At 46.0% G+C, this 72,089-nt stretch overlaps 1 long non-coding RNA gene and 1 pseudogene across 2 annotated transcripts; one reads left to right on the top strand and one right to left on the bottom strand.

The window, feature by feature from the left end:
* Nucleotides 1-25,152: 25,152 nt before the first annotated feature.
* LOC308577916 lies at nt 25,153-31,453 on the bottom strand. Its single transcript, XR_014003771.1, has 2 exons — nt 31,423-31,453; nt 25,153-25,388 (listed from the first exon to the last, which is right to left on the bottom strand). It is a non-coding gene; the product is annotated as an uncharacterized lncRNA (long non-coding RNA).
* LOC308577902 (protein CIMAP1C-like) lies at nt 25,260-50,549 on the top strand (annotated as a pseudogene). The gene is made up of 4 exons: nt 25,260-25,383; nt 26,724-26,834; nt 31,219-31,332; nt 49,924-50,549. The product of its transcript is annotated as a protein CIMAP1C-like (transcript).
* The last annotated feature ends 21,540 nt before the right edge of the window (nt 50,550-72,089 follow it).

Here is a 72,089-nt window from a genome sequence, read left to right as displayed (position 1 = left end):
TTCATCCACACCTGTCGTACGTCCCGCTCAGGTACCTACGCCCGGCGCCAAATGAATTGTTTGGTCCCATAGGCTGCATTAAGATGGGGTGAAAAACTAAGGATTTTGCTCTAGTTTGAGTTGCCAATCATTCTGGTTCCTTCGTCTTGGTTAAAAGTTGTTTATTTGTTTGGAAACCTGTTATGATACCCTGCAGAATGCAAATGGATTAAATCAAATTTCCCCCCTCCCCTCTCCTCTCCTCCATCTTCGCCTCCCCTGCCAGGCGTGGCCATTCATATTTCTCGCATGTCCCTCGTGGCTAACAGGGCCCTTGGCCTCCCACGGCTGCTGGGGACAGTCATTTGTGGCCACAGCAACAGCCTGGTGGTGGGGGATGGCGGTCCCCTCAATACTGGGGGGACTGAGCACCCTTCCTAGAAATATTGAGGGGGCTAAAGCCCTGGGTATCTACGAGGTCTGCCCTGCCTTGTACCTGCAGTCAGTCATTCCGGCCAACTGAGGCAACAAGTCCTCAGTAGAGAATCAGCTCTGCTGGGATCATTAGAATTCTGCAAATAGCAGGGGCATCAGTGCCTTGGTACTTCATCCTCTGTTGGGTTCCTCATCGTCTTTTACAAAGGAAATGGGGCTGCTGCAGTTGGACAGTTGCTTAAGACATGCCTGCAAGGAGGTGTGGGCCAGCTCTGACACAGAGCACTCTGCACCCAAAATGGCAGGAAATGCAATCAAACTTCCGAATCTGAACTACACACAGGCTAACACCAGGCAGGCCCCAGAAGAAGGATCTTTCTTGTATCTTTTTGTTTGCAAGGGGTCCTTGCTGTCATAGGAGCTTCTCTGCTAGGAGAGGTACGGGGTAGGTTTCTTTTCCTGCTTCTGCTTTCCCAACAAATATTTTAAATTGCTAAATTATGGCTTGATTTTTGTATTTTTTGTTAACTGCCTTGATCTTTTCAGAAGAAAGGAAAGGAGAGTGTAGCAGGAGACCCCCCTTCATTACACTGTAATGCACAAGCTCCACACACACACACACACACACACACACACACACACACACACCTCCCACACACACACACACCTCCCACCTCCCCGAGCCTGGAGATGCCCCTTCTAGAGGGGCATCCCCTGAAAACCTTCCGTAAATAAGGGAGCACTAACTTGACAGCTCCGCACGGAACCCCTGTTATTTTCATATCTTTTCCCTGAGTAGACCGTGAAACTCTACCTCGCCCTATTCTTATGGGTTGACCAACTCTCCGAACTCGAGGTCAATCGGCTGCCGCTTCAACCAATCAGTGCTACCGAACAGCGCCCCTTGTGGCGGCCACGCAGGTACTGCAGGCAAAGGCGCGCTTCCCTATACTTTGACAGCTCTCAAATACAAAGTTTCCGAGTTCAATTGACTGTGACTGATCTAATCAAAATGTTGCAACCAGCTTCCGGAAAAGCGAAAGCGCTTTGAACTTCTAGGACAGTTTTCTTCATAAATTCACTATAAATCAGCCGTACATCGGATCTTCACCGGACCACTTTTATTCTGCTTCATATCACAAGGACTATCAAAGGGGGGTGGCCATAATCCCTCAAGCAAGGAGGCACGTACACTACAGCCCTTCCCAGTTGGCATGGCAACCTTGATAGTCATCTTGATGGGCTCAGACAGAAGACTATCAAGAACACAACGAACTGCATACACTAGTGGATTCAACACGGACTATGACAAAGGGACAGTGATCAGATTCCCCTCAGGGGGCAGGAAACTGCGCCTATCCTTTTGTCTTCTGGAAATGACTCATGGGGAGGGGGGAAAGGGGCTCTGGCCAGGTGTCATGGTACTCAGATTACCTGAGCAACCCCTCCCCTGACTCCTCCTGTTTTTAATGTAGTCATGATGTAGTTACGATGTATTTCTAGGGGTGTAACTCAGGGGATTAGAAGCTAATAAAAGTTGGGGTCTTCTTTTGTTCTGGGCTTCCATCTTGCTTCACCTCGTGGGCGGTGGGAGTCCTGTCGCGACAGTCTTTCTTCAATAAAGACCGAGCCTACAGGCTGCTGATTTGCTCCAAATTGCTTTGGTTGGTGTCTTGATTTCTGCCCAAGGGAGCCCTCGGATTCTCCGGTAACAAGAGCAAAAGTAAAAATATTTTAAATAAATACATAAAGATATTCAAGGAGCCCATTGCTGTATACAGTGCTAATGTTACCATGGATTAAACTAGGGTTTTTTTTTTATTTGTTTAAAAACATTGTATGATTTATTCTTTGTACCCCGCCCATCTGGCTGGGTTTCTCCAGCCACTCTGGGTGGCTTCTAAGCAGCCCATGGGGGTCGTTTAACCGGCCCCCGAGCCACCCTTGAACTGAACTGCCCGCTTCGCGAGTCCCCACAAGCTCAGGCTACCTTTTGGGGTGGCCAGGATGACATAATAGCAGCACGGGACATTTCAGCTGACAGCTAGAGTGGGCATAAGACAAACAGACTGCTGCGTTGATATTTGACAAGGTGACCACAGCTGTGCTTATCTCCATTTCCATTCTTTGGCCACATAGAATGGTGTCAGCTTCCTTTGTTTCTGAGATACATGGTACAAGTGGTGAGGCAACACATGCCATGGTCACATTACTTTGTATCAGTCTGAGCATCCGTTTCTTTGGCCTTGACTGTCATTGTCAGCTGAAACCACAGTAACAGGCTTTCCTGGGCTGTGTCCTCATGCTACACCCCAACCCCCAATGGTCTGCTGAGTCTATCTTGAGCCATCATGAAATCAGGCTCTGGTCACTTGATCAGATTATCAGGACACAAACATGGAAAATTCTCTCTTCAAATGACTAATCTCTTCACCACATATTTATGTATTTGAGGGGGAAACATTGTAGCTCGGTGGCATGCAGAAGGTCCCAGGTCCCTTCCCTGGCATCTCTGATTAAATAAGAACTAGGGAAGAATTGTCACTCCCTGAGACCCCATCAGGGCTATGCGGACAGATATTCTGTTGTTGTTGTTTTTTAAATCATGGTTTTTATTGAGTTTTCCATATTTCATTTCATTTTATAATACATATCCCAAGCTTATATTACTGCTCCAAGCGAGCATCGACTTCCTTCCATCATTCTTTCTGACTTTCCTATTAGTTTAACATATTTGTCACATTTCTATAATCACTTCTTTACCATATATAATCATTTAACAATCACCCTTTCATTTGTAAATTAGCTCCTTCTTTCCACATTACAAAACATTTCACATTAATGTTACAAACGTTTTAGGTGTTTACAACTTTCTTTCAAATAATTTATAAATTTGCTCCAGTCCCTTTGAAATCTTTCAGCGGGTCGGTTCCTAATTTTCTCCGTCAACTTTGCCAGTTCCACGTACTCTACCATCTTTATCTGCCAGTCGTCTAGAGTGGGGAGCTCTTGCTGTTTCCATTTTTGGGCCAGAAGGATTCTTGCCGCCGTTGTGGAGTACATGAATAGGTTAACATCTTTTTGGTGGATTTCCTCGTCAATTAATCCTAATACAAATACTTCTGGCTTTTTACTATTTATAATGAATTTTAAAAGGTATTGACCTTTTTTAAATTCATTATAAATAGTATCCCAGAAGATTTTAACTTTGGTACAACTCCACCACATATGTAGGAAATTCCCTTCTTCTTCCCTACATTTCCAACATAATTTATCTTGGCTTCTATACATTTTGGCTAATTTACTTGGTGTGATGTACCAACGGTACACCATTTTCATTCAGTTTTCTTTAAGTGCCACACATGCCGTAAATTTGATTGTTTTATTCCACATTACCTGCCACCTCTCAAAATCAATATTATGCCCCAGATCCTGTGCCCATCTTATCATCACACTCTTTACCTCCTCATCCTTTGTTTTGCACTCTAGTAGTACCTTATACATTTTTGATATCATTTTCTTATTACTACCCAGCAGTTCTGTCTTAATCTCTGATTGGATGTTATTAAAACCATTGCTTTTATTGTATTTCTTAAAGATATCTTGTAATTGGTGGTATTGTAACCAATCAGTTAATTATCCTCTCAATTCTTTGAATGATTTTAACTTTAATTTACCATCCCCCTCCAGTAACATGTCATAGACCAAATGGAGCAAACAGCACGCAGACCTAGTGGTGGGAGGAAAAAATCCTTAAATAAGAGACACAGGGGAATGATTAATGGACTTCAATGTCTGTACACTAATGCGCAAAGCATGGGAAATAAACAAGATGAGCTTGAGCTCTTGGTACAGCAAACTAAATATGACATAATAGGCATCACTGAAACCTGGTGGGATAAGTCCCACAATTGGAATGTAATAATGGGGGGATACAATCTATTTCAGAGAAACAGACCAGACAAGAAAGGAGGAGGAGTGGCGTTATATGTCAGGGATGTGTATACCTGTGAAGAGATCCAAGATTTAGAACCTCAAAGCCAAAGTGAGAGCATTTGGGTCAAAATTAAGGGAGAGAAGAATAACAGAGACCTCATTAAGATTAAAAAAGGATGTGTACAAAAAATGGAAAAGGGGGGAAACCACCAAAGAGGAATTCAAGCAAATAGCCAGCACGTGTAGACACAAAGTCAGAAAAGCTAAAGCACAGAATGAACTCAGGCTTGCTAGAGAGGTTAAAAGCAACAAAAAAGGCTTTTATGGGTATGTTCGTAGCAAAAGGAAGAACAAAGAAACAGTGGGGTCACTCAGAGGAGAAGATGGTGAAATGCAAACAGGGGACACAGAAAGGACTGAACTCCTCAATGCCTTCTTTGCCTCAGTCTTCTCCGATAAAGAAAACAATGCCCGACCTGAAGAATTTGGAGCAAATGATTCAGCAAAGGAAACACAGCCCAGAATAACTAAGGAGATAGTACAAGAATACTTGGCTAGTTTAGATGTATTCAAGTCTCCAGGGCCAGATGAACTGCATCCAAGAGTATTAAAAGAACTAGCAGATGTGATCTCAGAACCACTGGCAGTCATCTTTGAGAATTCCTGGAGAACAGGCGAAGTCCCGGCAGACTGGAGGAGGGCAAATGTTGTCCCTATTTTCAAAAAGGGGAAAAGAGAGGACCCAAATAATTACCGCCCAGTCAGTCTGACATCAATAGCAGGGAAGATTCTGGAGCAGATCATTAAGCAAACAGTCTATGAGCACCTAGAAAGGAATGCTGTGATCACCAATAGTCAGCATGGATTTCTCAAAAATAAGTCATGTCAGACTAACCTGATCTCCTTTTTTGACAGAATTACAAGCCTGGTAGATGAAGGGAACGCAGTGGATGTAGCCTACCTTGATTTCACCAAGGCATTTGACAAGGTGCCCCATGATATTCTTGTAAAGAAGCTGGTAAAATGCGGTCTTGACTATGCTACCACTCAGTGGATTTGTAACTGGCTGACTGACCGAACCCAAAGGGTGCTCATCAATGGTTCCTCTTCATCCTGGAGAAGAGTGACTAGTGGGGTGCCACAGGGTTCTGTCTTGGGCCCGGTCTTATTCAACATCTTTATCAACGACTTGGATGATGGACTCAAGGGCATCCTGATCAAATTTGCAGATGACACCAAACTGGGAGGGGTGGCTAACACCCCAGAGGACAGGATCACACTTCAAAACGACCTTGACAGATTAGAGAACTGGGCAAAAACAAACAAGATGAATTTTAACAGGGAGAAATGTAAAGTATTGTACTTGGGCAAAAAAAATGAGAGGCACAAATACAAGATGGGGGACACCTGGCTTGAGAGCAGTACATGTGAAAAGGACCTAGGAGTCTTGGTTGACCACAAACTTGACATGAGCCAACAGTGTGACGCGGCAGCTAAAAAAGCCAATGCAATTCTGGGCTGCATCAATAGGAGTATAGCATCTAGATCAAGGGAAGTAATAGTGCTACTGTATTCTGCTCTGGTCAGACCTCACGGAGTTTTACGTTCTAAGAGATTTTTATGTCTAGTCCATACCTCATACAAGGATTTTCTAATGATGTGGTGCAGAAACCCTCTGTGAACTTTTGTCTTTCCATACCACAGGTAGGCGTGCCACCCGTATCTATTATCGAATCCCTCTAAATCTAGTACCTCCTCATTGTCTAATGCTATCCAATCACGCAACCAACAAAAACAAGATGCTTCATAATAAATTTTTAGATCTGGCTGGGAGAATCCACCTCTTTCTTTTGCATCAGTCAGGATTTTATATTTGATCCTAGGTTTCTTTCCCAGCCAGATATATTTAGAAATAAGTTTTCGTCAGATGTCAAATTGTTTCGTTCCACATATAATAGGAATGGTCTGGAATAAGATTAACAGTTTCGGAAGCATGTTCATTTTAATATCAGCAATTCTGTCCATCAACGATAATTTCATTCTGGTCCAAATTTCCAGGTCTTGTTTAATCTCTGTCCACACCTTTTCGTAATTATCTTTATATAAGTTGATGTTTTTTGTCATTAGCCATACCCCCAAGTATTTTACTTTTTTTTGCAATTGTTAGTCCTGTTTTCATTTGTAACTCTTCTATTTCTTTACTATCCATGTTTTCTGTTAGTAGTTTTGTTTTGCTCTTATTAAATTTAAATCCAGCAAGATGACAATATTCTTCTATTTTTTCCATTGCCTCAATTGAACTATTTATTAGTTGTTCCAACGTCAACACTACATCATCTGCAAAAGCTTTATATTTGTATTCTTTTAAACCAATTTCTATACCTTTTACTCTTTTTGTTTCAGTTATTTTTTTCAGCAGAACATCTAGTGTTGTTATGAATAATAATGGCAATAGCAGGCAGCCCTGCCTTGTCCCCTTCGTTATCTCAATTCTTTCCGTTAAAGTATTGTTAATTATTAATCTAGCGAATTGTTCGGAATAGATAGATTTAATTCCATTCAGATATTCTGAGCGAGTATCGAGGCAGCTTCTTATGTATTTTGTAACTTGATGCAAGAACCTTCCCTCTCAGTCTCAGTCACCTCACTGCTATGTTAGGAAAGTGATACTGGCCTACCTTGGAAGACTGTTGTAAGAAAAAAGTAGGTTTTTTAAATTGTACCCATGGTTTTTCAGAACCTATGGCTTGTCTAACTGATGCACTTACCTGAACTCACCTTTTACATGCCTTCTGAGGACATCAATTTTTCTTTTTCTTCCATGCTGCCCCCAGCAAAGGAAATTTTTGTGTTTCATTTGTGTTCCTTTGCATACTTCTGTATCTGTATTTTATTTTGTTGTACTTAGCTTTGGGGAAAAACCCTTAATAGACAAATATACAATGTTTAAATTGTTATATTGAACCAAAAACAGAGGTGCCACACTACTGGCAATTGCAAGTTTGAGAACACTGCTGGAAATTAGCATGTTGAATCCTAAGATCATCTGTCCAGTGGTTGTTGCTTCTGCTCGGATGAATTGGATAAAATGATTCTAGGGTAATTAAATGTTGACCTACATATCCATTTTTCATTTTCATATACAGTGGTACCTCGGGTTAAGAACTTAATTCATTCCGGAGGTCCATTCTTAACCGGAAACTGTTCTTAACCTGAGGCACCACTTTAGCTAAAGGGGCCTTCCACTGCCGCCGTGCAATTTCTGTTCTCATCCTGAAGCAAAGTTCTTAACCCGAGGTACTACTTCCGGGTTAACAGAGTCTGTAACCTGAAGCGTATGTAATCCGAGGTACCACTGTATAGTTATTGTGTTCTATATAATTTTAAGTATAATTCCCCATACAAGTGAATAGTAAAAGAACTCATACAAGTAATGCTGACACAACCCCTCACACACACTACCATATTTTTTGCTCTATAAGACGCACCAGACCATAAAACGCACCTAGTTTTTGGAGGAGGAAACAAGAAAAAAATATTCTGAATCCCAGAAGCCAGGACAGCAAGCGAGATCGCAGTGATCCCGCTTGCTGTCCTGGCTTCTGGGATAGCCACACGCAGCCCCCGGCAGCGGGATGAAGGCTTCTGTTGCCCGGGAGAACTTGCGCATGGCTAAGGCTCCCCCAAGACCTGTGCTCCCTTTAAAGAGCCTGTGAAGCGCTCTTTCCCTGGGGAAAAGCCAAGAGCCGCACACAAGCTCCACACGGCTAATAAAAGGGAGCACTGAGCAGAGCCTCCCGCCTGCATTCGCTCCATAAGACGCACACACATTTCCCCTTACTTTTTAGGAAGGGAAAAGTGTGTCTTATAGAGCGAAAAATGCGGTAAGTAGAATAAGAGAAGCATAACCACCCGACCCCACCCCTCTCCCTCTTTTGTCTTTTTTTTCTTCTTCTTCTTCTTCCTAATTGTTTAAACCAGTTCATAAACCAAGAACTTATACACTGATCACTAATAATGAAACATATGTTGCAGATATTTTTCCACAATTATTATGCTATTTTTGTGACATACTAATGACATGAGAAAACTTGTATAATGTTATTCTTGTTTATATAAGCCAATAAACACACACACACACACACACACACAATTTTAGTTCTCATTTCCCCTAATTTCTTTCCAAGCAATTTTCCCCAAAATAACACATTTCTGTTTGTTATTGCCACAAATATATGTATTTTTGATGCACACTTTTCCCTAACGTATGTGTCACGGGAAATGGGGTTGCTTGTGTGTAAATCTCCAGCCGTTCCAAACTGCTTAGGTGTGGTTGTGTCTTTTTATGACTGAGCAGCCCTTTGCGCTGCTGCTCAGTCGCTAGCAGAATCCGTGAGTGAGTGTCTCCTAAATTTCCTCCAGCATAAGAATTCCTTAACGGACAACCTTCGCCTCGCCTCTCTGCGCAGAAGCCTTCTGCGCAGAGTGGGCGTGCCGAGTGGTGGTCCTCCACCCTCCTCACTGACTTCACTGGAAGAGTCTCGGAGCCTCGCCTCCGAGCTGCTCTCTGCCTCTCCCTTCTTCCTGGTGTCACCTGAACTTCCTTCCCCAGATGACATTCTCTCTCTTCCCTTACTCTTCCCCTCTCCTGCAGAGTCCGGGAGCCTCGCCTCTCCCCTCTGCTCCGATGTCAGTTCCCTGACATCCACCTCCCTCCCAGGGCCCTCCAACCCCCCCGTCCTTTCCTCGGACGGTGATGCAGGAAACCCCCGGAAGGAACTCTCCCCTCCATCTGATGATTCAAACACCCCTCTCCATTTGCTGCTGTCTCTTCTCTCTCCCCTATCTCCCCAGTCGGATTCTTCTTCGGACAATTCCCCTTCCTCCTCTTCGGAGGCGGGAAAACCCTCAAACTCTTCCTCTTCATCGGTGGTGCCAAATTGCTCCCCCCAGAACCTCTCTGGTGGTTTGGGCTTTCCCGGATACCTGCTATGAAACTCCTCCTGCAGATACTCATCCCTAATCTCTTCTGCTGGGACCCATGCATTTTCCGCTTCTGGCTCCCCCTCCCACGCCACCAAATATTCCACTCGTCCCCCTCTCCACCTGGAATCAAGAATTTCAGCTGCATGGCCACTGAATTCCCTTTCCTCCATCTGTGGATGCAAGGGTGTTTCACTTTGCTGACCCAGAAATTCCCTCCCCTCCCTGAACGGTGAGAGTAAGGACCTGTGGAACATGGGGTGCAGTTTCATGTGAGATGGCAATTTGAGCCTAAAGGCCACTGGATTAACTTGCTGCGCTACTTCGAACGGTCCCAGTTTCTTTGGCCTTAGCTTCTTGCACCCTCCTTTGAACGGCAACCCTTTGGTAGACAACCACACCTGGTCCCCCACTCTTATGGTTTCTCCCTCTCTGCGGTGCTTGTCTGCCTGCCTCTTGTACTCTTCCTTGGCCCTTTCCAGGTTTAACTTAAGCTGTTGGTGTAAAGCCTCCATTTCTTCCACAAATTTTTCAGCTGCGGGAACACTCCAACTTCCCTCCCCTTCCCCGGGGAAAGCCCTGGGGTGACACCCATAATTCGCCATAAACGGACTCATCCCTGTGGACACATGTTCTGCGTTATTGTATGCAAACTCAGCCAGCGCTAATTTGTCCACCCAATCCTTCTCCCTCTCGCTGACGTAGCAGCATAGATATTGTTGAAGTATGCTGTTAGCTCTCTCTGCTTGTCCATTGGTTTCTGGATGTCTGGCCGTTGAGAACCCAACCTCGACGTCCAGCAGACTCATGAGCTTCCTCCAGAGTCTGGACGTGAATTGCCGGCCTCTGTCGGATAAAATCCTCAAGGGGGCGCCATGCAACCTGAAAACATGCTCTACAAACAGCTTTGCTGTTTCTTCTGCAGTCACCGCATGCGAGCACGCAATAAAATGGCACATTTTGGTCATCAAGTCAACTACCACCATTACTGCCGTTTTCCCCCTGGCTTTGGGTAAGTCCGTCATAAAGTCAATTGATACCACCTCCCATGGCCTCTCTGGTGTGGGTAAGGGCTCCAGTAACCCTGCAGGTGCTGTCCTCTCCCGCTTCGCTCTCTGGCAGCACTGGCACCCACGTACATACTCCTTCACATCTTCCCTCACCCGTGGCCACCAAAACTGCCTGGTGACCAGTAGCATTGTCTTATGTTGTCCAAAATGTCCTGCCGTGGGGTTGTCATGCAGTTGTTTGAGTATTCTGCTCCTCAAATCCCCCTCAGGTATGTACAATGCACCCTTATAGTACAGTGCCCCGTCCTTTACTTCGATTTTGGTTTGTGCATATTGATCATCCCTCGTCAACCCGGCCAGCTCTTGCCTCCCGACGAACACTCCCCCACACACCCATCTGCCCTCGGGAATGACATGACGTGCTTCTGGCCCTCCCTCCCCTTCTGCGTATTCGGGCTTGCGGGAGAGGGCGTCTGCTCTGACATTTTCCTTCCCAGGCACGTACCTAATCTCAAAATTAAACTTGGAAGACTCCTGTGCCCACCGCACCTGTCGTTGGTTCAGCACTCTCGCCGTTCTCCAATATTCCAGGTTCTTGTGGTCAGTACACACCTGGACTTTGTGCTGTGCGCCTATGAGAAAATGTCTCCATCGTCGAAAGGCCTCGTGAATTGCCAGCAGTTCCCGATCGTACACTGTATAGTTTTGCTCTGACTTGTTCAGCTTCCTGGAAAAGAAGGCACACGGCTTCCACTGTTCCCCATTTTCCTGCTGGAGCAATATGCCCCCCACAGCTCTGTCTGGCGCGTCCGTCTCTAGCCTCATCGGCTTCCGCAGATCCACATGTAGGAGCTGCTCTTCCGACGCGAAAGCCCTCTTAAGCTTTTCAAAGGAACGCTGGGCCTCTTCTGTCCATTCGAACTTCTTCTTACTGCTGAGACAATCCGTTATGGGTGCCGTTAGATGGGCGAAGTTCTTGATGAACTTCCTGTAGAAATTTGCAAACCCCAAGAACCTCTGCACGTCCTTCCTGTTCTTGGGAGGCTTCCATTCTAGCACGGCCTGCACCTTCCCCGGGTCCATGGCCAAGCCCTTGTCTGACAACCGATAGCCAAGGAACTCCACCTCTCGAGCGTGGAATTGGCACTTCTCCAATTTGACCCACAGCTGGTGCTCCTGCAGTCTCTTCAGCACTTCCCTGACGTCTTTTACATGCTGCTCCTCGTTCTCTGAGTAGATTAGGACGTCGTCCAGGAAGGCTACACAATTCTTGTACAGCAGGGACCCCAGCACCTGGTGCATGAAAGCTTGAAAGGTGCTCGATCCCGATTGTAATCCGAAGGGCATAACTAAGTACTCAAAGGCTCCCAGAGGGGTGAACATGGTGGTTTTCCATTCATCCCCCTCCCTCATCCTTATCAAGTTGTACGCCCCCCGAAGGTCCAGCTTGGTAAAAATCTTCCCCTTCCTTACCCTGGCCAAAATGTCATCAATTCTGGGCATTGGGAAGGTCACTGGTTCCAACACCCTGTTCAATCCACGGTAGTCCACTACGAGCCTGGGCTCATGGGAGTCTCGCTTGTCCACAAAGAACACTGGACTACCCCCCACCGCCCTCGATTCCCTTATGAACCCTCGCTTCAGGTTCTTGTCAATAAACTTCTGCAATTCCTGCATCTCCCTATCTGACATGGCGTACAGCTTGCCCACTGGCAGCTGAGCGTCTGGGAGCAAGTTGATCTGGCAGTCAAAGGGCCTGTGGGGGGGGTAGCCGATCCGCCTCCTTCTCGCTGAAGACTTCTTCCAAGTCCGCATACTGAGGTGGTATCTTCCCTTTTTCCCCTACTGCCATCCCTGCCACCCTGGCTACTGCCATCCTCAGGCCTTCACTTCCGTGGCAATGCTCTACGCAGTGAGCTGACCCAAAGGTGACTGTCCGCTGGTGCCACCCTACTACTGGGTCGTGCAGTGCCAGCCAACTCATTCCCAGTATGATAGGTGGTCCTGCTAAGGTGGCTACGTGAAAGACAATTGTCTCAGTGTGTCTGGAAACTGTCATTTTCATGGGCGGGGTCTGGTGGGTCACTTCCCCTCCCAAAAGTTCTCTCCCATCTATCGTGGTTACTTGCAGGGGATGTTCTAGAGGCACCACCTGTAGCTGGTGTTCTAGCGCAAAATCCTTGCTAAAGAAGTTGCAAGAGCTGCCTGAATCCAGCAGCGCCTTCACTTTGATGGGGTGTCCGTTTGGGAGTTCTAGCACCACCTCTATTGCGATGGCTGCTCGGGGGGGGGTCTGGTTTGGGCACTACTACTGGTTGCTCGCCTGGCTGCTGTGCCCTCCTTCCTGCAGCCAAGCACGGCCGTTTCCCGGCGCCTCTTTTTTTCCCTCCTCACTCCCCACTGCCCCCACCATTCCTTGCCACGCCTTCTTCTGAGGGCATACTCTGGCAAAATGTCCCGGCTGCTGGCATAGGAAACACCTCTTACTGGTTTTCCCCTCCTTCTTACGCACCTCGCTGGAGTTTGAAAACCCGCGCACGCTCGCTTCTCCAATCTCCATTGGCTCCTCGGGTGGCACAGTAGACGCTGGCATGTCTGGAATGCGGTTGTCATGCCAACGCTCTGCTCTCCCTTCCCGCCTTTCCAGAGCGCGCGTCTCTTGTCGGACTCCTACAGCGAGCGCCAACTTGGTCAGCTGGTCCATCGATTCCGGGCGGGGTGAGCGGGAAAGTTCGTCTCTCACCCAAGAGGATAAGCCCTCCTCAAATAACATTTGTACTGGTTGAGAACTCAGATCCCACCCAAGTTTATGGATCAGCATAGCAAATCTCGACCAGTACTCTCTCACTGACTGGTTTCCTTGTTTGCACCCCATCAGTTCTTTACGAGTCACACTCTCTTCAACATCGCTCGCGAACATGTGATCCATCGCGCTAAAAAACTTTCTCAGGTCCTTCAAAGCCGCGTTCTCCGCCGCCATTAAGGGTCGGACCCAATCTCTGGCCCTCCCCTGCAGGTGCCCCACCACGAAAGCGACTCTTCCCCCATCGTCGGCAAAGTCATCGTGCTGCAGATCCAGCGCATACTGCACTTCAGTCTTAAAAGCGTTATAATCTCTGGGGTTGCCCCCAAAAGTCCGCACAAGTCCCCGTACCATTCTTGCGATGGGGGTAATCTTCCCCTGGGCGTCATGTGTCCTCCTTTCATCCAGCCGCGCCGCTAGTAGAGCCAGTTGCTGCTCCAAGTCTCGGTTTCTCTCCTCCAGACTCTGTCCGCCTTTGGCCCCCTCTCCTGCGCCGGCTCCTCCGGTTTGACTCATGACTGTACCCCGGTCCTCTTGCACACAAGCAACGTAAAGGACTCACGGATTGCTGTCACGGGAAATGGGGTTGCTTGTGTGTAAATCTCCAGCCGTTCCAAACCGCTTAGGTGTGGTTGTGTCTTTCCCTGACTGAGCAGCCCTTTGCGCTGCTGCTTAGTCGCTAGCAGAATCCGTGAGTGGGTGTCTCCTAAATTTCCTCCAGCATAAGAATTACTTTGATCTGAAGCCTTTGAAGAGGAATTTAAAAGTTTCAATTTCGTGCATGTCCTGAACTGTCGCTATAGGTACGAAGGGATTTAAACTTTTTTTTTCTGCTTTGCTTTGAACTTCGTTTTTCCTCTCCCTGTGGATTTACAAAATTATTTAAAGAAACCCAGGTACTTGACTGCCAAACTATTAGAGCTGTCAGTTTGCGGACTTGATTTTTGCTACTCTGAACTGTTACTTTTGAGTGTTACTGGACTAGCTACTTTGAAACACTATTATCTGGCACTTTTCCTGAAACTTTGTTTAAATAAGGACTCACTCTGCTGGCTATAAAGAAGAGCGGAAGGTCTTTCTTGAAATTTATGAGTGGTTGGATACTGTTGGATTTTGGCAAAACTTTTTTAAGCTTTTACGCTTTGGAACAACTATTGGAAAAAATTCCTTTGTTCTCCTCAAGATTTGTTTGAACTCCCCCTGGTGGATTTTGGATTTACAACTGGTTGGGACTTGTTTTTTCTCTTTTTTCTTCCTTTAACTTGTTGTTTACTCTCTGAGCTTGTGGATTCCCATGGGAGCATACTAAATTTGACCTTGGCACGTAGACAGGAGTGGAATGAGTGGCACTGGGAAAACAAGATCGGCCAAAGCTAAAGCTAAACAATTAACTCAATCAACATTAACTTCCCAGTTGCGCAGATCATCTGTTCCTACTGTTTTGGGAACACAAGAATTAGAAACTGAGCTGACTTTATCAGAAGGCATGGCAGCTGGAGGAAACGAATCAGTACTAGACAAAATCTTGGAGAAGTTGGAAACATTGGACAAAAAAGTGGATGTACAATCGGGAAAGATTGACCAAAATACTGCCAGCCTAAATAAATTAACTGAACAAGTGACCTTACATGCACAATCAATTGGGAAGCTTTTTGAAGCTACTACAGAGAATCGTAAAGCTACCACAGAGAATCGTAAATTGGCTGAGGAAGTTAACCAGAAAGTGGAAGCAGTGAAGGAGGAGGTTAAACCACTGACTAAACAGATTGGTGAACATCAGGCCTACCTGTCTATGATTGAATTACGCAGTCGGGAAAATAATCTGAGGCTGAGATCAATTTTAGAACTGGAACAAGGGAATTTAACGGAATATTTGACAAAAGAACTTTCCAAGTTTTGGAACTTGGAGGAAGACAAGGACTTTAAAATCGTTAGTGCCTTCAGACTTGGAAGAGTAGCAAGGAAGGACAGACCCAGAGACTGTTTGATTACTTTGAGATCTAAGGAAGAGAAGGATAAAATACTAAGCTTACATTATGAAAAATCACTTGTAATCCAGGGAAGGAGAGCGGAAATTTACAAAGATATCCCTAAACAACTTTTAGATCTAAGAACCACCTATACAGAACTAACCAAACTGTTGAGAAGTAACTCAATCCTTTTCAGGTGGGAATTTCCTCAAGGATTATCTTTCACATTCAGAGGGAAGAAGGTGAAAATTAAAACACCCGAGGATAAAGATAAGTTCCTGCATGATTACGGAGAAGACCTTCAGAAAGTGATTACAGGGCCTGAGGCTTGGTCACCGCCACCGCCTGCACCTACACCTTTGGGATCTGAGGAACAGAAGAAAGAAACACCACCCTCTACAGAATAACAGACTCGCCCAGGATGTCTCTGCAACTTCTTAGCTGGAACATTAATGGTGGAAATTCCCCGGAAAAAAGGAGAAGGATATTCCATATATTAAAGAAAGAACAATTGGACATTATTTGCCTACAGGAAACACATGTGACTAGGCTCCACAGAAAAGTGTTAATTAACAAAAGATTAGGCCAAGAATTTATTTCATCAGACCGAGTCAAAAAGAGAGGAGTGGTGATTTATGCAAAGGAGAGCCTATCACCAAAATTCCTTTTTAAAGATGAACAAGGAAGAATTTTGGCAATCGAAATTCAAACCCAGGGTGAAAAGTTCTTGATACTGGGAATCTATGCACCGAACGAAGGGAAATCAGAATTTTATAAGAAGCTGCATGAGACAATGCTGGACTATCTGGACTATAATAACATCATTATGATGGGAGATATGAATGGGGTGGTGTCTACAAATATGGATAAGTCACATGGCCAAAGCTTGACAAAAGATGGCAGACTACCTAAAACTTTTTTTGAACTGACTGACAATATGGACTTGATTGATATCTGGAGGACAAAAAAACCCTAGGAAGAGAGGGAACATTCTTTTCTGAAGCCCAACTGACATGGACAAGAATCGACCAAATCTGGATAACTAGAGGTCTGGCACCCAAGATCAGAAAAGTGGAAATCTGCCCAAAGACTTGCTCCGACCATAACGCAGTAAAGATGGATATGAGACTAACTACAACCGGCTCCTTTAGATGGAAGATGAATGACACCCTGCTCAGAGACCAGGAGATTATCAAAAAGGCCCAAAAAGCTTTGAAGGACTATTTTGAAATAAATTTGAACACCACGGTGGAAAAAAGAGTAATCTGGGACCCAAGTAAAGCTGTAATGAGGGGGTTTCTGATACAACAGAACACCATAAAGAAAAGAGCACAGAACGAGAAAAAGGAAAAGATTTTGGAGAAAATTAGGGAATGCGAGAAAAAGTTAAGATCGAAACCGAAGTCAAAGGAGATTCTGAGAGAAACTAAACTCTACCAAGTACAATACTCTAAATTGATAAATCAGGAAGTGGAGTGGAAAATCAAGTTAATGAAACAAAGATCATTTGAATCGGCAAATAAATGTGGAAAGCTGTTAGCATGGCAGCTGAAAAAGAGACAAAAACTAAATACGGTTACCAACTTAGAGATTGAAGGGAAAAACATTCAGAATCCTGTGGAGATTAGAAAGTGCTTCCAGAGATACTTTAAGCAACTTTACACTCAAGCTTTTTGTTCAGAATATATCGCACCCATACCATTCTCAAATCCTTGGCCTACCCCCATCCCATGAAGATTCTTTTTCATAAAACTCCAAGAGATATTGTCAAAGGCTTTCTCCGCGTCCACAAAAATCAGAACTGCTTTAGTGTTTATATTCACCTCTAGTAGTTCCAAAATGTCTATTATGTTCCTCACATTGTCTGATAAATGCCTTTTAGGGAGAAAGCCTGCTTGGTCCTTATGAATCTTCTCCATCAACACTCTTTTCAATCTTTTTGCCAAAATGTCTGCAAAAATTTTGTAATCCACATTAAGTAATGATATTGGGCGGTAGTTCTTAAGTTGAGTCTTTTCAGTCTCTGTCTTTGGTATGAGTGTAATATACGCTTCTTTCCACGATTCTGGCGCCCTTTTCCCCTCTAAAATCTCATTACAGACTTCCTTTAGCGGTTGCACCAACCACTCCTTCAAAGCTTTGTAGTATCTGGAAGTCAGTCCATCTGGTCCTGGAGATTTGCCCAATTGCATGTTCTGAATGGCACCCTCTATCTCTTGTTCTGTTATTCTCTGATTTAGATCCACCTTACTTTGATGAGAGATTTTTTGTAATCCATATTTTTTAAGGAATTCATCTATGTCCTCTTCATTCTGTGATCCTTGTGAATATAACTTTTTAAAATAACTCAGGAAACAATTTCTAATCTCGTTGGGTTTGGATATATTCTTTCCATCCACTTCTAGATTTGTAACTGTATTTAGTTTCTGTCTTTTCTTCAATTGCCAGGCGAGAAGTTTACCACATTTATCTGCCGATTCAAATGTCTTTTGTCTCATTTGCTTTATCTTCCACTCAATCTCTTGATTCATCAATTCCATATATTGTGTTTGATATAGCTTGATCTCTCTCAAAATCTCCTGGGACTTTGGTTTTGATCTTAATCTTTTCTCTCCTTCTTTTATCTTTTCCAAAATCTTTTCCTTCTTCTCATTTTGCTTTCTCTTTTTTATTGAATTTTGTTGAATCAAAAATCCTCGCATCACAGCTTTGCTTGCGTCCCAGATCACTCTTTTTTCTACATCGGCCTTTAAATTTATTTCAAAATAGTCCTTTAAGGTTTTTTGGGCCTTTCTGTGGATCTCCTCGTCTCGAAACAGGGTGTCATTCATCCTCCATCTGAATTGACCAGTTGTTGTAAGTTTCATCTCCATCTTCACGGCGTTATGGTCGGAGCAAGTCTTTGGGCAGATTTCTATTTTTTTAATCTTTGGAGCCATCCCACTAGTAATCCAAATTTGGTCAATTCTGGTCCAGGTCATCATTGCTTGAGAGAAAAAAGTTCCCTCTCTCTCGAGAGGGTTCCTTGTTCTCCAAATATCTATTAAGTCCATATTTTCAGTCATTTCAAAGAAGGTCTTCGGAAGTCTCCCTTCCTTGGAGATTGTCAGTCTTTGTGCCTTGTCCATATTTGTAGAAACCACACCATTCATATTTCCCATAATTACTACGTTATAGTCCAAATAATCCATCAGAGTTTCATGCAACTTCTTGAAGAATTCCGCCTTCCCTTCATTTGGTGCATAGATTCCAACTATTAACAATTTTTCTCCTTGTACTTGTATTTCCACTGCCAGGTATCTTCCTTGTTCATCTTTAAACATCATTTTTGGGGCCAATTTCTCTTTTGCATAAATCACTACTCCTCTTTTCTTAACTTTGTCCGATGAGATGAATTCTTGTCCTAATCTTTTATTTATAAGTAGTTTTCTGTGTACCCTGGTCACATGGGTTTCTTGTAAACAGATCAAATCCAATTGTTCTCTTTTCAAAATATGAAAAACTTGGCGTCTTTTCGTGGGCATGTTCAGCCCATTACAATTCCAACTAAGGAATTGCAGGGCCATCTTGTTATTTGTCACTTACTCCTCCTACCGCTCCAAGTTGTTGCTCTTCCTCTGATGGTGGTGGTTTAAGCCCAAATGATAGATTCAGAATGTCCACTACTCTTTTTTGCTCTGAGATTGGGTCTACCGTTCCCTTCTGCAGATCCTCGTGGTTTCTCTCCAATAATTTCTCTTTGTCTTGAATTGTTTTTATTTTCACCTTCTTTCCCTTGTAGTTAAAGGGCAGTCCTTGTGGAAACTCCCACCTGAAGAGTATGTTGTTCTTTTTCAGCAGGTAGACCAGATCTTTATAGAAGGTTCTCACCTCCAAAATATATTTAGGGATGTCCTTAAAAATCTGTATATGATAATTTCCAATTTCCAAGGCCTTTTGGTAATTTAGTTTCAGTATTTTGTCTCTTTCTTCCTTGGATCTGAAAGTAATCAGGCAATCCCTCGGAGTCTTTCTGTTTTGTCTCCTGCCCAGTCTAAATGCTGTTATTATCTTAAATTCTTCTTCCTCCAATTCTTCCTGCCAAAAGTCAGAAAACTCTTGTGTAAGGAACTCCACAAGGCTGTCTCCTTCACTTTCAGGAATTAGTCTTAATTTCAAATTTCTCTCCTTTCTCTGTAATTCCATCAAAGACAAGGCCGCATCATGTTCATACACTTTTTTAGAAAACGGTTCTAATTTTTCCTGTGTCTCCTCAGCAATCTTTCTGGCATCCTCTGCGATTTTACGTGTTGCCGAGTTTTCTTCAATCAGTTTATTTATAGATTCTGTGTTGGATATCACACTTTTCGTATTCAAATCCAGCCTTGCTGTTAATTCTGTTAGTTTTTGTGAATTTTCTGTACTCTGCTGTGTCAAAGCTTCCAGGGATTGATTTATCTTGAGTAACGCCTGTGTCATTGACTCCATGGAGACAGCCGTCACTTTTTCCTGCCCAGCTGCACCTGTCGGTGTTAAACTTGATATTGAGCCTCTTTTCTTCTGTTGCTGTTGCTGCTGTTTTGCTTTAGCTCTCGTAGTTATCTCCTCTGCTGGGCCACTCATGTCCCAAGGACGTTCTCACAGGAACAATTTCCAAATGGAAAATCCCACTGTCTTAATCTGTTATTCTGCAACTGTTACTTCTCAGCCCTCTAGAGGGGGCAAAACATAATGTCCAAGTGAAGGAAACAAAGAATATAGAACAAAGAAACCAGGAAACTTCAATATAAATGCTGCAACACTTTTTCTATGTAGTTTCTCTGTCAACACAGTCCAGTCTGGTATATTGTAGCAGCAAAACCCCAAAACTTTGTATCAGTTAAGTCCTCAACTATGTAGCCTTGTAACAAGTTTCTAAAATCTTTTCACTGTCCTGGTATCTTATTTTGACAGTCCGTCTCAGGGGATTGAGGCAGCGGAAAGTTTTTCTTTTTCAAAAATCATGCAGGTTAATGAGGTTACTTTCCCTCCCCTCTGCCCCTGCCTGCTAGAGAGGAGATTTATATCCAAATGCCAGGCTTAAATAGTCCTATTGTTATTTCCCTTCAGATGCAGCTCTTTGTTTTTCGTTGCTTCATCTGTCATGCAGTTGGGGGAAGGCAGACTTCCTTGATTTTAACCTCCCCCGTTTCCGGCCAAATTTCCAATTTAAATTTAAAAGTTCCCGATAGTCATTCAATCCTACTCACGGGGTTTTCAATCCGAATTCAATTTGCAGGAAGGAATCGGCGCTCTCCGTCAATGGCGACGCGGCTTCACTCTGCGGGCTGGGTAGCGACTCTCAGCACCGCGCTCTCCCGATGCCGTTCCGGAGCCTTTAAAAAGGCAGTAAAGGGGGGCGCTTCTGGTGCCCACCGAGTCTCCTTGTTCACAGGCATCCGCGCCTGTGATTTTAGGGGTCCCGCACTTGCCGTAGTGGGTCAGACCCGAACTCATGGAGCAGTCCTCCTCCGGAGCTCGGAAAGAGGACCGCCATTAACGCTGGCGCCGACCGGAAGTAAAGGCTTTCTGGGAAATGATCTATAATGAGTTAAAAAAGGTATTTAAGTATACCTTCCTTAAGAAACCAGAGGCCTTCCTTTTGGGCATTGTCGGCCAAGGGGTGTTAAAGAAAGATAGAACCTTTTTTATGTATGCAACAACAGCAGCAAGAATACTCATTGCAAAGCACTGGAAGACCCAAGATTTACCCACACTGGAAGAATGGCAGACGCAACTGATAGACTACATGGAACTGGCTGAAATGACTGGCAGAATCCGGGACCTGGGAGAAGAGACGGTGGAAGAGGATTGGAAAAAATTTAAAGACTATTTACAAAAACACTACAAACTGTATGAATGTTAGGAGAATGCACGATTGAAAGTAACACGGCAGCAGAAACTTTGTTGTAAAATATATGAGAATAAGTGAGGTTTAAGGAAATGATGAAATTTGAAGCAATATTATGTTTAAATCAAGCAGTTTAATTTACGATAAAGTTATTTAAAAGTTGGGACATAATATCCGAGATTTACAAAATAAGAATTGAAATAAGGTAATAAATTGCTGTCTATAACTATGTGACTGAGAACGCAGGGAAGGGAGATGCGGGGAAGTCCAAAGATTATGAAAATATGACTTATGAACAACTGTGTTTTATATGTATTCTTCTTTTATTCTTTGTTTATTTCTTAACTTTGCTTTGACTTTTTCTGTCTGTATGGTGATGGTATTTTATATGTTTGGTGGTTTGTTCGTTGTTTAAAAAATTGCAATAAATATTTTATTTTTTTAAAAAAAAGAATTCCTTAACGGACAACCTTCGCCTCGCCTCTCTGCGCGGAAGCCTTCTGCGCAGAGTGGGCGTGCCGAGTGGTGGTCCTCCACCCTCCTCACTGACTTCACTGGGAGAGTCTCGGAGCCTCACGTCCGAGCTGCTCTCTGCCTCTCCCTTCTTCCTGGTGTCACCTGGACTTCCTTCCCCAGATGACGTTCTCTCTCTTCCCTTACTTGTCCCCTCTCCTGCAGAGTCCGGGAGCCTCGCCTCTCCCCTCTGCTCCAATGTCAGTTCCCTGACAGTATGTCCACATTGTTTTTTGTTGGAGAACCATGTGGCAAAATTCCAAGAAGTGCAAATTTCAAAAGAAAGCTGCGTTTCAGTGTGCCTCTTGTTTAAGGAAGGGTGAATTGGGTCAGTTTCATGTTAAGGGAACTGAATTTCCTCTCCATCCCTCTGTTCATATTGAAAAACATTCTCTTTTGCTTTGAGGTTCATTTTTTTATGCTTTCTGGACTTTTTGTTTCATTTTAACTGGGATGTGGTCATTGTTGCCCAGGCAGCCTGTGCAAACACCCCTCTCTGAGCTCCTGGGAATGGGGAAAGGTTAGAATACAAATGCTGCAAATAAAACGAAAAAATGGAACCAAAAAAATCAATGAATACTATATCATATGAAGGCAAAGGAATGGGGAACATGGTCTTAGCATGGGCATAGCGAGGACTTTTGTTAGCGGGGCAGAAATGACATGATTGGTCAGTTAAGTATTTCTATTGTTTTATTTGATAGGGAGCAGCTGCCCTCTGTCCCCCCCCCCCCTTAGCTATGCCCATGGGTCTTATGAAACAAAATGTGGTATTTTGGGCTTGTGGCTCTCCCCCCCCCCCCCCCCCGGGCTGGTAACTTGCAAGGAAGGAGGACTTGTATTAGCAGCACACAAAGAGAGAGAGAGGGGGGGGAGAGAGGGAGGGAGGGAGGGAGGGAGGGAGAGGGAGAGTATTCTGCCAGAACCATGGTAATATGGAAATAAACAAGTCTGGTTCCACACTTGCATCAGCATCGCCTGGGCAACCTGGGAGCGAATTGCGACATGAGGCATTGTTTATGTTCCAAAAAGGAGGGGGTAGAGGAGGAATTGGAAAGCTGAGTAACATCCCCACTCCTTATTGAAATCTACATCCAGATTTCCATTCCATCCAGAGAAGCAGCATCAGCGGTATGGGTGACTGACACAACCAATTGCTACTTTGATTGGTAACTGAAATCCTAAGACCTTTGTTTGCTGTGTATTAGCATGATTAGGGTTAGGGAGCATAGCAATGCAAAGGCCAGTTGCCACCTCTCTTAGAAACTCCAGAGAATTAGAAAGACACAGAAGAAATTGTTTGTATTCTCCAAATGCTGCCCCACAGACCATGCCACTACAAGGAGATGACAAAAGGCATTGTTTTTGTGCCCTGTATTTAAGTTTTATTCCCCACCCCCTCCAAAGTGCTCAGGGTGAGGGATCAGGCCTGGTCTCATGCTCTGGAGGGGGTGCTCCCTTCATTCTGCTCCTCTGTCCTGAAGGGCTCTGGGATTAGGGTGGACACAGTTGTGGTTCTCCGGGGGGAAGGGTCAGACTTATGCTTGGAATGTCTGGAATCAGTATTTTGGTACCTGGAAAAGGGCAGGCGACAGCTTACTCATGCCAAAAATAAGCAGGATATAAATGTAAGAAAACAACTAGCTAAATAAATACTCCCCCTTCAATGCCATCTAGGTCTTCAGCTGGTGGGTCAGGACTTCCACCAATACTTCCAACATGCAAATATATGGTCAATGATGAAGAAATGGGTCCCCAAATGCATGTTACTGAAAAGGATGGAGATCCCTATCTAGCCTTTCGTCCATCATTGAATCACAGAACTGTAGAGTTGGGAAGGCCCATGAGTGTCATCTAGTCCAACCCCCTGCCATGCAAGAATCTTTTACCCAACATGGTGCTCGAACCCATGACCCTGAGATTAAGAGTCCCATGCTGCACCAACTGAGTTATCCTAGGTTCAACAAGTCTTGTGGCAGCAAATTCCACACATCAATGGTGAGTGTGCTTTGCTGCGAACAAATAAGAACGTAAGAACATAAGAATCTGTTGGATCTGGCCAAAGGGCATCTAGTTCAGCATTCTGTTCTCACAGTGACCAACCAGATGCCTGTGGGAAACCTGCAAGCAGGATCCAAGCACTCTCCTCCCATGTTTCCAGCAGCTGGTATTCAGAAGCAGGACATAGTCATAGAATCATAGAATCATAGAATCATAGAATCATAGAGTTGGAAGAGACCGCAAGGGCCATCGAGTCCAACCCCCTGCCAAGCAGGAAACACCATCAGAGCACTCCTGACATATGGTTGTCAAGCCTCTGCTTAAAGACCTCCAAAGAAGGAGACTCCACCACACTCCTTGGCAGCAAATTCCACTGTTGTCCTGACTAGTTGTCATTGATAGCTTTATCCTCCTCTGTGAATTTATCCAGTCCTCTTTAAAAGCCATCCATGTTGGTGGTCAGCACTGCCTCCTGTGGGAGGGAGTTCCATAGTTAAACTAAGCGTTGTTTATTGGGGCTTTGCTTAATGCTATCAACACACATGAAACTATTTCCCCAACTCCTGCCTGCTGGTTCCCCTTGCATGTTTCTTTTGGTGTGTTTTCTACATGGCTATTTTGCTATTAATCATTTCTATTGTTTTCCTTCTGCTGTTTGGGATCGTGGTACTGTTGCTTGAGCTGCTTGCAATTATATTTTATGGTTGCAATTTCATTCCATGTTGTTCATTTTAAATTGTTCTGAGCTGCCTTGGGGACCTTGTTGTTGAAAGGCAGGCTGGGGGGGGCAGTAAAATCAGGGGTCGATAAGCTTTTTTTTTTAGTGCAAGGGCCATATTTGATAACCATCTGAGGGCCATGTACCAGTGTTGAATGGGGTTAGATACAAAAACTGGGTGGAGCAACAGGAGGGACTCTTTGTGCATTAGGCTATAATCCAGCTCCACATACCCTCCAAGTTTCTATACCTACCCCTGCCCCCATCTTCATTCAGGAAAGCAAGAGGCTTTGATCTCACATTCCAGCCAGGCAAAAGCACTTGAAGAGGGCACAAAGCAGGGGCAGGGAGGCTTGTGACCTGGAGAGAGTGCTAATGGTCAGAGAGAGAGAGGTCTGGTTGGTGGCATGTGGCTCCTGGGCTGAGCCTCCCATTCCTGGTTTAAATAAACAAAGGCACACAGACCTCTGGATTCACCCTCTTTCCCTTAGCCCTTACAGTGCAGGGGCTGCAAAGGGGCTCTTCTCTGTCTGTTGTTGGACTAAAACTCCCATCATCCCATGGTGACTGGGGCTGATGGGAGTTGGAGTCCAACAAGCTCTTGGGATGTTGGCTACCCTGGCCTAGGTACATGCCGTTAAATCACATAAACAAGCAGCAATCTCCATTCTTTTAGCACTTATGGTCCTTATGTGGCCAAAACAGCACCATCTGTGCAAGACGGAGGGCTCAGCAAGCCTGGAGAAAACGGCACGGTTTGAAGATAGGATAGGATAGGATAGGATAGGATAGGATAGGATAGGATAAGATCCCTCAGAGGAGAACACTCCCCCCTCCCCAAATAGCCCAATGTGAACTTAGCATACTTAGTGGAAATTGAATACTGTTTGGGGTGGGGTAGAACGGAGTAGCTGGAACCCTGAGCTGCAACACTCCATGGTGCAACATTTTATTGCAGGTTGGACTTGCATTCATTCATTTACTTTCATTCCCCAGAGCACTGGTGACACATACGACTCCCCACTGCAGTGGGCACACTCCAATGCTGACTTCCAGAGCCAAAGGTGCAGCTCAGCCTGTTAGTTGTCTTTCTGGTATCTCTAAGCATCCAGCCAGAGTGCCGGCCATCAAGAAGCAGTATGCGTCCATCAGTGCCAAGTATAAAGGTGAGCTGTGGGAATAGATGGGGCAAGAGAGAGAAGGAGATCAGGAATACAGAGGTACCCATATCTTTGCCAGTCTGGATGTGTTCAACAGCATTGTTGAAAGACCCTCTGGCATCTGGTTAGCCCCTGTGAGAACAGGATGCTGGACTCGGTGGCTGGCTGGCTTGATCCATCAGGGTTCCTTTTTTGTTCTTGTGGAAACCAAAGAAGGAAACTGATCTACATTTCTCAGTCACCATCAGAACTTTCTTCCAAGAGTACTGCTAGCATGCGAGACAGTGCATATTTCCTTGTTAATAAATAATAATAAATAATAAATTTTATTTATATCCCGCCCTCCCCAGCCGAAGCTGGGCTCAGGGCAGCTAACAACAATAAAATAATACAACATTCTAAAATCATTTCATTATAAAATTTATTCAAATCAAATTGATGGCAACCATTGGGCTAGAGTTCTGTGAAGATTGCCAAAGGAGGGAGTCAGGCTAATAATATTTTTTTTCTTTTGTTTTCCTTTTCCTGTGGCTGGTATGTCACCACTGCTGTTGTCCTACCAGGGTAACGCTTGTTTAAAGGGGATGAAGGAAGGGGGTTGGGAAAGTACAGGCAGAGCATAGGTGGTTGAGTAAAATGGGAAATCTTCTCTGGCTTGAATTATAGTCCGAGCCACAGAAGAATTCAGGTGCCTTGTAATGCTCACTTCCTATTGCAATGCAAATATCCTGGCCCAAGGCTAGCGAGATTTTACCAGAGGGAGAAGAAAAGTATGTTGTGGGACTTCCATCAGCCCCAGCCAGTCTGGTTCAATGGTCAGAGATGATGGGAGTTGCAGTGCAGCAACACCTGGAGATCAAACACATCCATTCTTAAGGAAATTAGCCCTGAGTGCTCACTGGAAGGACAGATTGTGAAGCTGAGGCTCCAATACTTTGGCCACCTCATGAGAAGACTCCCTGGAAAAGACCCTGATGTTGGGAAAGATGGAGGGCACAAGGAGAAGGGGACGACGGAGGATGAGATGGTTGGACAGTGTTCTCGAAGCTACAAACATGAGTCTGATCAAACTGCGAGAGGCAGTGGAAGACAGGAGTGCCCAGCATGCTCTGGTCCATGGGGTCACGAAGAGTCGGACACGACTAAACTACTAAACAACAACAACAACAACACCTAGAGAGCTGTAGCTCCAAAACCCAATATATTATTCAATATATTATTCAACACAATGTATTATTCCATTTTGCCCTTTTACCCAGTGTGGCAGCTCATAATCTGCAAATGCTAATGGTTCCGGGTTGTCTTCCCATTATTTTATTCCTCCCCCCCTTGTGGTTCTCTTGCAGGGCCAGGACCTGGGAAGTATGGTAGGTAGCCTCTCACTGGCATTAAGGACCATGACTTCACCAAGTATGCTGAGCCAGCCTACACAATGCGTGTGAAATCCAGTGAAAGATGTAAGATGCTGACAAGTTAGGTTCTGTGTTATTTGGGTTTTCCCAACAGCATTAACTGACCCACAGGGTGAAGCTGGCTAAACAACTGTTAAATTTGCTGGCAAAACATTTGAACAGAGATTGACAACCTGTGTTTTTGGGACTCTCTAATTATCGGGGCCACAGTTGATGGGACCTGGGTGATCCATGATCAAGAGCTGGGTGGCTTTCCAAAGTTTCCATTCCAACTGGATCAATGGCACTGCATGTAGGGGGCTAATGTAGTTGTTTCTTGACTACAACTCCCATCAGCCCCAGTCAGCATGGTCAAGAATGATAGGAGTTGTAGTCCAGCAAGGGCTGGAGGGTCTTATACTGCTGATTATTATGGTTGCACAAAAATCAGGGTTCTCAGTTGTACAGCTGTGGACCTTAGTGGGAAGAGGATGATCTACACTTAAGCCATGTTGAAGGATAACAGGAATGGAGGTGCAGGGGGGCGGAGCTTAACATATTCACTGCTATCTAGCTAGTGGGTGCCTTTAATTGATATCGGATAGGAAGTCAGTCATTGCCTCCGGGACACGACTGCTGGTGCTGCTGCTTGCGTGAGTGTTGGGAGGACCGCTCCCTCTCCTGCCAACTCCATCCGGCCTAGGGGGCGGGGCCTGCACTCATCGCCACAGCATAAGAGGTCTGGGAGAGGCCTCCGGGACACGACTGCTGGTGCTGCTGCTTGCGTGAGTGTTGGGAAGACCGCTCCCTCTCCTGCCAACTCCATCCGGCCTAGGGGGGCGGGGCCTGCACTACCATCACAGTTTAGAGGACAGAGCAGCTACCGGCAGCAATGGACAAAATAGTTTTAAATGTTTTAATTGCTTTTAATTTGCAGCACCTTAAATGGGGGTTGTTGTTTTTATAATATTATATTATTTCATTATCTGCTGCAAATGTTAAAGATGTTTTTATATATTTTAAGGTGTTTTAAAGGTGCTTTTATTGTTTACTTTGTTGTACCACCGTGAATGGTGGTTTTTATTTATGTATTTTTGTTTGTTCCATTTTGTTTTGTTTTGGGGGGTGGACACTGAGTGGGGCGGGGATTGGTTTTGTTTGGGCATAATTGTGTTGGTTGTTTTGTTTTCTATTTGTAAATGGAGGTTAGTATGAGGCTTGGGATTGCGACCGTGGAGGGGCGAGGGAGGTATGGCGGTGGGGGCAGATGTTATAGGCGAAGGGGATCGAGATATGGATATGCTCGTACCCCTTCCAATCTGCGCCCCATCCCGAGAGACGAGGGTAGGGTGAGCAAGGATTACTCACCTCCTTCACTGGTGTTGTGCAATGCCAGGTCTATAGGCAACAAAACTGCTACCCTGCGAGATTTCTTTATCTCGCAGGGAGTTGACCTGGCTTGTGTGACGGAGACCTGGGTGCGCGAAGGGGTAACTGTTACCTTACGAGAGATGGCGCCCCCGGGTTTCTCCGTCCTCCACCAGTCACGGACTGTGGGCCGGGGGGGAGGGGTGGCAGTATTAATCCGGGAAGATTGTTCTTTCAGGGCTCTACCATCGCCATCGATCCCCGGCATTGAATGTGTTGGCCTAGTGTGGGGCTCCGAGGAGAGCTTGGCTGTCTGGCTGGTGTACCGGCCACCTAGCGCACCAGCAGCCACCCTGTCAGGCCTGCTGGAGGCGGTGGCCGGCTGGGCCTTGGAGTTCCCTAACCTATTGGTATTGGGAGACTTCAACTTCCACGCTGATGCCACTCCCTCCTCACAGGCTCTGGACCTGGTGTCTTCCATGGCGACACTAGGGCTCTCCCAGTTTGTTTCGGGCCCCACACATCAAGCAGGCCACACGCTGGATTTGATCTTTGGCGCCGGTATAGATGTGATCATGTCTCCTTCGATGAAGGTGCCATGGTCTGATCACTACGCTCTGAAAGCCAGGATTGACTTTCCACCCCCACCCTGCTTAGGTGGCGAGCCGATTTGGGCTCGCCCGCGGAGGCTGATGGACCCGGATAGATTCCGTCAAGCCTTGCGGGACCTTGCTCCCCCTGGCGACTCATTGACTGAGCTTGTTGAGGGCTGGAATACCCAGCTCCTGGCAGCCATCGATGAGATCGCACCTAAGTGCCCTCTGCGACCCCGCAGAAACCGGGCTCCCTGGTTTACCGAGGAGCTTCGGAAAATGAAGCGGGACCTCAGACGGCTAGAGCGAGTATGGCGGGGTGCCCGTGACGGAGCCTCAAGAACATCTTATAGGGTTTTTATGAAAACCTATGAGATGGCAGTGAAGGCTGCTAAGAAGTCTTACTTCTCGGCCTCCATTGCATCCGCTAGCTCTCGCCCGGCGCAATTATTTAGTATAATCCGGTCTTTAACGTCCCTTGAAGGACAGCCAAATTTAAATAACAATCTGACACACAGCTGTGAGGCATTTGCGAGCTTTTTTGCGGAGAAGGTCCTGTTGCTCCGCCATGACCTCCCTGCCAATTTGGATACAATAAAGGAACTGGAGGCCCCTCGACTGTCCTCGGGTCCAGTATTGGACCACTTTGACCGGATATCTCCAGCCGATGTGGACAGATTCCTCCAAGCTGGAAAGCCCACCACCTGTCCTCTTGACCCGTGCCCGTCATGGCTGATTAGAGCGTGTCCAGACGAGGTGCGGGCCCCCCTGGGGGATATCATCAATTTGTCCCTTGGCACCGGGATATTCCCAGGGGAACTGAAGGAGGCGGTGGTGCGTCCGCTCTTAAAGAAAACATCATTAGATCCCTCAGATCTATCCAATTACCGCCCGGTCTCGAATCTTCCATTCCTGGGTAAGGTGATTGAGAGAGCGGTTGCTGAACAGCTTGGTAGGTTTCTGGATGAAACATCTGCTCTGGACCCATTCCAGTCCGGCTTCCGCGCTGGTCATGGGACCGAGACGGCTCTGGTCGCCCTAACAGATGATCTCCGCAGGCAGCTGGATCGAGGCGGGTCAGGGCTGCTGATTCTCCTAGATCTGTCAGCAGCCTTTGACATGGTCGATCACGAACTCCTGGACCACCGCCTTGCCGACGTGGGGATCCAGGGCACAGTCCTTCAATGGCTGCGCTCGTTTCTCTCTGGTCGGGGACAGAGGGTGGCGCTTGGGGGGGAATTGTCATCACGCCACTCCTTGGTGTGTGGAGTGCCTCAGGGTGCAATTCTCTCCCCGATGCTTTTTAACATCTTTATGCGCCCCCTCGCCCAGCTTGTCCGGAGTTTTGGGCTGGGTTGCCATCAGTATGCTGATGACACCCAACTCTATCTGTTGATGGATGGCCATCCTGACTCGGCCCCAGACACACTGACCAGATGTCTGGAAGCTGTGGCTGGATGGTTACGTGGGAGCCGGTTGAAGTTAAATCCTTCGAAGACAGAGGTCCTCTGGCTGGGGCGGGACGATATGGGATCGAGGGGGCAACTCCCATCTCTTGCGGGGGTGCAATTAGTGCCAGCACCGGCCGTTAAGAGTTTGGGTGTAATCTTCGATACCTCCCTCTCTATGGAGTCGCAGATTACAGCTATAACAAAGGCGGCATTTTTTCATCTCCGCCAAGCTAAGCAGTTGGCCCCTTATCTCTCTCGTCCTGACCTAGCCACTGTGATCCATGCGACGGTCACCTCCAGACTGGATTATTGTAACTCGCTCTACGTGGGGCTGCCCTTGAGACTGACCCAGAAACTCCAGCGGGTGCAGAATGCCGCGGCGAGACTCCTTATGGGGTCTTCGCTGCGAGAGCACATTCATCCGGTATTATACCAGCTGCACTGGCTCCCGGTGGAGTACAGGATCAGGTTTAAGGTGCTGGTTTTAACCTTTAAAGCCCTATACGGCCTAGGACCCTCGTACCTACGGGACCGCCTCTCCTGGTATGCCCCTCAGAGAAACCTACGGTCTGCAAATAATAACATCCTCAAGGTCCCAGGCCTCAGAGAGGTTAGGCTGGCCTCAACTAGAGCCAGGGCCTTCTCGGCTGCAGCTCCAAACTGGTGGAATGCTCTGTCAAAAGAGACTAGGGCCCTGCGGGACCTGACATCTTTCCGCAGGGCCTGCAAGACAGAGTTGTTCCGCCAGGCCTTTGGTCAGGGCGCAGCCTGACTCCCTCCTCTGGCAACCTGCACATAATTCTGCTTAATTGGTTGCCATCAATTTGATTTAATTAATTTTTATAATGAAATATTTTTAGATTGTGTGATTATTTGACTGATTATTTGATTGTTGTTAGCCGCCCTGAGCCCGGCTTTGGCTGGGGAGGGCGGGATATAAATAAAATTTATTATTATTATTATTATTATTGCAACCAAGCTAAATAGCTCAGAATCCACACCATGCCTCATGCAGACAATTCTTCTTTCCTTTGCAAGTGATCTCGATCACGGAGAGTCCTGGGCCCTGCTACTATGTGGACCCAAGCATTTCCCGTCTAGGGATATGGAGACCAGTTTCATTCCGCATGGTGCAAGAGAGAAAGCGGGCATGTAAGTTGAAAGATGAGAGATACTATGATGGTCAAGATGGGGCTGGAGTGGCATCTGTGCAATTTTGTGATGAAAATGTTTCTTTCTCACCTTGTGCAAAGAAGGCTTGTTGGTCAATCCCTGAACATGAAAGAGAGGGAATGAAAAAGAATGAGTGTGAGTGAATGAGCAGGTGTGTTATGCATGAAAATGGATGTGTGGGAGCATTATGTGTGGAGCTGTGGTCTTAAACCACTGAGTCTCTTGGGCTTGCTGAGCAGAAGGTTGGTGGTTCGAATCCCTGAGACAGGGTGAGCTCCTGTTGCTCTGTTCCAGCTTCTGCCAATCTCGCAGCTTGAAAGCATACCTGTGCAAGTGGATAAATAGGTACTGCTCCAGGGGGAAGGTAAACGGCGTTTCCATGCACTCTGGCTTCTATCACAGTGTCCCGGTGCACCAGAATGCTGGCCACATGACCCAGAAAGCTGTCTGCTCCTTCAGCCTGAAGTGAGATGAGCGCCACACCGCATAGACGCCTTTGACTATGTATGTAAGGTCCTTTACCTTACATTTACCTTTTACCTGCATGCATGTGGATTTGTGTATGAATGACAGAGAGCAGGGGTAGACTTTGGTAATACGGTTTTCTAAGTGAGGACAAAATTTGGCACTTCCCCCAATATATTTTATTTCCACAGTAATTCCTTTTGGTACAGTTGCTTTTTAATGGGGTTTCTCAGTAGATACCCACATGAATATAAGTATTTATTATTATTATTATTATTATTATTATTATTATTATTATTATTATTACTATTATTATTGCTACTACCAATATTATTATTACTATTATTATTATTTTATGCCCCCTTGGCTCAGCACCCTGAGCAGGGGAACAGCCTGCACTGCCCTAGATCTGGCACTACAGAGAGAAGCATATGAAAAAGAGACAGGTGGCCTCACCCTCTTTTTTTATCAGCCACACTCACTGTTTGTCCCAGCCCCACTGGTTTGCAGGCCCTGGAAGGTTGACTGCATGGGAGTGTTGTCCATAGGCTGTAAAAGTTTATTCACTCTTTGATAAAAAAAATATTTCTGAGTAGGGGGTGTCAAGAAGCAGACAGGAAAACCAGCTATGTACAGAGACCTTACCTAAGTGGGCTGTTCGATGTGGGAGATTGTCTGGGGTGATATCAAAGTGTAGTTTAAAAGTGTCTGTGACGCCCATCCATCCCTCCATTCATTCCATGTGTGTGTGTGATCCCTATTGCTTTCCAGCTATTGGCCTTGACCGAGTGGGGCTGCTCTGGATAAAGGGGCATTCAAGGAACTGGGGGAAATATAGTTTTCCTGATTGGTGTTCCACCAAGTCAACTGGGTTGAAAAACACTTTTTACCATTAGGGTGTCTAAGTGTCCTACTTTACAGAGGGCAGTCCTCTAGGCAAAGGGTTCTTCCATGTGCTATATATATCAATAGTAACACCTTGAACCTGGCCTGGTAGCAAATTAGCAGCCAGTGCAGATCTTTGAGCACAGGTGTTATATGCTGACAAGGTCTCACTCCTGCCAGCAATCATGTTGCAGCATTCTGGTCAATCACGCTGGAAGTCTCATCTTCCTGATGCCAAGGGACCATAAGATGTTGAGCATGTGGCTGATGAACGGACAGAAAGGAGAGCCACCAAAAACAGCATAAGGGAAAACAAGAGGGTCATGTTGCTTTAGAGTCATAATCTAGGAAGTAGTCTGGAGGGTACCTATGGAATTAACAGTAAATGACAGTGAATTGCAAGGGAAGATGTCATGGAAGAGATTAATAGCAGTGCACTCTTAACTCCACAGGTGATGAACTTAGTTGGAAAGGCTGCTAGAAGAGGAGATTGGAGGACAATGCCATGATTTTTAAAAGTGGGGGGGATTTTCAGTCAAGGCAAGGAGGATAGTGCCTCTTCCTCCAACATCCTCAAAAGCACAACAGTTTACAAATGATTCAGCTTAAGAACAAATAGAATTCTCAAATTTAGAGAGAGAAAGAGAGAGAGAATATGCAAGGCTTGTCATCTACAAGGAGGAGCAGAGTATTGTAGCAAATACATGGGGAATGCTTTTCCCTTTCGTTTGAGAAACATCAATGGAAGCTTGGGATCTACTAATAGATCAATAAGTGGGTTTTTTTTACTCCTAACATTAGCAAGTAAAACAGCAACTTAAAAAACAAACAAACCCTGCATGGCAGATTGCTCCTTCTCTTTAAGCCTCAATGTTTCTCACCTGTCAGATTTTACATCCATCATTCCTGCCTCCTCCTGTGCTCCTGTAGGATATGATGTATCTGTTACGATATAGAAGCAATGCGGCCACGAGCTGGTAGCTTGAAAGCAAAACATAATGGGAATGTTGGGACTGTTCCGTGGGAAACAGAGGGACAGTCAATTAACAGTGCAGAGAGCACCGGAATTAGCTGAGAGCGTAATATGAGCTGTACAGGAAGTACAGGTGGAGTTTGTCTCTCGGCTGTTGGAGTTTGAAGAGAGCAGTCGTGTTTTTCTGTAATGCTGCAAAGACAGAAATAAAGGCATGTAAATACGTTTCTGTCTATCTCTTTCCCCTGCCTGGGGGGGGGGGAGGAAAGAGGGGGGGTGTTCTTCTCACGCTGAGAAGGATCGCCTATCACGACCTAGCCTGTATCCTGCTGGGGAATGCAGACAGGGAGGTCATCAGGAGATCAAGCCGGGTGCCTAGAGAGTTGCCAGTTTCTCCTAATAAAGGCTTGATTCCCAACATCTGGTAGCAGAGGATGGTTTTGATCCATGAAAGCAACAAGAGAGGTTGATGGAGCGTACTTCATCCTCTGCAAGGAGATAAGGAAGATATGGTAGCGTGCGGATGGAAGCACCGGAGGAGGTGTTTTTGCTGAGCAACGGAACCCCTAAGGTATGCTAATTTTATGGCTGTGAGAGTGAACGCGAATTGAGACATTCTTCGGTTCACTGAGTGTCTGCTTTTGGATGAAACCAGCACTGAAAGAGAGCCACATATTTCGCATACCTGAGTCTTGATAAGCCTGGAATGTCCAGTTGCTAAGCAACGAAACGTCAGTAAAGTGGAAAGTTACCGGCCAACAACGGAAGAGGGGCTGGGACTGTGAGAGGCTGGTAAACAGCGTTTGTTTTGTCTAATATCTCACTGCTCTTGAAAGGACTTTCAAAACAGCCTGTGTTTAACTGCCAAGTGAGGCAGTAAACAGCCAATAGACTCTTGGAATTTTACAGGCTCGAGAGTGAGAGCTGAGGCTTGGGTTCAAAATGGATGCCAAGAAGGGAGGAGGCTTACCTTACCCACCTCCACTGACTAATGACAATTATTCCTCATGGTCTGTAAAGATGAAAGCCCTGCTTCAGAATCAGAGGATTTTTGGGGTGATTGAAAACCCCATCCCTGCTGCACCAACGCCAGGTTGGAATTCACAGAATGTGAGAGCCAGGACGGCCATAATTCTGTGTATCTCAGATGATCAACTCGTGCATATTCAGAATTTGCAATGCGCGCGTGAGATTTGGCAAATGCTGCTGTCAGGGGTTCAGGAGCAGAGGCACAGGAAAGGGAGGAAACAGAGAGCGAGGGGGAGGAATCCGGAGGTAATATGAGCGATGACAGCGGCCCGAGATCTCTGAGTCTTTCCAGTGAATCGGAAGATTCACAGAAAGGGGCGCCAGTGGTCAGAGCAAGGGGGGCGCCTAGGGGGACACCCCAGGTAGAAGGGACCAGAGGGGACTCAGAGAGCAGCAGTTGGAAATTGGGACCAGCTTCCCCACCAGAGCGCAGTAGGGGGGAGGGGTCCCAGGTATCGGGATCTGGCGGCTCGCCGCAAGCGGGAGGGCAGGAGTTAGGATTGGTCACACCTCCATCGGGGAGCGAGGAAACGGTCAAGAGGAAGGTTGAAGGCTGCGCGCGCGCGCCAAGTTCAAATGCACAGGAAGGCGGCACAGTAAGCAGCCCGGATAGGGAGCCAGGTCCTAAAGCCCGCCGCAAGGAGGGAGAAGAGTCGGGGGGGTCAGCGTCAGAAGAGTCCAGGAAGGAAGAGACCACGGGGGGTAGAGGGACCCAGAGGAGAAAGGAAAGACGGAAGAGGTGGAGTAAGGCTAGAGTATTAAGTTGGTGTACAGGAGGCGGAGACTCAGACGGAGCTTCGCCGGTCTAGCTTCTAAGACGTAGAGCTGCGCGCTGCGGCTTGAAAATGGAAACTGTAGCTCAATAAAGAAGTTTGTACAATACTGCCGGCTAGCGTGGTGCTCTGTGAGCTGGGACCTGGAAGCGGCTCTGACAGCTGCGTAGAATACATCAAAGAGATGCTGGTTCTTCAGCGTTGCTGCATTTTGAAAAGGTGACCAATCTAAGGCTAGTGCCAGATGGAGATGTACAAGCGCATCTGACAGAGATGAAATTCTTACGCCAGCAGATGGCGGAATGCAATTTCCCTCTACAGGAAGAGATATTCTGCTTCATGATTATTAACAGCCTTAATCGGACTTATGCTGCTGCATCGTGAGTGTCGGAGAAGGCCTCTCCCTCCTCAGGCTCATTCCATCCGGCCTAGGGGGCGGGGCCCAGGCTCACCTTCGCCACAGCCTTAAGAGGCCTCATTGAGGCCTGGGACATCGCTGCTGCTGCATCGTGAGTGCTGGAGAAGGCCTCTCCCTCCTCAGGCTCACTCCATCCGGCCTAGGGGGCGGGGCCCAGGCTCACCTTCGCCACAGCTTTAAGAGGCCTCATTGGGGTCTGGGACATCGCTGCTGCTGCATCGTGAGTGTTGGAGAAGGCCTCTCCCTCCTCAGGCTCACTCCATCCGGCCTAGGGGGCGGGGCCCAGGCTCACCTTCGCCACAGCCTTAAGAGGCCTCATTGTGGTCTGGGACATCGCTGCTGCTGCATCGTGAGTGTTGGAGAAGGCCTCTCCCTCCTCAGGCTCACTCCATCCGGCCTAGGGGGCGGGGCCCAGGCTCACCTTCGCCACAGCCTTAAGAGGCCTCATTGGGGTCTGGGACATCGCTGCTGCTGCATCGGAGTGTCGGAGAAGGCCTCTCCCTCCTCAGGCTCACTCCATCCGGCCTAGGGGGCGGGGCCCAGGCTCACCTTCGCCACAGCCTTAAGAGGCCTCATTGGGGTCTGGGACATCGCTGCTGCTGCATCGGAGTGTCGGAGAAGGCCTCTCCCTCCTCAGGCTCACTCCATCCGGCCTAGGGGGCGGGGCCCAGGCTCACCTTCGCCACAGCCTTAAGAGGCCTCATTGGGGTCTGGGACATCGCTGCTGCTGCATCGTGAGTGTCGGAGAAGGCCTCTCCCTCCTCAGGCTCACTCCATCCGGCCTAGGGGGCGGGGCCCAGGCTCACCTTCGCCACAGCTTTAAGAGGCCTCATTGGGGTCTGGGACATCGCTGCTGCTGCATCGGAGTGTCGGAGAAGGCCTCTCCTGAGGTATCTAATCATAGCCTGCATTTTTATCAAGGCTTATAGTTTGATTAGGGTCTGTATTTTAAAATGAGCTTAAAGATTTTCAAATGTTTTATGCCAGGCAGAAGTACTTTGGCAAGATGTTTATCCTCCTGGACAAGGCCCCCCCCCCCCCTGATTTATAGCAGAAAACAATTCTCAAAGTCGTAAAAAGGGAATTACAGTCTGAGTCCAAGGCTACACTGACCCTACATAATTAATAGTTGGTAAACAGTAAAATAAAACCATGTGCCTTAAACTTGAGCCATATCTTCTTAAGGTTAAAGGCCAAGAGTAAATGGAAAAGAAAACAACTGGCTGAGAAGGGAAGTGTAAATAGAAGAAGGGGCTTTTATTTTGAGGCTGTAAACTGGTCCATCCTTTCCTTTGAGAAGGTTTATTCTTCTAAAAAGCTATCTATGGTAATGTATGAAATATACTGGCTTAAATATAATTATGCAAAGGATCTAGAAAGAAAGAAATGTTAAATTCTTATTTCATAGAGTCATATTGCTGTAGGAGACCAGAGGGGCAGATGAGCCCAGCCCCCTGCCAGACAGGAGACGCCATCAAGCACTCCTGATATATGGTTGTCAGGCCTTTGTTTAAAGACCTCCAAAAAGGAGATCTTTCATTGATGATGCATGAGAATGTGAACCCAAGATCCCTGACATCTGTCTAAGATAAAAATTTAAAACTATTAACCATCTGTTTTGGAGGGCCATAGGGCAAGGAGGGCAAGAGGTGAGCTGGTAATTAAGGTTCCTTGTTGAGACAAATGTAAGATATATGACTACTTATTTGTCATTTATAGATAGAAGAATATATAGCTTTTTGTATCCCATAAAAGGCAATAGGAAATGGGTGTATCTTTTAGGATTGGTTATAGCAATCAGCCAATAGGAAATTCAACCAGGCTGATTGGACAGAGGCAGCCAAAGGAGGAGCAAGGGGGCTGGACTGAGGGAATATAAGTGCTGGCCATAATGACAGGAGACCAGGCCAGAGCTTGGTAACCATATACCACTGTGCCTCTCATTTATTTGTCTGACAAATAAATTATTATTTTAATTTCTCTATTGCTGCGTTGAATATTTCATTCCAGCTAAGCGTTAACCACAAGCAGGGTGCTACACTCCCTCCTCAGGCTCATTCCCATCCGGCCTAGGGGGCGGGGCCCAGGCTCACCTTCGCCACAGCGTTAAGAGGCCTCATTGGGGTCTGGGACATCCCTGCTGCTGCATCGTGAGTGTTGGAGAAGGCCTCTCCCTCCTCAGGCTCACTCCATCCGGCCTAGGGGGCGGGGCCCAGGCTCACCCCCGTAATAGTTTTAAGGACACTGGTGCTGCTGCAGCAAATGTTGAAGATGTTTATATATATTTTAAGGTATTTTAAAGGTGTTTTTATTGTTTACTTTGTTGTACCACCGTGAATGGTGGTTTTTATCTATGTATTTTTGTTTGTTCCGTCTTGTTTTGTTTTTGGGGTTGGACATCGAGTGGGGTGGGGATTGGTTTTGTTTGGGCATAATTGTTTTGGTTGTTTTGTTTTCTAATTTGTAAATGGAGGTTAGTATGAGGCTTGGGATTGCTACCGTGGAGGGGCGAGGGAGGTATGGAGGTGGGGGCAGATGTTATAGGCGAAGGGGATTGAGATACGGATATGCTCGTACCCCTTCCAATCTGCGCCCCATCTCGAGGGACGAGGGTAGGGTGAGCAAGGATTACTCACCTCCTTCACTGGTGTTGTGCAATGCCAGGTCTATAGGCAACAAAACCGCTACCCTGCGAGATTTCTTTACCTCACAGGGGGTTGACCTGGCTTGTGTGATGGAGACCTGGGTGCACGAAGGGGTAACTGTTACCTTACGAGAGATGGCGCCCCCGGGTTTCTCCGTCCTCCACCAGTCACGGACTGTGGGCCGGGGGGGAGGGGTGGCAGTATTAATCCGGGAAGATTGTTCTTTCAGGGCTCTACCATCGCCATTGATCCCCGGCATTGAATGTGTTGGCCTAGTGTGGGGCTCCGAGGAGAGCTTGGCTGTCTGGCTGGTGTACCGGCCACCTAGCGTACCAGCAGCCACCCTGTCAGGCCTGTTGGAGGCGGTGGCCGGCTGGGCCTTGGAGTTCCCTAACCTATTGGTATTGGGAGACTTCAACTTCCACGCTGATGCCACTCCCTACTCACAGGCTCTGGAACTGGTGTCTTCCATGGCGACACTAGGGCTCTCCCAGTTTGTTTCGGGCCCCACACATCAAGCAGGCCACACGCTGGATTTGATCTTTGGCGCCGGTATAGATGTGATCATGTCTCCTTCGATGAAGGTGCCATGGTCTGATCACTATGCTCTGAAAGCCAGGATTGATGTTCCACCCCCACCCTGCTTAGGTGGCGAGCCGATTTGGGCTCGCCCGCAGAGGCTGATGGACCCTGATAGATTCCGTCAAGCCTTGCGGGACCTTTCTCCCCCTGGCGACTCATTGACTGAGCTTGTTGAGGGCTGGAATACCCAGCTCCTGGCAGCCATCGATGAGATTGCACCTAAGCGCCCTCTACGACCCTGCAGAAACCGGGCTCCCTGGTTTACCGAGGAGCTTCAGAAAATGAAGCGGGACCTCAGACGGCTAGAGCGAGTATGGCGGGGTGCCCGTGACGGAGCCTCAAGAACATCTTATAGGGTTTTTATGAAAACCTATGAGATGGCAGTGAAGGCCGCTAAGAAGTCTTACTTCTCGGCTTGCATTGCATCCGCTAGCTCTCGCCCGGCGCAATTATTTAGTATAATTCGGTCTTTAACATCCCTTGAAGGACAGCCAAATTTAAATAACAATCTGACACACAGCTGTGAGGCATTTGCGAGCTTTTTTGCGGAGAAGGTCCTGTTGCTCCGCCATGACCTCCCTGCCAATTTGGATACAATAAAGGAACTGGAGGCCCCTCGACTGTCCTCGGGTCCAGTATTGGACCACTTTGACCGGATATCTCCAGCCGATGTGGGCAGATTCCTCCAAGCTGGAAAGCCCACCACCTGTCCTCTTGACCCGTGCCCGTCATGGCTGATTAGAGCGTGTCCAGACGAGGTGCGGGCCCCCCTGGGGGATATCATCAATTTGTCCCTTGGCACCGGGATATTCCCAGGGGAACTGAAGGAGGCGGTGGTGCGTCCGCTCTTAAAGAAAACATCATTAGATCCCTCAAATCTATCCAATTACCGCCCGGTCTCGAATCTTCCATTCCTGGGTAAGGTGATTGAGAGAGCAGTTGCTGAACAGCTTGGTAGGTTTCTGGATGAAACATCTGCTTTGGATCCATTCCAGTCCGGCTTCCGCGCTGGTCATGGGACCAAGACGGCTCTGGTCGCCCTAACAGATGATCTCCGCTGGCAGCTGGATCGAGGCGGGTCGGGGCTGCTGATTCTTCTAGATCTGTCAGCAGCCTTTGACATGGTCGATCACGAACTCCTGGACCACCGCCTTGCCGACGTGGGGATCCAGGGCACAGTCCTTCAATGGCTGCGCTCGTTTCTCTCTGGTCGGGGACAGAGGGTGGCGCTTGGGGGGGAATTGTCATCGCGCCACTCCTTGGTGTGTGGAGTGCCTCAGGGTGCAATTCTCTCCCCGATGCTTTTTAACATCTTTATGCGCCCCCTCGCCCAGCTTGTCCAGAGTTTTGGGTTGGGTTGCCATCAGTATCCTGATGACACCCAACTCTATCTGTTGATGGATGGCCATCCTGACTCGGCCCCAGACACACTGACCAGATGTCTGGAAGCTGTGGCTGGATGGTTACGTGGGAGCCGGTTGAAGTTAAATCCTTCGAAGACAGAGGTCCTCTGGCTGGGGCGGGACGATATGGGATTGAGGGGGCAACTCCCATCTCTTGCGGGGGTGCAATTAGTGCCAGCACCGTCCGTTAAGAGTTTGGGTGTAATCTTCGATACCTCCCTCTCCATGGAGGCGCAGATTACAGCTATAACAAAGGCGGCATTTTTTCATCTCCGCCAAGCTAAGCAGTTGGCCCCTTATCTCTCTCGCCCTGACCTAGCCACTGTGATCCATGCGACGGTCACCTCCAGACTGGATTATTGTAACTCGCTCTACGTGGGGCTGCCCTTGAGACTGACCCAGAAACTCCAGCGGGTGCAGAATGCCGTGGCGAGACTCTTTATGGGGTCTTCGCTGTGAGATCACATTCACCCGGTACTATACCAGCTGCACTGGCTCCCGGTGGAGTACAGGAGAAAGATACAGTGTTTATAGAGTGCTGGTTTTAACCTTTAAAGCCCTATACGGCCTAGGACCCTCGTACCTACGGGACCGCCTCTCCTGGTATGCCCCACAGAGAAACCTACAGTCTGCCAATAATAACATCCTCAAGGTCCCAGGCCTCAGAGAGGTTAGGCTGGCCTCAACTAGAGCCAGGGCCTTCTCGGCTGTGGCCCCAATCTGGTGGAATGCTCTGTCACAAGAGACTAGGGCCCTGCGGGACCTGACATCTTTCCGCAGGGCCTGCAAGACAGAGTTGTTCCACCAGGCCTTTGGTCAGGGCGCAGCCTGACTCCCTCCTCTGGCAACCTGCACATAATTTTGCTTAATTGGTTGCCTTCAATTTGATTTAATTAATTTTTATAATGAAATATTTTTAGATTGTGTAACTATTTTACTGTTTGATTATTTGATTGTTGTTAGCCGCCCTGAGCCCGGCTTCGGCTGGGGAGGGCGGGATATAAATAAAATTTTATTATTATTATTATTATTATTATTATTATTAAACGGTTGCAAGTCAGCTTGGTTCTCTACTTGCCGCAGAACTCACGACGGAGAGAATCTGCGCCGTGATTCTCAATGAGAAAGATCGCCTTGCTGCAATAGATGTCAAAGACAGGGGGAGAGAAGCTCGGAGTTCTGACACCCCCACTGCTATTGCTAGTGAAGAACAGGCTGTTGCTTTGAACGTTGTCCATTGTTTCAATTGTGGACAGACTAGGCATCTTCAGCGGAATTGTAAGAAGCCATGTCAACACAAAGGAGCTAAGGGGAGCTCTGCAAAGCCTGAAGCGTCAGGCAAAAGTCGTACCAAGTCCCAGGTGAAACCTGCAAAAGACTTCCGGTCAGCACCAGCGACAAATGGCGGATTCCCTCTGAGCTCCGGAGGGAATCGGCTCCACGGGGACAGGGTCTGACCGCTGCGGCGAAGCGGGACCCGAAGAAATCTCAGGCGGGGAAGCCTGAGAACTTGGAGACTCGGCGGGCTCCGTTTGCGCCCCCCTTTTTAAAGGCTCCGGAACGGAAAGGGGGTGTGTGGCGCGGAGAGCGCTGATTTCTTTCTGGACAATTGGAAGCTAAAGCAACTACCCGTGAGTAGGAGTAAGCAAGTAATTGGAAGAAAAATTTAGTTAATTTGGCACCGAAACGGGAAAGGCACAAACAGGAAGTCTGCCTCTTCCGACTTGTAAATAGATTAAAGTAAAGAGACTGTAAAGCTGTAACCCTGAAAGACGACTTTTAAAGGTCAAATCCAGCACCAAAAAAGACGACTCCCCTCCGGTTTGCAGGAGTGGAGGGGGGAGAACCGAGCATTATTTTACCTGCAAGAAAAGAGGGTGTAAATATATTTCTGCTGTCTCGGAAATCTGGGAACGGACTGCCTATGACAGGGAAGGTCGACCAGTGGGAAGAATTGTCTGCATGTTAAGGGTAAAGAATATTGACACTTTGAGAAAGATACAGTGTTTATAGATCTGCCTTTGACTATAAAGTAACTTTTTAGAGACACTGAAACTTTTCTAAAAGCATTGAAACTCTGGCTTTTGAGGGATATTGGAACTTTTAAGAACTATACTTGTTTTTAACAGTTGCATAGTGAAGTTGGAAGGGTGTCCCCCTAGAGGAGACTACGTTGTAACAACTATTTTGTCATCAAGTTACCAAGCTCTGGAAAATTACTTTGCAAAACAAACTCACCAAGCGTGTGACTGACCTTGGGCTTGTTATGGCAGATGGGAAAGGGAAGATAGAGCTGGTGAGTGACATACAGGATAAAACTACCAGATCCGGCAGACAATACAAGACTGATATTACTTTTCAGAGAAGGGCCTCAACATCCGGAGCGGCAGGCACAGTAGGAGCTGCTGCTTCGCAAGTAAAATCAAAAGCTATGTCATCTGAAGAGCTATTGGCTCAGGCACTTGGCAAAATTGATGCATCTTTGGAAAAATTAGCCAAACAGGTTGCAGAGACAAATAAACAAGTAGCTGGGGCCTCAGCAAAAATAGATTTGAACACTCCAAGTATTAATGAACTGGGGAACAAGGTGAACTCCAATACACAGTCCATTGAAAAACTATTAGAGGAATCGGCCTCGACTCGACAGATTGCAGAGGAAGCTAAGGATATTGCAACTGCTGTTCAAGAGAAGATACCACCGGTATATAAGAAATTAGAGGATCACGACCTGACACTCTCTATGATTGAATTACAAAGAAAGGAGAGAAACCTAAGAATTAGAGCAGTACCTGAAAGTGAGAAAGACAACTTGATAGACTTCCTTACAAAGGAATTCACAGACTTTTGGCTACAAGACCTGGGGAAAGATGAATTCAAGATAGTGAGTGCATTTAGACTCAGCAAAAGACAAGGAAAGAACAGAGCAAGAGATTGTTTGATCACCTTAAGAACAAAAGAAGAAAGAGATAAAATCTTGAATCTGCACTACCAAAGAACCTTGGAAATTGAAGACTCATTTGTTGAGTCCTTCAAGGATATACCTAAACACATTTTGGATATAAGGGCTTATTATAAAGATCTTGTTGGCCTACTTAGAAGAAATAAAATACTCTTCAGGTGGGAATTTCCCCAAGGTTTATCTTTTAAATACAAAGGAAGGAAAATAAGAATAAGGACAGTGAATGATAAAGACAAGTTTCTGAAAGATCACGAGGAGGACTTACAGAAGGAAGTGGAATCAGGAGAGGAGCTGACTGCATCAGGAAAAGGAATTCTAGACATAGCAAACTTGTCATTTGGATTCCCGGGCCCAGGGAAAGACACACCACCGACAGAAGAACAACAACAACTCGGTGCAGTTGGAGGGAAAGCTAAGTAACTTACCATGGCTCTGCAACTTTTAACCTGGAATTGTAATGGACTGAATTCCCCTCGGAAGAGGAAATCTGTTTTTCATGTATTAAGGAAAGAACAATTGGACTTGATTTGTTTAAAAGAAACACATGTAATGAGGCTACACAGGAAAATGCTTATTAATAAGAGATTGGGACAAGAATTTATTTCGTATGACAAAGTTAAAAAGAGAGGCTTGGTGATATATGCAAAGGAGAAATTGCTACCAAAATTTCATAGAATCATAGAATCATAGAGTTGGAAGAGACCACAAGGGCCATTGAGTCCAACCCCCTGCCAAGCAGGAAACACCATCAGAGCACTCCTGACATATGGTTGTCAAGCCTCTGCTTAAAGACCTCCAAAGGAGGAGACTCCACCACACTCCTTGGCAGCAAATTCCACTGTCGAACAGCTCTTACTGTCAGGAAGTTCTTCCTAATGTTTAGGTGGAATCTTCTTTCTTGTAGTTTCGATCCATTGCTCCGTGTCCGCTTCTCTGGAGCAGCAGAAAACAACCTTTCTCCCTCCTCTATGTGACATCCTTTTATATATTTGAACATGGCTATCATATCACCCCTTAACCTCCTCTTCTCCAGGCTAAACATGCCCAGCTCCCTTAGCCGTTCCTCATAAGGCATCGTAAGGCATACGTTCCAGTTTGTCAGTGTCCTTCTTGAATTGTGGTGCCCAGAACTGGACACAGTACTCCAGGTGAGGTCTGACCAGAGCAGAATACAGTGGCACTATTACTTCCCTTGATCTAGATGCTATACTCCTATTGATGCAGCCCAGAATTGCATTGGCTTTTTTAGCTGCCGCGTCACACTGTTGGCTCATGTCAAGTTTGTGGTCAACCAAGACTCCTAGATCCTTTTCACATGTACTGCTCTCAAGCCAGGTGTCCCCCATCTTGTATTTGTGCCTCTCATTTTTTTTTGCCCAAGTGCAATACTTTACATTTCTCCCTGTTAAAGTTCATCTTGTTTGTTTTGGCCCAGTTCTCTAATCTGTCAAGGTCGTTTTGAAGTGTGATCCTGTCCTCTGGGGTGTTAGCCACCCCTCCCAGTTTGGTGTCATCTGCAAATTTGATCAGGATGCCCTTGAGTCCATCATCCAAGTCGTTGATAAAGATGTTGAATAAGACCGGGCCCAAGACAGAACCCTGTGGCACCCCACTAGTCACTCTTCTCCAGGATGAAGAGGAACCACTTATACCGAAAACAGAGACTGAAAAGACTCAACTTAAGAACTACCGTCCCATATCCTTATTAAATGTGGATTACAAAATTTTTGCTGATATTTTGGCTAAGAGGCTGAAAAAAGTACTGATTGAAGAGATTCATAAGGACCAAGCGGGTTTTCTGCCGGGAAGACATTTATCTGATAATCTGAGGAACGTAATTGACATTTTGGAAAAGTTAGAAGTGAATATAAACACTAAAGCAGTTTTGATATTCGTGGATGCAGAGAAAGCCTTTGATAATATATCTTGGAGTTTTATGAAAAATAACTTGCAGGGTATGGGGGTAGGCCAAGGTTTTGAAAATGGTATAGGTGCAATATATTCTGAACAAAAGGCTAAATTAATTGTAAATAATGTGGTTACGGAACAATTTAAGATAGAAAAAGGAACACGACAGGGGTGCCCAATTTCCCCATTGCTTTTTATATCGGTCCTGGAGGTTCTGCTCAATATGATCGGAAGAGACCGGCAGGTTAAAGGTATACATGTCGGAGCTAAACAATATAAATTGAGAGCATTTGCAGGTAACCTAGTTTTGACGTTACAGGAGCCAAAGTCTAGTACCAAAAGAGTATTAGAATTAATTCAAGAGTTTGGTCAGGTGGCAGGATTTAAATTGAACAAATTAAAAACTAAGGTTTTGGAGAAAAACTTAACATCATTGGAAAGAGAGAAGTTCCAGAATGAAACAGGTTTGACTGTGGTTAAGAAAGTGAAATACTTGGGGATTAATATGACAGCTAAAAATGGAAATTTGTTTAAAGATAACTATGAAAAATGCTGGACGGAAGTTAAAAAAGATTTAGAAATTTGGTCAAACTTGAAGCTTTCCTTGTTAGGTCGAATTGCTGTTATAAAGATGAATGTATTGCCAAGAATGTTATTTTTGTTTCAATCATTGCAAATTTTGGACAAAATGGACTGTTTCAAGAAGTGGCAGAGAGACATTTCTAGATTTGTCTGGCAGGGCAAGAAGCCCAGAATAAAATTTAAAATATTAACTGATGCAAAGGATAGAGGTGGATTTGCCCTGCCAGACTTTAAACTCTACTATGAATCAGCGGCATTTTGCTGGCTGAAAGAATGGCTGCTTCTTGAGAACACAGACATTTTGGATTTAGAAGGTTTTAATAACGTTTTTGGGTGGCATGCATACTTGTGGTATGACAAGGTTAAAGCACATAAAGCATTTAAAAATCATATTGTCAGAAGAGCATTGTTTAATGTCTGGATAAGATATAAAGATTTACTTGAAAATAAAACCCCAAGGTGGTTGTCACCGATGGAAGCAAAGGCCCAGAAAAAGCTCAATATGGAGGCCAAATGGCCGAAATATTGGGAAATTTCGGAACAAGAAGGAGATAAACTGAAATTACAGAGTTTCGAGAAATTAAAAAGTAAAGTGAGAGATTGGCTCCATTATTATCAGATAATGGAGGCCTACAATTTGGATAAAAAAGTTGGCTTCCAGGTGGAAAATACTAAACTGGAAACAGAACTGTTAGAACCCAAAACCAAGATTTTGTCAAAAATGTATAACTTGCTGTTGAAATGGAATACTCAGGATGAAACGGTTAAATCTGTCATGATTAAATGGGCACAAGATGTTGGACATAATATTAATTTTGCTGACTGGGAACAGTTGTGGACCACCAGAATGAAATTTACGGCATGTAATGTCTTAAGAGAAAATATTATGAAAATGATTTACAGGTGGTACATGACCCCAGTCAAGCTCGCAAAAATCTATCTATCATTTGCCCGATAACAAATGTTGGAAATGTAAAGAAATGGAAGGTACATTCTTTCACCTTTGGTGGACGTGCCCAAAGATTAAGGCTTTCTGGGAGATGATATATAATGAACTGAAAAAGGTATTTAAGTATACCTTCCTGAAAAGACCAGAGGCCTTTCTCCTGGCCAATTGGTGCCAAAGAAGGACAGAACTTTTTTTATGTATGCAGCAAGAATACTTATTGCAAAGTATTAGAAGACGCAAGATTTGCCCACTTTGGGAGAATGGCAGATGAAGCTGATTGACTGTATGGGACTGGCAGAAATGGCTGGCAGAATCCGTGACCAGGGAGAAGAGTCGGCAGAGGAAGATTGGGAAAAATTTAAGGACTATTTACAAAAATATTGCAAAATTAAGGAATGTTGAATGATGTTGGATTGAAATTAAGCGGTTTTCAGCTGTAATGGTAAAAGGAATTTGATAAAATGGTTTTCTTTTATTCAAAGTTATAATAATCTAAGAAAATAAGGTGTTTTTTTCTTCTTTTTCTTTTTAAGCTGTAATGCTTTGAGATAAGGATTTGCTGTATGAATAATCTGAATTGGATATACAAGAAGGGGAGGTATGAGGAGGTCGGGGAAAGATGTTATGAGAAAATAAGCTGTGAAATTTATGTGTTTTTGGGTTTTTTTGTTCTTTTTTCTTTTTGTTTGTAAAAATTGGAAACTCTAATAATTTTTTTTTTAAAAAAGAAAGAAACCTGCAAAAGCATTGCTGTCAACAAAAGCCGCATTTTCAACGAAGAACGCTTTTGTTCTTGACACGGGATGCACACAGCACATGACATCGCACAGAGATCTGTTTTCAACATTTAAGAAGCAAAGCTTCACTGTGAAACAGGCCAATGGCCAGGAGCTGAAAGCGACCGGGTTTGGAACTGTGCATCTTGAAAGTCTGAACTTGACTATAAACAATGTGTATTTGGTTCCTGATGTAAAGTTCAATCTGCTGAGTGTTTCGCAGATCACAAAGAAAGGACTGACTTTGTCCTATGATAGAGAAAGCTGCAAAATCTTCAAAGATGGAGAGCTGTATCTTTCTGCCAGAGAGAAAGATGGGCTGTATTTGTTGACTTTTAATCAAAATGATTGCATAAATTGTAATGCATCTGAATCTAACATGATTTCTTTCGCAGGTGTGTAGAAAAACGTCCAGAAGACGACGCAAGTAATCAAAGCTTTTCAGCGAGTGTATGCTGATGTGATTGGTCCTCTAGCACCATCTAGAGGCAATGCAAGATATTATCTTGTGTGTGTGGATTATTTCTCTCATTATGTGTGGGTATATATATTGCAGAAACCACAAGAAGCCTTAGAAAGGTTTAAAGAATTTTGTGACAAGGTTAAGAATGTTCATAATGCTAACATTGATTGTCTTTTCACAGATGAAAAGCCAGTTTTTCTTTTACAGGATTTTCAGGATTTCCTGGATAAGAAAGGGATAAGGCACAAGACTGCTGTTTCTGCAGAAGCATGGAACAGAAGTGTCTGTGTGCAAGTGAACAAAGAATTGTAAAATGGCATGAAGGCACAATTGCTGAGTTCACATTTGCCACATGAGTATTGGGCGGAGTCGATATTGTGTTATTGTTAGTCTTGATTGAGAAAGGTTTCAAAAGATTTGGGAAGTTCTCCTTTTGAGAAGCTGTTCCGTAGAAAACCTTGTGTTGCCCATTTTAAGGTTTTTGGGTCTCATGTGAAGACAGAAGCTCCAGGTGGAGTAAAGAATGCTAGAGGCATTTTTGTGGGTTATGAAAAGGGTCTCTACAGAGTAATTTTGTCTGAATCTGGTCAGGTGATTCTCAGAAAATTTCTAGAGAGTGCTCCTGAACAGGAGAGAGTAATTGTTCACACATTTCCCACTGAGGACAATTCAGATGTTGATGATGATTTTACTGATTACAGTGGTACTCAGAGTGACAGTGATAGCTCAAAGAGCTCAGTTGACACAGTCATTGAGAGGAAATCTCACACAATGGCTAGACCTTCACAAATGAAGGATGAACCACTGTTTACTATTGGAACTGGTTCTCCAAAGAGTCCTGAGACTGAACCAGTGAGCAAAGAGGATCAGCACCTCATACGTAGGTCTGAGAGAGTTACAAAGGGTGTACCACCCAAGAGGTATTCAAAAGAGTTTGCTAACTTAGCTGTTGCATGTGTTACTATTGTTGACAAGTCAAGACAGGTTGAAGCTGTGTCTAAGTCAGAGACAAAGACACAACAGGGAGTTGCTAAGTGTAACACTACATTCCCTAGCCAAGGTCATGCAGATGCACTCATTCCTTGGAAGTCAGACTACCAGAGAGGTACACTGGGGAAACCAGTGGCGGGTAGTTCCAAGGGTGGAACTGAAACAACAGGGGAGTGTTATATGTATAACAACTGTTTGTTTTCTTCTCTGGATCACGCTTTGCTCGCAGCGCACATTGATTCAAATGGGGGAGTATGTTACGATATAGAAGCAATGCGGCCGCGAGCTGGTAGCTTGAAAGCAAAACATAATGGGAATGTTGGGACTGTTCCATGGGAAACAGAGGGACAGTCAATTCACAGTGCAGAGGGCGCCGGAATTAGCTGAGAGTGTAATATGAGCTGTACAGGAAGTACAGGTGGAGTTTGTCTCTCGGCTGTTGGAGTTTGAAGAGAGCAGTCGTGTTTTTCTGTAACGCTGCAAAGACAGAAATAAAGGCATGTAAATACGTTTCTGTCTATCTCTTTCCCCTGCCGGGGGGGGGGGCAGGAAAGAGGGGTGTGTTCTTCTCACGCTGAGAAGGATCGCCTATCGCGACCTAGCAATGCAGACAGGGAGGTCATCAGGAGATCAAGCCAGGTGCCTGGAGAGTTGCCAGTTTCTCCTGATAAAGGCTTGATTCCCAACAGTATCCACAGGTTTATCCACATGCTCGACAGTGGGGAGCACCAAGTGAGGGGTGTCACCTCCTATCTGCTCTTGGCTTGCAGTTATATCTTGTACGCCTGCCCCAAATGAGTACTACGTGGAGAAGATACACTCACTTGAAGAGTCGAATGCACCAGCGTACACTATGGGCCTTTGAACGCACTACTGGGTGAGCAGCCCAAACCCAGCACCCAACCAATACACCCTTCCACAGACACTGGGTCCAAAGCTGCCTGTCAAACCTGCAGCTCCCTGCCTCTCAATGGCATCCAGTGCCTCTGTGTGGGGCTATGCTAAAGACCTGGTGAGAGGGCCTGGCCCGGCAATGAATACCATACCTGAACCAGATGTTTACCTGTGCCACCAGCCATCCTACAGCATCTCCCAAAGGTTTGCTTCCTCCAGCAAGAACTATACACCAGGACCCCCTGACTACAATGCGGAGCTGGTCACCACCGACAAACCCAGAGCCCCACAGTTCAGTCTTGGGATTCGTCACTCTGAGTATTCTCATGGCACACCTCCAGTTTGTTTACTCAAAGAGTGAGGGTGGACTCACAGGCCACAGAGGTGACTTGCCCCTTTGGGTAGACCCACCTCCAAATAATTCCATTGTGACACAGTGTCAGGAAGCAGGTGTAAATAGCTTGTTTCAGAGGGAGAGATTCTGATGAACTTTGAACACGTTTGGGCTATGCCAGTGTCAGGTAATTGGGGAAGGGGACTAGATAGCCCTCCTTTGTGAGACAGGGGGTCTGCCTTGGTTCTTGGCAAAATCCTTTCTCTATCCTTCCTCCTTCCAGTGTGCATTACTAGTGAAGTGTTTCTCACCCCACCACTTAATTCGCTTTCTGTTACAGAAGATTATTGGGAAGAAGGCTAAGATGCTCTTTTTGCTCATATAAGAAATAGTTTTATAATTTTATAAGTATTACCTTTTTTTTTTACAAAGCTCCATAAATATTTATTTTCCTTGCTACTATTCTATTTACACTGAGAATGAAATGCAAAATGAGAGAGCTGTTTTTAATATTGTGTTTTACCAGTGTATATTGAAGAGCCTTCCAAAGAGTGAATTTATAGGGCAGTCTATGTAACTTGTTTACATGTTACTTGCTTTGCGTAAGTAAGTAAATAAATAAATCCAATTTAGATCGCAGTTTTGGATTTTGTCAGCTTGGGATGACTAATGTACCTTCTAACATGCCTATCATCAAACCACATTCATTATGCTCTCAATTGATAAATGTAGGCTACATTGATTATGTTTATGAGCTCTGTGCATCCCTTCCCCCTCCATACCCAGGTGATTCAATGTATGAAAGGGAGAGTGAGACTGGGCTGCTTAGGTATCGTTTTCTATCCTAACCTCTTATTTGTTGCATGCAGCACCATTTCTGTTCTGCTACAGTTTGTCTCCTGCCAGCAAATATGTTATTTGTCTTGTCTGCTGGTGGTGAAATTATGGCACTTCACATCAGTCTCAAGGTTGAGGGTGCCTCTTGCCCACAACACATACACAGAATTTCCTCTAAGAGAAATGCTGGTTCTTAGCTCTCTCCTCCTAATCTAGATGAGCACCACAAGCCAAAAACCACTTTCTTGGGAAGAAGACTCACTGAACTCACTCACTTCACAATAAGAATGCGTAAGAACCAGGCTCTAAACTGCCTTTTTTCAATGTATTATTTATCCTGTAACAGGAATGTTTTCCCACTATTCTATTCTTCTATAAACCAGATGGGAACTAAGCTGACCCCCTTTCTCTCATTTGTTTGCTGCTCTTGCTCCATGTATCATTTTTACAGCACTTCCAGCCAACTTTATCCAACCTCTTTGCAAGTGCATGAGTGAAATATTATTATTAATATTAATAATTCAATTTTTTTATAATCTTTTAGCAAAAGATTTCAGGGTGGTGTACAACATTAGGAACACATTACAAAACATCAATGAGCAGGGCAGCAGTTGAAGAAGGAGCAAAAAGGGTTTTCTTGTGTGTGTGTGTGTGTGTGTGTGTGTGTGTTTCTTTGTGGCTGATTAGCTGTTCTCCCTTTGCAAAGGTCAGAGGGGGCAGGGTTTCTGTTGAGGCAGGGGATTAGCTGTGGGAGGAGCTTATCAGACCTAGTTGGCCAGGAGTTGAAGAAGGAGCAAAAAAGGTTTTCTTGTGTGTGTGTGTTTCTTTGTGGCTGATTAGCTGTTCTCCCTGTGCAAAGGTCAGAGGGGGCAGGGTTTCTGTTGAGGAAGGTGATTAGCTGTGGGAGGAGCTTATCAGACCTAGCAGGGCAGCAGTTGAAGAAGGAGCAAAAAGGGTTTTCTTGTGTGTGTGTGTTTCTTTGTGGCTGATTAGCTGTTCTCCCTATGCAAAGGTCAGAGGGGGCAGGGTTTCTGTTGAGGCAGGTGATTAGCTGTGGGAAGAGCTTATCAGAGCTTGCAGGGCAGCAGCGCGCACAGTTTGATCCATCGTGTAGATTTAGGGGAGCTAGTCTCAAACGTTTGTTGGGGGAGACCTAGGGTTTTTTTGTGGGAGGAGTTATTTGTCCTGTCTTCACGCTTTTTATGATGGAGGACCGCTGTAGCCACCCCCAATGACACATTCTCAAGATGGAGGGTGAGGGAACAGCTGCAGTCGCCTGCGGTTCCTGCGCAATGTTTGCCATCTTGCCAAAGGTTGCAGGCAGCTTTACCTGTAGCAACTGCATGTTGATTGCCCTCTTAAAAGACAAAGTCCAGCAACTGGAGGAACGTGTAGCTACGCTCCAAAGAATTAGAGAGCTGGAGCTCTTCTTGGAAGCAACAGAGCACACCGTCTCCACCAAGGAGGAGACAGGGGACTCCCCTGAGAAGGAGGCTAGTTCACCAACAAAGGAGCCAGATATATGGAGAAACGTGACTCAAAGAAGTAGGAGGCCCAGGGTTCGCTCTGATTGTTTAGAAATACACAATCGCTTTGAGGTCCTCTCCCCTAGCATGGAAGACGAAGAGCAGACTCCATTTGAGGATCTCTCCCTCATTACAGTCGATCAGGTATATGAAGACGAGCAGCAAAGTCAGTCCTCAGGGAATGTGCAGGCGACCTTGGAACGGACAGCTCACGGAAGAACCCCGACCAAACCTAAGAGGAGGCGTGTAGTGGTGATAGGGGATTCCCTACTGAGGGGAACAGAAGCAGTGATCTGTGGGCCTGACAAGATGTCTCGGGAAGTGTGCTGTCTCCCCGGGGCTAAGATCCAAGATGTAACTGAACGACTGCAAGGAATCATAAAACCCACTGACAAATACCCCTTCCTCTTGGTTCATGTGGGAACCAATGACACTGCAAGCAATAGCCTCCAGAAGATCAAAAGAGACTACGAGGCCCTCGGCAGGAAATTGAAGCAACTAAATGCACAAATTGTCATCTCATCTGTCCTCCCAGTTGAACGACGTGGCCCAGGGAGAGAGGGAAAAATAGTGGAAGTGAACAGCTGGCTTCGCAAATGGTGTAAACAGGAACGGTTTGGATTCTTAGATCACGGACTGCAGTTTCTTGAAGATGGACTTCTGGCAAGTGATGGGCTGCACCTCACAACGGTTGGGAGAAATGTTTTTGCCAAGAATCTCAGAAACCTCATCAGGAGGGCTTTAAACTGACTAATGTGGGGGAGGGAGACAGTGCTCCTGAAGGTAGGAGTCCATCAATTGATGAAGATGATCATCCAAATGTCATAGACCAAATGGAGCAAACAGCACGCAGACCTAGTGGTGGGAGGAAAAAATCCTTAAATAAGAGACACGGGGGAATGATTAATGGACTTCAATGTCTGTACACTAATGCGCAAAGCATGGGAAATAAACAAGATGAGCTTGAGCTCTTGGTACAGCAAACTAAATATGACATAATAGGCATCACTGAAACCTGGTGGGATAAGTCCCACGATTGGAATGTAATAATGGGGGGATACAATCTATTTCAGAGAAACAGACCAGACAAGAAAGGAGGAGGAGTGGCGTTATATGTCAGGGATGTGTATACCTGTGAAGAGATCCAAGATTTAGAACCTCAAAGCCAAAGTGAGAGCATTTGGGTCAAAATTAAGGGAGAGAAGAATAACAGGGACCTCATTGTGGGAGTTTACTATAGATCCCCAAGCCAAACGGAGGACATAGATGATGCCTTCCTGGAACAGATGGCCAAGCATGCAAAAGGAAGGGAGATAGTAGTAATGGGGGACTTCAATTACCCACATATTTGTTGGATGTCAAACTCAGCCAAGAGCATACGGTCAAACAGATTCCTCACTGGCCTTGCAGACAACTTCATTGTCCAGAAAGTGGGAGAAGCAACAAGAGGAACAGCCATTTTAGATCTGGTCAATACCAGGGAAGATTCTGGAGTAGATCAACAGCCATTTTAGATCTGGTCAATACCAGGGTAGATTCTGGAGCAGATCATTAAGCAAACAGTCTGTGAGCACCTAGAAAGGAATGCTGTGATCACCAATAGTCAGCATGGATTTCTGAAAAATAAGTCTGAAAAATAAGTTTGAAAAATAAGTCTGAAAAATAAGTTCCCTTCATCTACCAGGCTTGTAATTCTGTCAAAAAACGAGATCAGGTTAGTCTGACACGACTTATTTTTCAGAAATCCATGCTGATCTGCTCCAGAATCTTCCCTGGTATTGATGTCAGACTGACTGGGCGGTAATTATTTGGGTCCTCTCTTTCCCCCTTTTTGAAAATAGGGACAACATTTTCTCTCCTCCAGTCTGCCGGGACTTCGCCTGTTCTCCAGGAATTCTCAAAGATGACTGCCAGTGGTTCTGAGATCACATCTGCCAGTTCTTTTAATACTCTTGAATGCAGTTCATCTGGCCCTGGAGACTTGAATACATCTCAACTAGCCAAGTATTCTTGTACTATCTCCTTAGTTATTCTGGGCTGTGTTTCCTTTGCTGAATCATTTGCTCCAAATTCTTCAGGTCGGGCATTGTTTTCTTTATCAGAGAAGACTGAGGCAAAGAAGGCATTGAGGAGTTCAGCCCTTTCTGTGTCCCCTGTTTGCATTTCACCAACTTCTCCTCTGAGTGACCCCACTGTTTCTTTCTTCTTCCTTTTGCTACGAACATACCCATAAAAGCCTTTTTTGTTGCTTTTAACCTCTCTAGCAAGCCTGAGTTCATTCTGTGCTTTAGCTTTTCTGACTTTGTGTCTACACGTGCTGGCTATTTGTTTGAATTCCTCTTTGGTGGTTTCCCCCCTTTTCCATTTTTTGTACACATGCTTTTTTAATCTTAATTCAGTTAAAAGTTCTTTAGATAGCCACCCTGGCTTCTTTAGGCACCTTCCATGTTTCCGTCTCATTGGTATTGCCTGACGTTGTGCTTTTAGTATCTCCCTCTTAACAAACTCCCAGCCATCATGAACTCCCTTTCCTTTTAGTATTACTGTCCATGGGATCTCACCCAGCACTTTCCTAAGTTTTATGAAGTCAGCTTTCTTAAAGTCAAGAAATTGAGTCCTAGTATGCTTGGCTGCTCCTTTCCGCTGTATAGTAAACTTCAGAAGAGCATGAACACTCGCGCCGAATGATCCTTCCACTTCTACCCCACTAACCAGGTCATCAATATTGGTTAGGACCAGATCTAAAATGGCTGTTCCTCTTGTTGCTTCTCCCACTTTCTGGACAATGAAGTTGTCTGCAAGGCCAGTGAGGAATCTGTTTGACCGTATGCTCTTGGCTGAGTTTGACATCCAACAAATATGTGGGTAATTGAAGTCCCCCATTACTACTATCTCCCTTCCTTTTGCATGCTTGGCCATCTGTTCCAGGAAGGCATCATCTATGTCCTCCGTTTGGCTTGGGGATCTATAGTAAACTCCCACAATGAGGTCCCTGTTATTCTTCTCTCCCTTAATTTTGACCCAAATGCTCTCACTTTGGCTTTGAGGTTCTAAATCTTGGATCTCTTCACAGGTATACACATCCCTGACATATAACGCCACTCCTCCTCCTTTCTTGTCTGGTCTGTTTCTCTGAAATAGATTGTATCCCCCCATTATTACATTCCAATCGTGGGACTTATCCCACCAGGTTTCAGTGATGCCTATTATGTCATATTTAGTTTGCTGTACCAAGAGCTCAAGCTCATCTTGTTTATTTCCCATGCTTTGCGCATTAGTGTACAGACATTGAAGTCCATTAATCATTCCCCCGTGTCTCTTATTTAAGGATTTTTTCCTCCCACCACTAGGTCTGCGTGCTGTTTGCTCCATTTGGTCTATGACATTTGGATGATCATCTTCATCAATTGATAGACTCCTACCTTCAGGAGCACTGTCTCCCTCCCCCACATTAGTCAGTTTAAAGCCCTCCTGATGAGGTTTCTGAGATTCTTGGCAAAAACATTTCTCCCAACCGTTGTGAGGTGCAGCCCATCACTTGCCAGAAGTCCATCTTCAAGAAACTGCAGTCCGTGATCTAAGAATCCAAACCGTTCCTGTTTACACCATTTGCGAAGCCAGCTGTTCACTTCCACTATTTTTCCCTCTCTCCCTGGGCCACGTCGTTCAACTGGGAGGACAGATGAGATGACAATTTGTGCATTTAGTTGCTTCAATTTCCTGCCGAGGGCCTCGTAGTCTCTTTTGATCTTCTGGAGGCTATTGCTTGCAGTGTCATTGGTTCCCACATGAACCAAGAGGAAGGGGTATTTGTCAGTGGGTTTTATGATTCCTTGCAGTCGTTCAGTTACATCTTGGATCTTAGCCCCGGGGAGTCAGCACACTTCCCGAGACATCTTGTCAGGCCCACAGATCACTGCTTCTGTTCCCCTCAGTAGGGAATCCCCTATCACCACTACACGCCTCCTCTTAGGTTTGGTCGGGGTTCTTCCGTGAGCTGTCCGTTCCAAGGTCGCCTGCACATTCCCTGAGGACTGACTTTGCTGCTCGTCTTCATATACCTGATCGACTGTAATGAGGGAGAGATCCTCAAATGGAGTCTGCTCTTCGTCTTCCATGCTAGGGGAGAGGACCTCAAAGCGATTGTGTATTTCTAAACAATCAGAGCGAACCCTGGGCCTCCTACTTCTTTGAGTCACGTTTCTCCATATATCTGGCTCCTGTGTTGGTGAACTAGCCTCCTTCTCAGGGGAGTCCCCTGTCTCCTCCTTGGTGGAGACGGTGTGCTCTGTTGCTTCCAAGAAGAGCTCCAGCTCTCTAATTCTTTGGAGCGTAGCTACACGTTCTTCCAGTTGCTGGACTTTGTCTTTTAAGAGGGCAATCAACATGCAATTGCTACAGGTAAAGCTGCCTGCAACCTTTGGCAAGATGGCAAACATTGCGCAGGAACCGCAGGCGACTGCAGCTGTTCCCTCCCCCTCCATCTTGAGAATGTGTCATTGGGGGTGGCTACAGCGGTCCTCCATCATAAAAAGCGTGAAGACAGGACAAATAACTCCTCCCACAAAAAAACCCTAGGTCTCCCCCAACGAACGTTTGAGACTAGCTCCCCTAAATCTACACGATGGATCAAACTGCGCGTGCTGCTGCCCTGCAAGCTCTGATAAGCTCTTCCCACAGCTAATCACCTGCCTCAACAGAAACCCTGCCCCCTCTGACCTTTGCACAGGGAGAACAGCTAATCAGCCACAAAGAAACACACACACACAAGAAAACCCTTTTTGCTCTTTCTTCAACTGCTGCCCTGCGAACGGCGATCTGGCACTTCTCCCTCTTTACCTTGAGCGCGGCCTCCTGGAACCTGGTCAGTACGGTGTGGAGGCGCTCGAACAGCTGCTGGTGTGAGTCTGCGGACACCAAGACATCATCAAAATATGGTACCATGCCCGGAAGCCCTTGTAGGAGACGCTCCATAAGGCTTTGGAAGATCCCAGGAGCCACCTTTACTCCGAACTACAAACGGCGGCAACAGAATGCCCCTCGGTGGGTGACGATTGTCGGGGCTTCAGCGGTGGCATCATCGACAGGCAGTTGTTGATGGGCTTGGGCAAGGTTCAGCTTAGCAAAGACCTTACCCTCATCCAAGGAACGCAGCAGGTGTTGAACAATAGGAACCGGGTAAGCGTGCTGCTGAAGTGCCTTGTTGATTGTGCACTTGTAGTCGGCGCAGATTCTCACCAACCCATCCGGCTTGACAGGCGTGATGATGGGGGTTTCCCACTTGGCGTGGTCAACTGGCTCCAAAACTCCTTGGGCGATCAGCTTGTCCAATTGTTCATCCACCTTAGCCTTGAGAGCAAAGGGAACCCGGCGTGGCTTTAGCTTGATGGGGGCGACTTGTGGATCAAGGCTAAAGGAGATGGGCGTACCTGTATATTGCCCCAAGTGCCGTCAAAAACCTCAGCAAAGTCTTTGACCAGATCCTCAGTCTCTGCGTTAGAGATGCAGTTGATGCTGGTGACTTCCATCAAACCAGTCTAGCCCTAGGAGGCTTGGCCGCTGACCTTCGACCACCACCAGTCAGAGCAGGCCTGAAAAATCCTTGAAGGTGATCTGGAACCGGCCAACGCCTACCACGGGAATGTTGTTTCCCTGGTAGTCTCTCAGGTGTACACGGTGAGAGTCGAGTTGCCTTTTAGACACTCTGGGTACCAGTCTTTTGATGGTGCTCCAAGACACGATGGACAGGGCAGACCCAGTGTCAATCTCCATGTCACATGGAGCTCCTTCAATGAGCACCGTGACGTTTAGCTTGCGTCGCGTAGGCGAGTCGGTTTGGCCAATAGTGGTTCCAGACGGGCAGTGGCAGTTGGTGAGAGCGAAACAGCTTTCCTTGGCGGACTGGAGTGAAGACTTGGACTTGTGAGGCAGTGAAGGGGGGGTGCCGGACGGAGCCAATCGGCAGACCTTAGCAATGTGGCCCCTTCTGGAACACTTCCGACAGATGGCATCTCTGAATCGACACTTGGCACGGGAATGGTTGCCTCCGCAGCCGGCATATTCCGATTGACCTTTGGACTTCTGTTGGAACTTCCTGCGCTCCCGCTTTATCTGGTGCACGTCATCGTCTTCACTGGAGGATGCCTCATCACTGCTGGCCTCTTCATGATGCACTGGAACTGGCTTCCTAGCAAGACGTGGGCTGCTGGCTTGAGGATCAGCAGCTTCCGAGGCCACGGCCTCCTCAATGGCTTTCTGCAGCGTGAGGTCTGGTTTGGCGAGGAGACACCGTTGCAGACAGATGTCCCGGACCCCGCAGGCGAATCGATCCATCAGGGCATCGTCTAAGTCTCAGAACTTGCAGTGCATTGCAGCCTGTCGCAGGGTGGTGGTGTAGTTGTTGATTGACTCCCCCGCTGCCTGGTTCCGGTGGTAAAACGCATAGCGGGCAGCAATCTTGGATGGCTTTGGCGCGTAGTGGTTGCGGAGCTTCTCTTGAATCGTGTCCCACGGAGCTGCCTGGACTGCTTCAGGTGCAAGCTGCTTCAGGTGCAAGCAATGCTCAGGCCATCTCAAACACCTCAGGCCCACAGAGGATTCTTCTTTCTATGTAGATGGAACCCAAAACAACCTGTTTTGCTTTGTTTAGCCTTATTACACTTCGCTTTGCTATTTGTGGGTGAATGAACAATTTGTTCAGGACCTGAGACAGTGGTGGGCAACCCAAATTCCCTTCTAAATTCCCTTCCTGGCAGGAACTACATGGTACAGCGCTGCAGATCTATGCTCTGCATTCTTCAGTCTCCCTCTAGCCCCTGAGAGTCAATTCCTCTTCGCCTTCACCTGGGGACCTAGTTAACTAACCTGGACCAGACTACCCCAGGGTTATGCGGAATCACCCGCTATATTTTCTGCAATATTACACCAGGATTTACAGGATGTACATCTGTCTGGTCTACCTATCTGCTCTATGTAGACAACATTTTAATATGTTCTACCAGCGAGGAGGCGTGTAAATTAGACACAAAACACCTCCTTCTCGAGCTAGCATATAAAGGACACAAGGTGTCCCCTAAGAAGCTCCTTCAATGAGCACCGTGACTGTGTATCTGAAGAAGTGTGCATGCACACGAAAGCTCATACCAAGAACTAACTTAGTTGGTCTTTAAGGTGCTACTGGAAGGAATTTTTTTATTTTGCCTAAGAAGCTGCAATACTGAAAGCAGGAAGTAAAATACCTCGGACATATCCTGGGGATAGGCACCCAAAGCCTAGCAACTGACAGAATAGAGGCAGTCACCAAAATCCCCCTCCCCAAAACAAAGAGACAATTGCCAGGCTTCCTTGGTATGGCAGGCTTCTGCCAAGCTTGGATTGCCGGCTACAGCGAAATAACTAAACCCCAGTCCACTAGGACCCGCCAAGATCATCCTGATGAACTGGTTTGGGGAGAGGAAGCCTATAACACCTTTGAAAGCCTTAAGAGGGAATTACGATCTGCCCCCGCCTTGGGCCTCCTGGACTATCGCATCCCTTTCAACCTATTCATTCATGAACAAATGGGGGTAGCCTCAGGAGTTCTTACCCAGCCCTTCCGAGATCAAGAAAGGCCAGTGGCATATTACAGTCTATAACTCAATACTGCAAAGGGAGCAGTGAGTTGCTTGAGAGCCATTGCTGCCACTGCACTTCAAAAGGCTCAAGAGACAGTGTTGGGACATAAGATCACAATACATGTTCCCCACGCAGTCTCAACCCTTCTAGCTCTAAGGGGCTGCCACCACTTCTCAAACCCACGTCTAAACCGTTATGAAGCCCTCCTGTTAACTCCATACAATGTCACTATTAAACGGGTCAACTCCCTAAACCCAGCAACCCTACTACCCCTCCTGTTGCGTTCGCAAAGTAAAGGAAGGATTGAACTCTGATTAATAAGAATACACACAGAGGCTTGAACCAGCAAGACTCTGGGAAGGGTGCATATAAATCGTCTCTCTCTCTCTGTGTGCCTGTCCATGTGCAGCCCCTGGCCCAGGCCGTTTTATTCACAAAAGAACTTTTTACAGAGTGTTCGTAAGAACCATTCAGATTTCTTCTGAGCATTTCCACAAACCCACGTGGGGACAAGTTAAACTACTAAAACTAATTAAGCACAAATATTTCTGGGGTAAACAAAGAACAGAACTACAAAGAGCATATGGCAACCCCGGAGGTAATAAACAATCAGTACATATGATAAGAAGGATGACCAGGAGGACAGCGGATCATTATCACCTTCATGTGAGATCTGTTTCCTGGCCCTAAGATTAACATCCTAAGATTAATATATAAGAAACTGCTTCAAAGAAACTTGCCCACTATCTTTATGGCCCATGATGCCTGTCTGGTGAAGCAACTGCTGTGTACGTGACATGTGAGGAAGAGAGGAATGGAACAGGGATGCAGGGGTGTAGATTGATCAAGAATCATATCAAAATATGATATGTCAGGAAAAAAGCAGCAATGTGAGAGCGAGCTGCAGGTGGCTGCAAAGCAAAACAGGATGTTGATGTTTGGGACTGTACCATGGGAACGAAGGGGCAGTCTATTCACTGTTCTGAGCACCGGATGTTAGCTCAGAGTGTCATCTGACCTGGACTGGAAGTACAGGGGTGGAGTTTTTTCTCTCTACTGTTGGAGTCTGATGAGTGCAGACGCGTTTCTCTGTACTGCTGCAAAGACAGAAATAAAGCGATGTAAATAGAATTCTGTCTGTCTCTTTCCCCCTCCCTGAGGGAGGCAGGGAGGAGGGAGGAGTGGTGTGTCCCTCTCACGCTGAGTGGGATCGCCGATAGTGACCTAGCCTGTATCCTGCCGGGAGACGCAGACGGGGAGGTCAACAAGGATCTTAAGCCGAGTGCCTGGAGAGTGGCCAGTTTTCCCTCTGATAAGGCTTAAGAATCCAACATAAACCCAGTCAACACAATGCTTTCATTGCTGACACAGATGGCTTACCCTATATCTGTTATAATTCCTCATAGCAATCCCACCTGATCACTACATCTCTGGATATTTGCACTCCTACACCCTCCCAGATGATGGCACCCTGCACCATGATTGTACAAAGATAGTCCAACAAGCTGAGAAACCCCGAGAAGATTTAGACCACCTCCCTCTAGAAAACCCTGATCTAATACTCTACACAGACGGCAGTTCCAAAGTCATAAACGGGGAAAGGAAGACTGGATATGCCGTAGTCTCTGACTTCAAAGTCTTAGAAGCCAACCCTATAAACCCTCAATATAGTGCCCAGGCGGCAGAGTTAATTGCCCTCATAAGGGCTTGTGAGATTAGCGAAGGAAGGACAACACTGACAGCAAATATTGCTTCGGGCTAGTACACACAACTGGCCAGATATGGCTCCAAAGAGGCTTCCTGACCGCAGCTGGTTCTCAGCTCTCCCACGCCGCCCTAGTGGAAAGGTTACTAACAGCCATCCACATGCCCAAAGCAATAGCCATCGTCCATTGCAAAGCACATACAAAGGGGAGGGACTCAGTCTCCAAAGGTAACAGGCAAGCCGACAGGGCAGCCCAAATGGCCTCACTACATCCCCCAGAGGACGAGACTGAGTTCCAAGGTATGCAACTCCCTGCCAACATTGACTTCAAACAAATGTACCAATCGGCCACTGAAGAGGAATAAACAATGTGGGAATCCATGGGCGCCAACAAAACGGGTGGCGTCTGGCTCCTCCCAGACGGCAGAACCGTCATGCCAAAAGCCTGGACTCCAAAATTTGTGAGGGTCCTCCACCAACAGACACATTGGGGAAAGGGAAGACTAATAGACCATGTCCAAAGGTGCTGGTATGCTCCAGGGATAGCGGCTGCAGCCACAGCAGCCTCAAAGAATTGCATAACATGAGAGTTTACAGCTGGATTTCATCGACTTACCCCAGTGTCAGGGGTTCAAACATGCCCTAATCATAGTGGACAAATTCTCCTCCTGTGTGGAGGAATTCCCTTGCAAGAAGGCAACCGCTTCAGTACTCGCCAGGGCCCTTTTACAAGATATCATTCCCCGGTATGGAGTACCCCGTCGACTGGACAGTGACTGCAGAGGCAGTCCAACAGGAGGCCCAAGCTCTTCGAATAAAGTGGGAATTCCATACACCCTACCACCCAGCCTCATCAGGACAAGTAGAGAGCATGAATCAAGAGGTAAAGGTACAGCTAGGGAAACTTTGTAGTACCACCGGACTAAAATGGGTAAATGCACTCCCACTAGTTCTCCATAATATTCGGAGTGCCCCCACTGGACCGTTAAAACTGTCCCCCTTTGAACTTCTGTTTGGGAGACCCCCTCCCTCTGTTTATAACACTTTATTTCCCCTCTTGGAACTTGAGGTGGGGGAAGCAGAACTTACTAATTATGTCATTCAGCTCCAAAAACAGCTACAACATCTCCACAAGTATGCTGCCATAGAGGTTCAGAATCTACCAATCAACGTCCCAGCACACTCCTTCCACCTGGGGGACTGGATCCTGGTTAAAGTGTACCAGAAGCTGCCCCTTCAACCTGCCTGGGAGGGCCCGTACCAAGTACTTCTAACCTCGCCTACTGCTGTGAAGGTGGGAGAAAAGAACGCCTGACTACATCACACTAGGTGCAAGGCAGCACCACTGCCCCAGGAGGTGCAGGAGAGCCAGGGAGAGGACTACACCTTTGATGCCCCGCCTCCTGCCGCAACCTCCTACATCAACGAGGACGAGGCCCAACAGACCGGACCAGATCGGGGTCAGGATCGGGCCCAACAGACCGGACCAGATCAGAGTCAGGATTGGGCCCAACAGACTGGACCAGATACTACCTCTGAGCCCATCTGGACCTCCGAAGTTGTCCTGGACACAACCGCCATCAAACTACACCTCAAACATGTTTGACAGCTCAACTGACAGCTCCACTGACAGCTCATTGCTTCGTCGCTTTCCTTCAGCGCTCCGTTTGACAGCTCAACCGACAGCTCCACTGACAGCTCACCACTTCATAGCCCAACTCCTCTTTTCCGAGCGCCAACCCAGCCCTCCGTTCATCCTGTTTACCACCCCGCTGCTGAACATGGAATATTGCCCACCCTTTTTATCCTCTCCTCCCTGACCAGGATCTCCGCTTTCGCGTCGAGCCACTGCACTGGATTACAAACAAACTACCATTTCTTGGACTTTCACAGTATCGAATCTGGGGGGAAATCCAACCCTGACTGAATGGGGGACTTGGACTTCTGTCTCTCTGTGTCACTGACTCTGTTGCACCATTCATTAGTACCCAGACTTACCAATAACCAGTACTGGGAACTCTTTATACGAGACCAAAATCTCCAACGTATAGGGTCAGCCATCCTCACTCTCAACCATCAGTATTGGTACTGATATGTACCATGGGGACATATTCACCCAGTGCTTTTCAAGCTGCACTGGCTCCCGGTGGAATACAGGGTCAGATTTAAGGTGCTGCTTTTGACCTTTAAAGCCCTTCACGGCCTAGGACCCTCGTACCTATGGGACCGCCTCTCCCGGTATGCCCCACGGTCCATAAATAGTAACACTCTAGTGGTCCTGGGCCCTAAGGAAGTTAGATTGGCTTCAACCAGTGCCAGGGCCTTTTCAACTCTGGCTGGTGGAACGCTCTGCCTCATGAGACCAGGGCCCTGCAGGATCTGATTTCTTTCCGCAGGGCCTGTAAGACAGAGTTGTTCCACCTGGCCATTGGCTTGGAGCCAATTTGATTCCCTCCCTCTCTTTCTTTTTTCTTTTCCTTCTCCTCCTGCGAGGAGACTACATTTTAATATTTTAATGTTTCAATATTTTATTGTTGTATTTTTAATTTTGTTTTTAAGTTGTAATAATTCAACTTGTTTTTATTATTGCTTGTAAGCCGCCCTGAGCCTGGCCTTGGCTGGGGAAGGTGGGGTATAAATAAAAAATATTATTATTATTATTATTATTATTATTATTATTATTATTATTATTATTATTATTATTACTGCCTGAGATGCAACAATGGGACTTACCTACTTTATGGCCAGGGAGAGATCTCTAGAAATCTGAACTGGACCGAAATCGAAGCCGGAGGGGCTACACACGTGTACACAGACTCACACCACCCTTCCGAAAATTTGATCTTTGGTTTCCAATGCCTTTTTATGACCCCTGAGCCATGAAAACCCTAACTGCAAGGACTCCGCCTAAGGCAATTCTGTTGCCTATGGAGCCTTGGACTCACTCATGACTGGAGAGGGGCAGAGTACCTGGAGGGTTGGCACCATCCTATACACCCCTCCCACACCCCTGTGTGGGACAACGCCGGTCCTTTGAGATGTGGCGGGATTGCTAAGGACAGGCGGCTCCTGAATACCACTGACCCACTATACCCAGCTGGCATCGCGCCCCGGCAGCTTGGCACAGACCTCTCCTTCCCGGGAGAAGATCTCCTTTTGTCCTGGGAGCAGAACTCTTACATCAAACTTCTTAGCCAGGTGGCTAAAGAAAGTCCCTACTTCAACTGTTGGATCTGTGCCCACGCACCCAGCCACCTCCAGCAAAGTCTTCCACTAGTTCCAGTAGCCATAACACTGGAACAATACCGTTCCGGAGATGTTGCCTCCTTATAGGAAAGCATTGTATAATGTCTGGACTAGATATAAAGATTTGTTGGAAAATAAAACTCCAAGATGGCTGTCGCCAATGGAGGCTAAAGCTGTGAAAAAACTCAAGATGGAGGCTAAATGGCCAAAATATTGGGAAATTTTGGAACAACAGGGTGACAAACTGAAACTTCAGAGCCATGAGAAATTGAAGACCAAAGTACGAGATTGGCTCCATTATTACCAAATAATGGAAGTGTATAAACAGGACAGGAAAATTGGCTTCCAGGTGGAGAAATCAAAATTAGAAACAGAATTGCTAGAACCCAATGCTAAGAATTTGTCAAGAATGTATAACTTGTTGCTGAAATGGAATACACAAGATGAAACAGTTAAATCAGCTATGATTAAGTGGGCACAGGACATTGGTCATAACATCATGTTTGCTGACTGGGAACAGTTGTGGACCACCGGTTTGAAATTTACGGCATGTAATGCCTTAAAGGAAAATATTATGAAAATGATCTATAGGTGGTACATGACCCCAGTCAAGCTAGCAAAAATCTACCATTTGCCTGATAATAAGTGTTGGAAATGTAAAGAAACTGAAGGTACTTTTTATCACCTTTGGTGGATGTGCCCGAAGATTAAGGCTTTCTGGGAAATGATATATAATGAATTGAAAAAGGTACTTAAATGTACTTTCCCTAAGAAACCAGAGGCCTTTCTCTTGGGCATTGTCGGCCAATTGGTGCCAAAGAAAGACAGAACTTTCTTTATGTATGCGACCACAGCAGCAAGAGTACTACTCATCGCAAAGCATTGGAAGACTCAAGATCTACCCACTCTGGAAGAATGGCAGATGAAGGTGATAGACTATATGGGACTGGCTGAAATGACCGGCAGAATCCGTGATCAGGGGAAAGAGACGGCGGATGAAGATTGGAAGAAATTTAAAATTTATCTTAAGAAATATTATAAAATTAATGAATGCTAAAATGTCGAGGTTCTAGAAAAAAAGGCGATTACAGCTGTAAAAGATTAAGTAAAAGAAAAGAATAAGGGAAAAATTTGACAAAACTAAAAGTTAGGATTTGCTGAAATAAGTTTGGGAATTGGGATGCAGAAAGGGGAGGTATGAGGAAGTCGGCGAAGTAAGGTTTAAGAAAAAGGGATATGAAATTATGCATGTTTGTTTGTGTACTTGTTTGTTTGTAGTGTGTATTGTTTGTGTTTATAAAAACTGTGAAAAACCAATAAAAATGTTATAAAAAAAAGAGATGTTGCCTCCTTACCCACAAATATCTGTACCTCACAGGTCCCACCAAGGGACCCCTCTGTCGCCGCTTCACCGGAGAAGGGACCTCTATCGGAACTAGCACCTGCAATGTCAACCTCAAGACACTGAGATCCAGCGCCGAGGGTCTTCTGGCGGTTCCCTCATTGCGAGAAGTGAGGCTACAGGGAACCAGACAGAGGGCCTTCTCGGCAGTGGCGCCCGCCCTGTGGAACACCCTCCCATCAGATGTCAAAGAGATAAATAATTACCTGAGATTCAGAAGACATCTTAAGGCAGCCTTGTTCAGGGAAGTTTTTAATATGTAACGCTGTACTGTTTTTAACACTGATTGTGAGCCGCCCAGAGTGGCTGGGGAAACTCAGCCAGATGGGCGGGGTATAAATAAATTATTATTATTATTATTATTATTATTATTATTATTATTATTATTATTATTATTATTATTATATAAGATTCTAGCCACAGGACAAGTGACTGTCACCAACCCGACGCGTTCCCAGACCTTTCCAAACCTCACCCTCGCCTGGGCCAACGCAATCGGCCACCCACCCACTTGGAAGCCACAACACTCAGACCTTATGCTATTGCAGACCTTTGCATCTGGCAGAATGGAATCGTTCCTCAGTGGCTTGTTCTGGGTGTGCAGACACCGGGCATACACCTGGATAAGCCCACACATGTCTGGGTCCTGCTTTGTCGGATACATTGTCCCTGGGATTAGGGTCACCCCGCATCTACCACCCGGGAGACAGGGGAATAAAAGGGAACAAAAGGACCTGTCAGATCTCTCTGACATCGCTGCCAATGGAGAGACTGTGAGTCGGGCACTGTTCCCTGCTTACGGAGCTGGATCTAACCACGTCAACATTCTCAGACTCACCGACATCCTCCTGAAGTTCATGCAAGAAGCCACTCAGATAACAGACTCTTTGGTATCTGACTTCTCTGAGGTAGGTTACAAACGAGGATTGCTACAGACTTTTTTTAGTCAAGTCAAGGGGGGACCTGTGCTTTGATAGGCGCCGAATGTTGCACATATGTGACTGACCAATCCTTGAACATCACCGGACACTTAAATAACATACACGAATTGGCAGGGAGGCTCAGTGACATTAGAATCATAGAATCATAGAATCATAGAGTTGGAAGAGACCACAAGGGCCATCGAGTCCAACCCCCTGCCAAGCAGGAAACACCATCAGAGCACTCCTGACATATGGTTGTCAAGCCTCTGCTTAAAGACCTCCAAAGTAGGAGACTCCACCACACTCCTTGGCAGCAAATTCCACTGTCCAAAAGCTCTTACTGTCAGGAAGTTCTTCCTAATGTTTAAGTGGAATCTTCTTTCTTGTAGTATGGATCCATTGCTCCGTGTCCGCTTCTCTGGAGCAGCAGAAAACAACCTTTCTCCCTCCTCTATGTGACATCCTTTTATATATTTGAACATGGCTATCATATCACCCCTTAACCTCCTCTTCTCCAGGCTAAACATGCCCAGCTCCCTTAGCCGTTCCTCATAAGGCATCGTTTCCAGGCCTTTGACCATTTTGGTTGCCCTCCTCTGGACACGTTCCAGTTTGTCAGTGTCCTTCTTGAATTGTGGTGCCCAGAACTGGACACAGTACTCCAGGTGTGGTCTGACCAGAGCAGAATACAGTGGCATTATTACTTCCCTTGATCTAGATGCTATACTCCTATTGATGCAGCCCAGAATTGCATTGGCTTTTTTAGCTGCCGCGTCACACTGTTGGCTCATGTCAAGTTTGTGGTCAACCAAGACTCCTAGATCCTTTTCACATGTACTGCTCTCAAGCCAGGTGTCACCCATCTTGTATTTGTGCCTCTCATTTTTTTTGCCCAAGTGCAATACTTTACATTTCTCCCTGTTAAAATTCATCTTGTTTGTTTTGGCCCAGTTCTCTAATCTGTCAAGGTCGTTTTGAAGTGTGACCCTGTCCTCTGGGGTGTTAGCCACCCCTCCCAGTTTGGTGTCATCTGCAAATTTGATCAGGATGCCCTTGAGTCCATCATCCAAGTCGTTGATAAAGATGTTGAATAAGACCGGGCCCAAGACAGAACCCTGTGGCACCCCACTAGTCACTCTTCTCCAGGTTGAAGAGGAACTATTGATGAGCACCCTTTGGGTTCGGTCAGTCAGCCAGTTACAAATCCACTGAGTGGTAGCATAGTCAAGACCGCATTTTACCAGTTTCTTTACAAGAATATCATGGGGCACCTTGTCAAATGCCTTGCTGAAATCAAGGTAGGCTACATCCACTGCGTTCCCTTCATCTACCAGGCTTGTAATTCTGTCAAAAAACGAGATCAGGTTAGTCTGACATGACTTGTTTTTCAGAAATCCATGCTGACTATTGGTGATCACAGCATTCCTTTCTAGGTGCGCACAGACTGTTTGCTTAATGATCTGCTCCAGAATCTTCCCTGGTATTGATGTCAGACTGACTGGGCGGTAATTATTTGGGTCCTCTCTTTCCCCCTTTTTGAAAATAGGGACAACATTTGCCCTCCTCCAGTCTGCCGGGACTTCGCCTGTTCTCCAGGAATTCTCAAAGATGACTGCCAGTGGTTCTGAGATCACATCTGCCAGTTCTTTTAATACTCTTGGATGCAGTTCATCTGGCCCTGGAGACTTGAATACATCTAACCTAGCCAAGTATTCTTGTATTATCTCCTTAGTTATTCTGGGCTGTGTTTCCTTTGCTGAATCATTTGCTTCAAATTCTTCAGGTTGGGCATTGTTTTCTTTATCGGAGAAGACTGAGGCAAAGAAGGCATTGAGGAGTTCAGCCCTTTCTGTGTCCCCTGTTTGCATTTCACCATCTTCTCCTCTGAGTGACCCCACTGTTTCTTTGTTCTTCCTTTTGCTACGAACATACCCATAAAAGCCTTTTTTGTTGCTTTTAACCTCTCTAGCAAGCCTGAGTTCATTCTGTGCTTTAGCTTTTCTGACTTTGTGTCTACACGTGCTGGCTATTTGTTTGAATTCCTCTTTGGTGGTTTCCCCCCTTTTCCATTTTTTGTACACATCCTTTTTTAATCTTAACTCAGTTAAAGGTTCTTTAGATAGCCACCCTGGCTTCTTTAGGCACCTTCCATGTTTCCGTCTCATTGGTATTGCCTGACGTTGTGCTTTTAGTATCTCCCTCTTAACAAACTCCCAGCCATCATGAACTCCCTTTCCTTTTAGTATTACTGTCCATGGGATCTCACCCAGCACTTCCCTAAGTTTTATGAAGTCGGCTTTCTTAAAGTCAAGAAATTGAGTCCTAGTATGCTTGGCTGCTCCTTTCCGCTGTATAGTAAACTTCAGAAGAGCATGATCACTCGCGCCTAATGATCCTTCCACTTCTACCCCACTAACCAGATCATCAACATTGGTTAGGACCAGATCTAAAATGGCTGTTCCTCTTGTTGCTTCTCCCACTTTCTGGACAATGAAGTTGTCTGCAAGGCCAGTGAGGAATCTGTTTGACCTTATGCTCTTGGCTGAGTTTGACATCCAACAAATATCCGGGTAATTGAAGTCCCCCATTACTACTATCTCCCTTCCTTTTGCATGCTTGGCTATCTGTTCCAGGAAGGCATCATCTATGTCCTCCGTTTGGCTTGGGGATCTATAGTAAACTCCCACAATGAGGTCCCTGTTATTCTTCTCTCCCTTAATTTTGACCCAAATGCTCTCACTTTGGCATTGAGGTTCTAAATCTTGGATCACTTCACAGGTATACACATCCCTGACATATAACGCCACTCCTCCTCCTTTCTTGTCTGGTCTGTTTCTCTGAAATAGATTGTATCCCCCCATTATTACATTCCAATTGTGGGACTTATCCCACCAGGTTTCAGTGATGCCTATTATGTCATATTTAGTTTGCTGTACCAAGAGCTCAAGCTCATCTTGTTTATTTCCCATGCTTTGCGCATTAGTGTACAGACATTGAAGTCCATTAATCATTCCCCCGTGTCTCTTATTTAAGGATTTTTTCCTCCCACCACTAGGTCCGCGTGCTGTTTGCTCCATTTGGTCTATGACATTTGGATGATCATCTTCATCAATTTGTAGGCTCCTGCCTTCAGGAGCACTGTCTCCCTCCCCCACATTAGTCAGTTTAAAGCCCTCCTGATCAGGTTTCTGAGATTTTTGGCAAAAACATTTCTCCCAACCGTTGTGAGGTGCAGCCCATCGCTTGCCAGAAGTCCATCTTCAAGAAACTGCAGTCCGTGATCTAAGAATCCAAACCGTTCCTGTTTACACCATCTGCGGAGCCAGCTGTTCACATTCAACATGAAGGACTGTCAGACTTTGATCTTTGGGGTTGGCTACTCAAATTAGCCAACCCCAAAGATTGTCGAAGGCTGGCTTCGACAACTACTCAAAGGGATCGTTTTGACCCTAGGCACCTAGGGTTTTAGACCCCCCCCAACTGTCAATCACTGTGCTCTGCAGGAAAAGGCCTCCTGCAGATACCCTCTTATTAAGAGGTGTGTTCTGCAAAATACAGGAGTCGCACCTTTAGTTTTGTGGCACCTGGCCTTTGGAATGCCCTTCCCTTGAATATTACATTTAGCAGGAGCTTGGACTAGACGACTCTACAATTTTGTGATTCTATGACTGGAGAGGTGCCACCTCTTTTTGGTACCAGTTGAAGACCTTCCTCTTCCAACAAGCCTTTTAAGATTAAATATTTCCCAGTCTGCATCTCTACTGGAATGGTATGTTTTTAAGAGGTTTTTATCATTTTATCACGTTTGCTGCCTTGGGCAACTTTGGGATAGAAGTTTAATAAACAAAAAAAACCAACCAACCAAACAAATACATTCATAAAAAAAGTCCCTGACAAGAATACCACTGAATGCAGGAAGAGCAGAGGACTGGAGTTATAGGAACTAATTCATCTTTTTCTCTCTTAGTCCACTTCTATTTTACTTTGATCCATTTTTAAATCTGTGAGTCCTTTGATTCCCTTTGGCAACAGAATCGATTTTTGGAGCAAAGGGTGAGCTGCTGAAAGGAGAGCTATTTATTTTTCCACTCCCAAACCCCTGAAAAATGTCAGATTTTGTGCAGACATGTGGATGCCCTGTAAAGTGATTGAATGAAGCAGGATGTGCCTCACTAAATAGCTGGTCTTGAAGCAGCCTGGTATTCAGTTCTTCCAAACAGGCCAAGATTCTGCCTAGCCCAGATCTCATGGAGACCTCCTATATGAAAGAGGCAAGAAACCCCACAGAGAACAAATGAGGACCTGGAAGAACCTTCAGAAGCCCCACAAGGCAACCTGAACCGCCTTGGCTGTTCTTACCACCACCGAAAACCACCCTGACCACATTCTGAGCCCTCTTTTGATCCCTGATGCTCCCTCTCCGGACCTCAGGAGATGGCAGTGGACCCTGATGGG

The sequence above is a fragment of the Podarcis bocagei genome (genome assembly GCF_964188305.1).
Source record: "Podarcis bocagei genome assembly, chromosome: W".
In the NCBI taxonomy this organism is placed as follows: Eukaryota; Metazoa; Chordata; class Lepidosauria; order Squamata; family Lacertidae; genus Podarcis; species Podarcis bocagei.
Note: the sequence above shows the minus strand (reverse complement) of the source record. Positions and strands in the feature narration are given on the sequence as shown.